The sequence below is a fragment of the Pseudochaenichthys georgianus genome, chromosome 24 (genome assembly GCF_902827115.2).
Source record: "Pseudochaenichthys georgianus chromosome 24, fPseGeo1.2, whole genome shotgun sequence".
Taxonomy (NCBI): Eukaryota; Metazoa; Chordata; class Actinopteri; order Perciformes; family Channichthyidae; genus Pseudochaenichthys; species Pseudochaenichthys georgianus.
The window spans coordinates 17742665-17814075 of record NC_047526.1 but is presented as its reverse complement, the minus strand read 5'-3'; the positions used below and the strand labels follow the sequence as shown (position 1 = coordinate 17814075).

Here is a 71411-nt window from a genome sequence, read left to right as displayed (position 1 = left end):
CGGTTGAATCGAACCCTGGTGCGTTTAGCCGCTTGGTGCGGTTCATTTGGGTCGGTGTGAACGCAGTCCGAGACTTCTGAAGTGAACTAAACAACCGGACTCTGGTCCGCTAAAAAAGGTGGTCTCGGTGCACTTGCGAACTCTGGTGCGGTTCATTGCTGGTGTGAACGCAGTCCGCACCAAAACATAGGAAGCGCAGTATTTACGTGTAACAAGAACAAGAACGCGGATGTCTTCAAAAAATCTTTAACGAAAGAGTCTTTCAAGACATCCGCGGTTGTTTAGTTAAAGAGTAAAGCAGAATTAAGTGTTGAACAGTGTCGTGTAAAGTAAAAATGCTCCGTCACCTACATAAAATTAAGAACACCTGTCGTCGGTCAAACGCCCCTCCTTACTGCAGAACGTCTCTCATTATATGTGTTATAATGTTTTTTAACGGACGTTGTCTGATTATATAATCATACTGTATGCGCGGGCCGCTAGTGTCTGTTGATCTCCAGATTAACAGCAGCATGAGAATAACCTGCCGAAAGTGCCGAGGCTCCGGAAGAAATTGCCGGGATTCACGTTTTTACCCCCTTAATGTCTGACCAATGGTTGAACAGCATTTCCGTGCACATGACTTGTGTTTAAAGTTTATAGTCCGTTTGAGTTTTGCCCGTGTGAACGCAAACCGAACCTTCTGAAAAATGAAACGATGTAACAAACTGGTCTGGTGCGCACCAGAGAAGCGGACTATTAGGTGTGAATGCACCCTAAGAGACACAATCGATGGGCACTGACTCCTTTTAGGACAAATCAACCTTCAGAATCTAGCTTCAACTTTCAGGTCTGAAAACTAAATTCATTGGAAGATGGTCTTACACCTGCAATCCCTTTATTGCCAACAGCGGCTGGTCATTGGATTGTCTTATTGTCTGAAGTATGATTGTGTAGAAGTCTACAAGAAAACTGCCCTCTTTTTTACATTAAACACGTTTGCGAATTATGTAATGGTCCCAATCAACAGTTTCAAGTCTTCCTCATAATATATATTTTGTATATATATATATATATATATAGTCCAATTTAAAGTCCAAATCGATGATAAAGCTGGATATGCTTCAGGGCTGGTCAGGTTGCCTGGTTTGAGTGTTGTCTGTGTTTCACTATTATAACTTTATTCATTTTAAACCTGTATAATAAATTAATGAAAGTAACATTTTAGTCTCCTGAGAAATGTCTTGTTCAACCTCTTGTGTAACTTCTGGTTTCATAGAACCAGATGGCGATGGCCAGAATTATAAACTCAAAGCTCAAGACCGTCCTCAAACCAATGGGTGATGTCATAGTGACTAGATCTACTTCTTTGTCTATGCTCAATGCCAATGTAACTTAACAACCCTGGTTGACTTTCATCCCATTGTTCATTTACCTGGAACAGTTTGACCCTTGCTGGAATTAGCCACGTCCTCATCTATGAAGGTGATCTTGGCTGCATTTCCTTCCCCTGTTGCAGACGTTTTAGCTCCTCTACCAGTTGCCGATCTTTCTGAGGGAATGTTTCTATGGTGCGGCCAGTAACCCAGCGTCGCCATGGCGATCCCTACGGATAATACGACCAGTCCAAGAATGAGGAAAAATCCGGAGGCAGAGTAGAGGCGTAGCCTGCCGCGTACTATGACAACATCAGTGCGTCGTTTCCGCTTTCTAATGAGACGTATGGAAAGAGAACAGAATTTGTAGTTTTTGGAGACAATATATGACATCATTACAGCCATTATACAAAACCTAAGCAGAGGAAAATGAATACAATTACCTGGGGGCAGCTTCTGGGGCATTTCCCTGGCCTGGCGTTGCATGTAAGTTCCGGTTATGAGAGCGGGCGGAGTCTTGCCGTTTTAGCTTAGCCAATCCAGTTAGCACACCTGCTGCTGCCATTCTTAACCTGTAGAAACACATCGGAAGAAAACTAGTCATTTAACAAACACTCAAAAATAAATATGTGAAAGAATGGTTTTTACAACCGTTTGATATAGGTACATTATGCAGATATATTAGCATTAAATAAAAATACCATCTGCAACCATATTTAAAACCGCTCAAGGGATGCACACGTGTATTTCCACACAGCCAAAGTCTCCCAGATGCTTTGAATATTGGAGGTTTAAGAGTGCAGCATCTCTCACAACTGAGCAGCTTTTTGTCTTCTTTTAAACAAATAGAGCTGCAGGCTTGTCTCATACAACAGTGACTTTTGAAAAGCTGCAGATGACAGTTTATTATTTACACATCTTTTTAGGCAAAGTTTGTCAGACTTGTGTCAGCGTCTTTACGAGTTCATGAAATTCCATTTACAGTTTTAGAAGTATTACAGATGTACGGTATGTGTGTGTGTGTGTGTGTGTGTGTGTGTGTGTGTGTGTGTGTGTGTGTGTGTGTGTGTGTGTGTGTGTGTGTGTGTGTGTGTGTGTGTGTGTGTGTGTGTGTGTGTGTGTGTGTGTGTGTGTGTGTGTGTGTGTGTGTGTGAGAGAGAGTGCATACTGTGTATTGACATACAGTTACCCCTGCATGATTTTTGTTTGCTGCATACTTCCTGTGTTTATGAGAGAGAAATGAAGGATAAGAGGTATAATAATAGAACTCAAACAGACAGGGAGAGGAACACACTTTGCTTGTGTTTTTTTATTCTTGGACAGTTAAATGCAAATTACATTTTCTTTCTTGGCATTATTGTCGCTATTTACGTTGGTGTTGCAGTTATAAAATTGGAATTACAGTGCAGCATTCATGCCATAATATTAAAAGGAATCATAGTCCCTCTGCTCACCAGCTGCTTGGATGTCTATTCATAGTTATTATTCCAAGAGTCTTCATTTGTTTTTAAATTCCTGTTAATCTGGGCTCACATGAACATTAGCATTGTCCTGTTTAGCTCTAAGAGGATTAAACGACTATATATACTATAATTTTAAAAGAATACTTCTTCAGATCTGGGTAGAATGACTTCATTGCTGCAGATTATTTGGCTTTTTTTGTTGTTGCTTCTTCATTTCTTTAACTTTAACATTTTGGGTGAAAAATGTAAAACTACATGTCACCACATTGATCCCCAACAGAGGTTTTACATATCAACAAGTAAAATGCCCAGTGAGCAGCAGTGCAAACTTGTAAGATTGTTTGAATCGCCACCAAGAACATGTTAAACATATTTAGAACATTTTCACATTTTACTTAGTAAGCTAAAGACATAGTTCTATGACCATAACTCTCTTCAATTTCCCAAATTATTGTTATAATTTCCTGAGAAATAAGAAAGTCAGCTACCAAAATTTTCTTAACTCTTGCAGAACAGTAAATGCCACTCCATAGTACGTTGAAGGCTTTTGCCATTGTCTATTACTATCACAGGTAGCGCACCCTAAACACTAAATAAGAGCAATCGTGGCCATTAGTGACGTGTTATTTTCAATACAACTGGAATATTGTTGGTTATTATCATTCATTTTTCAGGATTGCTTCAATGTTTCTTCGGTTTTAATATTGGTTTTCTGTGTCGTGTGCATTTTTGTGTTGATAACCATAATAGGATAAAAACCCACGACCTTCGTCTTTCAATTTGTGTAATTTCCCCCTCTTTGTCCTTGCTTCCACATCTCTCTCTGTCCCTTTCTTTCTCCAAGAACACACTATCTGATCATCTCATCCATTCTCATCCCTCAGTCTGTGTGCTAATGCATTCTGGTTGTGAGCCTGAATAATTTTCTTTACCTCCACTCCAGTCGACTTTCTCACGTCTCTCTGTTTGTATTCCTCCCCCCCCCAGATCTTCTGTCCCCTCAGATCCACTTTAATCCGTCTCTAATTCGAAATGTCCCCTATTTGGTCACTATCCTCTTTCTAATTCCTTTCCTTTCCTTTTCTTCCACATACATCAAGGCAATAAAGATTCAGAGTGAGAAAAAGATATTCAGTAATCAAAGTAACCGTGAATCACACAAAGGACAAGACGTCCTCTACGCTCTATCCTCCTTCTCACATCTTCATGTATTTTACATGTCAATCATCGCATTGGTAACACTGCTGTAGGAAAGTGCTTCACCACAGATGGTGAATCACACAAGGACAAACACAACAAGCCTCGCTTCTCGGGTTTTTTCTGCACTCCCTCTGACTCTCTCCCGCTCTCGATTCCTCTCGCTCCTTGGTGAGCGTCAAATGTGAACCCACACAATGTTTTAAGAGCAGGGGGGGAGATTTCCTCCCTTAACAGAGACACAAAAAATGGATGGATGGGAGTACAGGGGAAGGATAGAGTAAAGGAGACAAAACAGACCAGCAGTAGAAATGGAGGGTGGACAAAGATGGAGATAAAAAGGGATGTTAAAGTACTTTTTTATTAAGTAGCTGGGTACCACACTGGGTCATGACATGAAACTGAAAGCTTGTACAAAAAGTTCAAATGGACAAAAAGTTGTAACTTCAAAGGGGACAAAGTGGAGTGAATAAAAAGGCCTGACAATAAAGGATAGTGTTTTTCCTGCCAGTGATGACAAGACAGAAGTGGAAAACAAGCCAAGTGCATCTGTCATTTTAACAAGGAAGGAGTGAAAAAAAACAAGCACAGCGACCGAATCGCTGCTGAAACAGACACAACGGCAGCCTAATGAGAAACCACTTGGGCTCCGACACAACGCTGTGGAGAGTGAGCGGTGGCCACATGAAACCACACATTGATATTCAGTTACCATCCTCAACACCAAGCGTCCAATCAGTGGGGCTGTGCATGGAAACCTCTTCTTTGCATACAGAATATGCATAAGAAGAAATCCTTCAGTGTGTCTTGGAGTGAAATTAGCCATGTATTCTGCAGCATTATTGGTGTGAATTCACAGACTGTATGAATATTAATCTGTCCACCTCCTGTCACATACAACGTCTGAATTATGCACGCCATTTTCCACTTCATCGCCTTAATAATCGGTTTCCTAAATTAGTGCTTAATGAATCGTGAATTAGCCTCCTAATGATAACCCTAATACTGAAACTACTCGACTAAATGATTTCTGCTGTTTGTCTTTGCACAATCACAGCAAGGCAAGAAAACTACAGAAACAATTTCATATACATGTCATCCCTCAGGCAGAATCTATTTTGTAACTGGAGTTATTTAAACTCGAACACATTTTTTAAATGTGTTTTTCTGAGAAGATATTTCCCTCTTTACATCGTGATATTATCTATATCATCTATATCATCTATAGGAGACGGCATATTGTCCCTATAGCAACTATGTGTTCTGCTGCTAGGTGGCACGTTTCTATAGCAACAACCAGCTGTGTGCACAGGAATGACAGGTGTAACATAATTACAGTAAATCCTTTCAACGAAAGCATTTCTCAGGTGACCTCTGGATTCTTTTTTTATTTTGGGTATGTGTCACAGCACATAAGTTGAAATGATTTCAGTCCTCTTCCCCTGTCACTTTCAAAGAGGCATGATTGAGTGGGGGAGGAAATGAAGAGGTAACTAAGGATGCTGGAGTAGAATTGGGGGTTGGGAAGTGAGATGAAATGGGAAGAGAAAGGAGGTGGTGAAAGGAAGACACCAAGGAGGAAGAGAGAGGAAGTGAGAAACGGAGAGTTTGACACAAAAGGGGCTTGCTAAAAATATAAAAATAAGATTTCACTCATAATTGGCATCGAGTTCGGGGTGTTAATTACATCTTGTTTATGTGATTTGAGCTGAAGAGAGAAAACGACGAAGAGTGTGGAAGAGGCACGAGAACAGGACATGTGGTAGTAGAAATAAGATAAATGTAAGTAAAGGGATGACAGCCTGAGGGGGAAGAAAAAGAGTAAAGGAACAAACTCCAGAGACTTTTCTGACTCTAGAAGCACGCTGAGAAAAGTTTGTCTCCAATGACTTACCTCAGTGAACTGTATGCTAACATGTCATGGAGAAAGGCATCTAACATGGACACATAGAGGAAGAAGGAAAGCTGGAAGGAGAAATGTAAAGAGAGGAATGTTCCAGGAGCAAGGCTTGGGGGAGAAAATGTTCATTATGTCTACCATTATAGGTACAATTTGTTTCTGTGTCATAAACCTCTCTAGGGAGGTTTACATAGTCCAAATTGCTCTAATAAATGCTGTTTCTTTTTTACCTGAGCTGTATTTGAATGGAGACAACAGCCTATCTCCCCTGCTGCTGCTGTTAAGGTCACCCACCATGATATCATGGAGCTAAGAGTCAAACAGGAAGGCTTCCCTGAAGACAACACGACTACAGTATCTACCAAATTCGACAACAGAACTTTCATCAGTTTTTGCAAAGACTGCTTGAGTAAGAGCGAAAATACAATGAACAATATCCAATCTTTGTACAACCTGCTCTTGACACCGCTTTCAACTTGAAATTCTGAAGAGACTGTCAAGCATTGTAATGCCACGGTCACACTTAAGTGATTTCATTTGCATGAACACCTACGCCACTTTCGATCACAATCATTTTGAATGAAATCAGGTTGATTTTCATAGACTGATTTTTTGTATGAGAATAAATTATGTAAAATGTCATTTATTTCCCCTGTATGCAAGTCAAATCTTGAAACCAAGCTGGACAACTTCATCTTAAGTCAAGTGAAATGAATGATAGAAAAGTAAATTCTTGTATAATATAGGATAGGATGGTGATCTAACTTTGGAAGGACATTCGTTCTATGCCTTTGTTAAAGGATTATACCGTTGTTCATGTTTAAGCCCATTAACTACAAATTGTGTACACTTTATATTACATGAATTACTTTCACTAATGGGTGCCGGGAGGAAATGCGGTTACAATCAGCTCAGGGATATAATGGAACAAGTTCATGTGATCCCTTTTATAATGTCCATGTTGGCTTTTTGTGCCTGCCAGGTTTGCATCTTTAGTCAAATAAGCTGGCAAATGGGATGCTTTTTGGCAGCAGAGTTGAATAACTGTTATCAAAAAGTGAAATAACACATACCACCAAATACCCTGATATTGATAATGCTGTGATATTGTAGGGTTTAACATGTCAAAAATATGTACGCATTCACTTTGCTGTACTGTAGCCCATTCAACTAGGAAAAGACAACACTAATGGCATGTTACAGTATCCAATATTCAGTCGCTTATCACGATACTGATATAATATCGATACTGTATTGATCAGAATTCATCCACAGCTTCATTTAACACTAATGGAGGAGTAGTTCAAACTCAACGTTATGCAATTACACAACTACAAAAAAAATGTCCTGTGAGGGATGGTCGCAGGAAGTTTTCATTTCACCAGATTTGCTGTTGAATTAATATAAACTCAAACCAAAAGCTGCCTAGAGACTGGCCAGTCAAATTCAAGCGTGGCATTGTAAAATGGTTACTACAAACCTAAAGTGAAACAGGAATTGTAGTAAATAATGGACCGCCACATGAAAGACTATAATCCTTCAAAGATCAGGTTTTCTGCTTCACAGTATGTGAGAGGAAAGGCGTCACAGGGAGATGTGATGTGACACAAAGCTTACCACACTTAATTTAGGTGGAACTGATGCAGGAACTGATGTGTTATGGTTGGATGATCCCAACACATATGTAACTGTTGGTCCCTAGTTGTTATTCACTGTTTGCTTTGAAATAGGCAAAGGACATAACCAGCGTGCGCCTATAAACAACTGGAAATATATGAGGAGGAACCACCATCTTGGATTGAACCCAGGAGTTTGCAGTGGTGTTTTTCAGCCTGTGCCAAGGTTTTGATTTCTTATTTCAATCATTTTGTTCATCAGGCCACAACTTTTGATATTATATTAGACACATCAAATTGTTGTGTGTTAAGTTAATTTGTTTGTGTATTTAGTGTTTAATCAAATTTAAAAAAAGAAAGTTATTGCTAACTTAAAGGGGCCTTATTATGCTTTTTGGGTTTCCCCTTTCCTGTAGTGTGTTATTTATCTTTGGTGCATGTAAATGGTCTGTAAGCGTTAAAATCACAAAGTTCCATCCAAAGGGAGTTTTTTTCTACCAAACACTCGCTTGAAACACCTCGATTCCTTTGTTAACTCCCGAATCATAGTGACATCACTATGTAACAATTGCTAGCGCTCTAACACATTGTATGTGATTAACCAAGTGGTGGGACATCTCTAAGCGGTTGAGCAATAATGACAGAGCCAGCTAACCAATCAGAGCCGACTTGGCTTTGGTTTTATACCAGACCTTTTTGAACACTAAAGCATGGACACAAATCTGAATCTCAAAATTAGTATAATAGGGCCCCTTTAAAGTAGCATTAGAGATAAAAAGAGGTTTTATAGTTAAACCTGGTATTATTGGAAACTACAGTCTACTACTTGAAACATGGAAAAAGCATATCCACAAGCTTTTTTCACTAAACCCTAAAATAAATCCGTATCTGCTGTTTTCAGTTACTCTGTTTGATTTCATTGCGTTCACATGATGGACTTCAGCTGATTTAGCAGCCACATGTAGATGCTTGTTCTGGCTCCAGATAAGTCCCAACTCTCCCAGCCGTAATCACAATGGATGTTGACTTGATTAACAAATTAGAAAACAGTAATTACACGAAAATGCCTTTAGATCTCTGAAACTATGCCGGGAATGATATGATGTCATCAGATATCTACGTAACGAGTGCAAAATAGCATAGGAAAATGTGGAAGTTGTCAGCTAACACACACACACACACACACACACACACACACACACACACACACACACACACACACACACACACACACACACACACACACACACACACACACACACACACACACACACACACACACACACACACACACACACACACACACTCACACACAGTTCTGATTGGCTAATCAGACCAAAGTGAAAACAGCTGTGGCCTTTTGTGATATATCATGATAAAATGTCTTTTTCTGCTTTGACATTGCAGCTAACATATTATACAGTGAGTGGGTTGTTCACAATGTTCACCATCTTGTTTTGTAGCGTCACAATGTCGTCTAGAGTTAAAAATGAATACCTTTATGCTTTGTTTTGGCTGAGCAATATCAGACCTCTGCCTGAGCCTGATACAGTTCACTCACTGAAGCCTGTTTTTGGGATTGAAAAAGTGTTTAATCTCCATTTTTACTTGATCTCCAAATCACACAGGAAAGAAGAAAAAGGAAAATTGTGTCTCAGAGGAGAGAGAAAAAGATTAACAGATAGCGTGTGTTGGTGCATTACTTCACTCCTACAGACTCACACGGTCAACAGTGAGTCATCTGTCTGGAGAATATGTCACTTTGGGTTTTCTCGCTGACCTTTAAGCGGCACATTTTCTGATGCAAGCACTCAAGTGTCAAATCCTGCACCCTCTTCACCATCTTGTTTGTTTTTATTTCCGATGATACATAGTGTTTTGGTTATTTCAAATCTCGCATCCTTCACACTGAATCAGTGTCATTGCCTCCTGTGATGAATCCAGCTCTACTCAATTTAATTAAGTTTTTAATTGAATCAACAGATGCTATTGCCAGGTGTGTGTGTGTGTGTGTGTGTGTGTGTGTGTGTGTGTGTGTGTGTGTGTGTGTGTGTGTGTGTGTGTGTGTGTGTGTGTGTGTGTGTGTGTGTGTGTGTGTGTGTGTGTGTGTGTGTGTGTGTGTGTGTGTGTGTGTGTGTGTGTGTGTGTGTGTGTGTGTGTGTGTGTGTGTGTGTGTGTGTGTGTGTGTGTGTGTACTGGAATTATCCCCTGTTGATTCTAGCCAAATGACTCACTGTTTCCCTTCACATTCCCAGTTGTAAGTCAGTGACCCACACTCATCCTGAGGTGCGAGTCTCTGGGACTTTTTGTGGGGGAGGCCCACTCTCTGAAGATTACAGAATAATTCCAAGAACAGCTGTTCTTCCATCAGAGTATTCTCGGCAGACATTTTTTAAGTTAGATAAACCACACAAATATTTCTCAGATGGGGTTCTCATAGATGAACTCTTATTATCCAGTGATGCAAAGTGATGCAGTGGTGAAAAAAGAGAGAACTATTCGAAGCAGAAAAAAAACAGCGTAATATACCATTTGACAAAGGCCTGTGCTATAATGCTTCAATTAACTGGCTATTCTTTATAATATACTCAGATCAATAGGAGACAGAGATGTTAAGTTATAAATCAAGGGTTTTTATTATTATTTACAGCAGCGGTGGGGAATCTTTTTCCTTTCAATTTTTACAACATCCTCCGAGGGCCGTACAAATGATTGAGCTCAACCTCTGCTTAAAAAAACTAAAATCACAGCCCATTCATTTCGCCTTTCTTCCATGCTGTGCAAAGAAAAAGCAACTTCCAGATATCTCACCATGACTCCACCACCAAAACAGAAAGATATGGACACAAGATGTGTGCAAATGTATTTAGTATCCTATCCATGTGAACATTAAATATGAATTATTTAAATATTGAAGTTAAAAGCATCAATCTGGTGCACTCTGAGAGCAAAATGAAGAGATCTATGGATACATCTTTCAACACCCATATGAAACAGAACTGTAAACAGATTTTTCTTTTGGGATATTTTACAAATCACGCCCCTTTTAATCTCTATTCTTGTTATTTTTAACAACTTTTTTGTTACTGTCATATAGTATTTTATACCTGTTTTTCATTTAGTCTCTAATGTCTCATTAATAACTATAGGCCTAATGATCATAACCTTAACCTCACTGAGCTGAGGTTATTTGAGCCTCTCATGAGAGAGCTCTCTTCCACCTGGTTGTAGAAACGCTCTTTAAATTCGTTAGTATAGCTAGCTAACCAGATGCTAATAACAACAGATGGCCACTGTGCTTACAACTAAAGACACAGCCACGCAGAAACTGCGGCATGTGTACGGCTCCTTATGGGTACTGCAATATTTGAAGAGCTGGAGCGGCGTTCCGGTGCTCTCCGTCAGCACTCCTTTCAGACGAGACATAACCATGTGAAGACACGTTACGCTCGTGTTGTGTTCATCGAACCTGTCCTTGGCCAGGAAAAACAGGTACTCGCTTGTTTAATTGTTTTGCCGTCTAGATTTCTTCTTCTTTTCTGAAGTGAGCCAAAACGAAAACTCTTCGGTTCTCCACGAATTACACAGATCAACCAAATCAGCGTTAAAAACGCGGGAGGCGCCGAAAAGCGACTAATTTGCATCACTGATTATCAGCGGTTTTTCATTTCATAGGTAACAAATATGACTACAATCTTTTTACCACTGACCAAAACAAGACGGCTCATTTATAGCATTGTTGACAAGAAAAGAAGAGAATAAATAGTGTATAAAATGTTTATATTTTGTGATTTGAAGCAGTAAAGACAGTTTATTTTTATTTTATTCAGCAGTTCGGGACTACAGCACAGTGAGCAGAGTCAGGAGAACTAGGGGTAATTTACATACATTAATAATAATAACAATGACAGCAAAAGGGCTATTGTGATATTTTGGCTAGAATAGATTGACTGAAGTGTTTTAAACTAAGTAAAACTAAACTCAAATACTAAAGATAAAACTAAAATGTCCAGACATGTTAAAGTTTGCCAAATATGATAACATGTAATAAGGATTTTTCCAACAGGAATTGGACTAGCTACAAAAAACAGCTGAGAAAAATATCCCTATACTATCAGGTGGTGTTTGGAACATTTCTGAGTCTTTGGGGTGACAAATTATAGGAGCCCTCCTGAGGGGTATTCAAACAGGATTATCCACTTGCTTGATATATGTGACGGTGGATTAGCTGTTATGTCGCCTGACTTCTTAATGATTCTCAAATTAAACCCAGATGCATTTCTGCGTGAAGTGTTTGGCAGAGATAGATGCCTCCCAAAGAGCCTTTTGGCTCAGTAAGTCACCCCTCGTTCCTCAAACAGCTCTCAGGAGACCGTTACTCCTAATTCATCCACATATAAATCACACTGAGGAGAATAACAGCAGAGCCTCCCTCCACTCAGTATTTTCTCTTTGTTTACTTGTTTGATGTTTGACTCTTCCACTCTGCAGCACGCTGTATGTGACACATATGTTTATTACGATCACCTTAAATCTGAGCATACCTACAAGCAGGATTTTGTGACACCACGCCAAACATGTTTCAATCAGAAGTGTAGTGTGATGGGGAAACACTAACAAGGTACTTGTAAAATGTACTACAGTAATGTAAGAGATGTATTGTTCCCATCAGTTTCTGGATGAGTTGGTGACGGAGAAAGACGAAGTAATTTCACAATTGTTTAAATTATTTTCATGGGAAAAACATTAAACACAAAGTCATGCTCTAACCAGAGAGAAAAGTCTCAAAAAAGTGTGGAGGGTGCAGCAAAATACACTTTTTACACTTTAATGATGACCTTTAAACTATCTTTAAGGACAGAAATATTGACATCTCAGCATTTTGGGCTACTTTGAAGTTAAATTGTATTTAAAAAAAAAAGTAATCTCAACCTTGCTTCAATTAATTAAAGCCCACAATAAAAATCCTCACATGAGCTTTTAATATGCTGAACTATTTTAGATGCAATTAAAGCTTTAAACATCAACAACTATAGATACTATCTGATGTTGACCTTCCTCATTCATCAAATATTTAACAACATTTCATTAAATATGGATGGCAATACAAAGATGGAGTGTAGGGCTGTCAGTGTGGAGTGTTCGATAGTTTTGGAAGTCAAACTCAGCTCAGTTCTTACCTTTGCTAACAGCTGAGTGTGTCACTGTGCCATTAAGCACGGAGGGGGGCTGGAACCTGAGGGGAGGACAAAGCCATCTTCCACTTTGAAAGCTACTTCCACTGAAATGCCATGACGGAGAAAATTCAGCTGACAGGAGTTCGTGTGCAGGTTTGGAGTAAGGAGTAGAGTCCAATTCGGTTTGGGAGCTTTCAAAGAGTCTAAACTGTTGACGCGGAACACGTTTCCGGAGAAAACGTGTGCTCAACGAGTAGCCTACGCTCCTTATTACGACTCGAGGGAAAAAAACATTCCCCCGATTTTAAAGTCGTAAAAGCTCATTTTTGAATTCCCATAGAGAAAAGAGATCCAATGTTTAATTTAGGCGAAATGAATCCCAAAGCTGCTGATGTGAAGTCCCTTTCTGGCTTTTACGCGTAAAACTCGTGCTTTCCCGATATTCGCGTCCAACAACGAGTATAAAGAGAGGGAAAGAGATCGACTATGTTCAGAAAATCTCAGCTTCAAGTTGTTGCGTTTGAAGAAAATCGTTGAGTAGAGGAAACTGGAGTGTTTTTATTCCTCTGAGCCGGAGAGAGAGAGACGCGGCAGCTTCATCCAATTCCTTTAAAGCGCGCTGCTCGTGGGAATGTGAGAGGCTTTCACTGAGACGCGTGTAAGAGAGAGAGAGGGGGGGGGGGGGGGAGAAAGAGAGCGAGCGAGGAGAAAGAGAGCGAGCGAGGGAGAGAGAAAGACGAGGTTGGCTGGTTTTTGCGTGCTGTGAATGCGTGTGTGTATTTTATGGAGGGAAACAAGGCACTGTGCCACGCGTTTCTTGCATGTGCAGGGCGCAGACGATAAGGGGAGGACTGGTTTAAGGAAACGCAGAAGAGGTGGTGCTCAGCAGGGAGGGAAAAGGACCAGCTTGTGATGTTAAATGCATTTACTGTATGTGGGAGCAGTAGTACAGTATCAGTATGCAAAGCTCAGGAAAACACAGAGAGGAATTTGCTGCAGCTATAATTTAAAGGGGACATATCATGCTATATTTGAACAATATATTGTAGGGCCATACTTATATAAAGTATATAAATATAGTTTTTTTTTTCAAAATACCAAACAGATCCTGCATTTTAGCCATGCCTAATTTCGCTATATATGCTCTTTCCAGCGCTGTTTTTGCAGGGGGCTGATTCTGTGAGCTGCAGCTGACCACGCCCCCCTGCAGGAGAGGGGAGCTGCTCTGAGATCAGCTGCTGGGCTGTCAGAAGAGGGGGAGAGAAAGAGATCTCCCTCCTCCGTGTTTTATTCTTATAGAAGTAAGAAGAGAAGTAACGGGGCAGAACCCTCCTTTTTACGCATCGGTCCAGACATAGACATCAAACGGCGACACATATTCAGTTGCCAGTTCCTTTGGCATTAGGGCAGGGATATCTATACTTTCCAAGGTTTGACATAATGAATTGTGCTACTTTTAAAGCAAGCAACGATGTTTTCAAATCTGTAATCAAAAAGTTCCTCAAAAACACTATCGAAGTAGTTCCTGCCGTTGCTACATTAGTTCAAACAGTAACAACGGACTATTTTTCTTAGCGGATGCATGTCAATTTAAATCAATACATACAACTATTTTTTAAATAAATAAAATCATTTTCTAAATCCATAAAAGCATTTCAATTAATATTGGGAGTCATGTCGTTACTTTGTTGAGAATGTGGCCATGTAATAAGCGGGATAATGTGCAGCGACGCGGTCATTATGGGGAAAAGAACACCGACAGGCTGATCAGGAGCCCGAAGCGAAGCGGAGGGATCTAGATCGGCATGATTTTTCGGCATGATTTTTTCGGCATGATTTTTTTCGGCATGATTTTTCTTACATATGATTATAGAGTCATTATTCATTTGTTTTAAAGCAGGAGGAGCAAACGCTTGCCTCGGGGAGGGAGAAAAAGAGCCACAGCGGAGAATAAACAGAAGGGCAACCATGCCAACCATGCAAGGGAAGTCTTCTTCGCTGCTTTTGTGGCAGAATACAGCGCCTCTTACAGGCCTGGCATATGTACTACAGCGTCTCCAGCGCTTTCGAGCGGCAATGGCCGGCCGTGGCCCAACCTCTCATTCCCCTGATAAGTGGAGAATTGACCACTAAGCGGAGCACCCCTTTTGTGACGTAGAAAATAATTCAAATCTGGATCAGTCTGTATCAGATCTGTTACAGCCCCTTTTTTTTTAGAGATTTGGGTATAGAGGAAAAGAGAGAGGGTTGTATTTTCTGACACTTGGTGAGTTCCCTGACACACCGGGGACACATATTCATGTATAAAAGACGTACAAGAGTGCATTTTGCATGATAGGTCCCCTTTAAAGAAAGTGTGTTTTGAGTATCTGACAACTGAGAGTGTGTTCATGCGAGATATATATGAAATGCCCAGAGGTTAGACATTATCAACACACACAGAGCGGGAGGTTTTTGTTCAACATTTTTAAGCTGTTCTGTCTCCCCTCTGAAACACGAGAGAGAGTGGGGGGGGGGTGCAGAAATGTTGCAGATGTTGGCATGCGTGTCATTTCCTGTATTTACATGCTGGAGCTGATTCAATGAAAAACATAATAGCTGGGGAGAGGTGAGGGGAATGTAAGACAGACATTTGGGCACATTGTAAAGTGTGGTTGAGAGAGAGAGAGAGAGAGAGAGAGAGAGAAATACACAGACACACAGAAACACCATTATTTGTTCAGATGGCAGAGATTAAGTTTGCCAGAAATACATTTTAGAACGCAGAGGGCAGAGTGGTACAGCTGCACACATTTGTTCACAATCATCATGGTGTTGGTCCTCGGGTGTCATTCCCGACATTAAACCGCAAGACGTCTGACCCGAACTCTAACCTTTACTCTAATTATAACAACCTCTCTGCACACACATGAGCACACGCACACGCACACACACACACACACACACACACACACACACACACACACACACACACACACACACACACACACACACACACACACACACACACACACACACACACACACACACACACACACACACACACACACACTAAAAATACACCTATTGGGCACCTCAAGAATTCTTCTTTTGCTTCTTTTGGATATAAACGTGCTCCAAAACTAAAACTAAATTGATTCAGGGTTGAAGTCCCCGGTGCAGAAGTCAGTCAGGAGTTACTGTATTTACATTCCATCCTAGATCGAAATGAAAACACTGTTTCTGTCGATGGGCAGCGATAAACAACAGGAGCATGAGGGGCGCAGTAATGTGGAGAGAGTGTGGTAGAATAAGGAGAGGAAAAACAAGGCCCTACTTTGTTGACTACAGTATGCCATTTGTTGTTTACAGGCCTTTTTGGGATTATGGGATTTACAGAGTTTACTTTTTGAGTTGGCCCATACTTATTGTAGCTCGATAATTAAAGGAACATTTGATTCTTTGGAAAGTTAAGGAGGACAGGAAATGGGGGGATGGGGATTAGACCAGGCAAAGGGAGGACGTAGGAATCTGCTTTTTGAACATTTATATAATTTTAATGAGAATATTTCAATGGATCAAAGTATGATTGACAGTGAGTGAGGCTTGTGAAAGCCAACAGAAACATGTAATGGCTATTTCAGGCTCAGTGATTGGTAAATTACTTGTAAGAAGGTGGGACAAATAGAGAATTGGATTGGCTCCGCAAAACGCTCTATCATCATCCCTCATTCATCATTTGTTCTTAAAATTGTCAGACAAAAGCTGTGTTTATTTGTACATGTCCATCACATAACCACAAAACCCAAGGGGAGGTCTTTAACATAAATGACTTGTTATGCCACCTCCATGTTTTTAGGTACATCCGTCCCATTCTCGTGAAAGAGATATCTTATGATTGCTTTAAAGGATTGAATTTCGTTCACTTGGACTCAAGTATGTTGGGAGTGAAAGGTCAAGGTCAATGTGACCTCACAAAACGTTGCAGTTTTTTGCCATCTCAATAATTGATTTGCTTATAAGGACACTTAGATACAATCTCTAATTGGATAAATAACTAAGTGTTGACTACATGGCATACAGCAGCGAGGCAAACATTTGTGTCTTTTTTTAAATTATTTATTTCCTTTCTTTCTTTCTGTCTTTCTTTTTCTTTCTCCAAGTTGTCAAGCAAACCAGCCTCCCTTTCCTCCTAGTGGACGCTGCGTATTATGATGCGTCAAACTGTGCGTTTGTGTGACGTCAATATTTGTTCCCTGCACACACACACAGGCTGACTGATGGATTGGAGCCTCTCCATTCTTAGACACACATGTCGACATGTAGATCAATGAGCCTCAGTGTTCCCATGAGCATAATGTGTGTCCAATTGATTTTCAAAATAATTCAAAAACAGATCAGGAGAAGAGCATGCCAACATCGTGTTGCCCTGCTGCTGTGGATACGACACATACTGTTTAAACTCACTCATGGGGTGTAAACACTCCCTCTAGCCCAGGAGCATGCTGTTAAAAATATCTCTGGTAGTGCCATTTTCCATAACTCCTCATGCTTGATATAATGTTTCATTCGCTGTATAAAAACACGCTACCAGAGTAACAGTTTGTTTTACCGTCACTGTGCTCCTTTAAAAAAAGGCCTGTTTGAGGTTTAGTATGGGTTTAATAATTCACAAGTGCCTTGAAATCCTTCTATATTGCCTTTAAACGTCCCACTGTTCTGTATTTAACCACTTCCCTCTGTATTGGGCTGGGGAAAGGCTTTTAGGATCACATTTTTGGATCACTGATCTGAACTTCACATTTAAAGGCAAACATCCTCTGAAATGTTAGTAATTTGGGGGAAAACTGTTCTTTATCCTTATTTAAATAAAAGAAATTGGGGGTTTCCCTTTCCTGTAGTTTGTTATATAGGTTTTTGTGCATCATCTCTAAGCGGTTGACCAATCACAACAGAGCCGGCCAGCTAACCAATCAGAGCAGACCGGGCTCTGGTTTCAGACAGAGGGTGAAAAGAGGTAGAAAAATAAAGAGCTTTTTGAACATCAAATCATGTAAACAGTCACAGTAGAGGACAAAAATACAAATATGAACCTGAAAATGAACACATGTCCCCTTTTATGAAAACACATTTTAAACAATTCCTTTAATCCCAGCTGATGAAGCTGATTTGTAATTGTATGTCTTCATCACAGCACTTCCACAGAGCAAGGAACAACACTGTAGAGCTAAACAAGTGCAACACATTGCAGGATAATTAAAGACTTTTAATCAAAAACACAAATGAATCATACATGCAATTATCAGTCCTATTTTTGAGTCAGAACAAACATCTATTAATATAAAAAAACAAAGCCTTACAGTAATAAAGTGCACCACACACACACACACACACACACACACACACACACACACACACACACACACACACACACACACACACACACACACACACACACACACACACACACACACACACACACACACACACACACACACACACACACACACACACACACACACACACACACACCCACACACACACACACACACACACACACACACACACACACACACACACTCTGGGATGAATAGGTATGACACCTACCTTGTTAAATGCGCCCCCCTCCCAACCCCCTCTGCTCTCTATCACTATGGTTACAATGATGCAGGTTACCGTGGTAGCCAAGTCAACCCCATTCTTACACAAAGGCCCATGTGCCTGTGCTTTACCACACACACACAGACTTACGCAGGAGGTGACGCTGAATGAAGAGTTTTCTTCTTGGGTTATTTCTGAGGATGTTGAACTGTCGTCATTTCTGCATTACTCTCTCCATCGCCACAGCCAGTGGTCCTTTCTCCCTTTTGTCTCTGTTATCTGTATTCTAATGATGATCTATAGTGTGTGTTCAAATGAAAACGTTTTGAAAAATGTAGGTTTTACCACGGTATACAGTATTTATTCTACTGTTGCTGTTTGTCTTGTAATATTAAATATTTGTACATCTTCCTTTTCCTGCAACTTATTTGCACCATTGGGTTTTTGTTGCACTATTTTATTGCACTTTCTTTGTCTTTCTCTTTTTATGTTACGTATACAGTATTGTGTGTTGCATTGTTGTAAGATCTTAAGATTTAATTACCAACAACTACGCTGTAGCTTTGTATGCATATGATAAATACATCTTTTGAATCCATTTTAATAACAAGGAAGTATCTTGTTTGTATCTGCTAGTGCTGTGCTCTAATCATTGCTTGTTCAGGTGTTGCCTCTTCATTGCTGGATACAGTTCTCCCTGTGCATTTGAGGCTATGCTGCCATCTAGTGTTGATACTAAAAACTACCAGACTACACTCATTTCGTCTCTTGATGTTTTTTTGCAGATCTTTCCAAAGCTGGACATCCAGGACGAATCACAGGTAAACATTGGTGAAGAAAAAGTATTTGAAATAAAAAGATAACGGTCGTATGTAGGCGTATGTTGTCAGCGTTGCTATCTCGAGCTCAGTCAGTTGATTTCAATGGGAAAAATGTACTCGTGCTGTGGTTGAAACTAACAATTATCAACATTATCAATACTTGTTTTGATTGGAAGGTGATGGAAAATAGAAATTTCCCAAAGTCAAAGTGACATATTGAAATGGTTTATTTTTGTATCAGAACAAACCAAAAGATACGTACTTATCAAACAAGACAAAGAAAAGCAGCAGGTCCTGTTTTAAAAAGCTTGAATTAAGCTTGATTTAAATAATCCTTAATTTATTAAATGAGTTGCTGATTAATCCGTCCATCAATTAACAAACCCATGTATTGTTGTTCTTCTTCATACTTTTTTTGTTTTGTAAGGAGTAGCAATACCAATGAAGGAAGGATACTTGATGAATTTAAGAGGAAAACTGAAGAAGAACAAAAGAGAATTGTAGAAAAACAGGAAGTAAGGAAAGTGAAATAAGGAACCAGCAGAACATAATGGAGGGATGAGGGAGCTACCTAAAGGTATGTACAAAAACAGGTAAATAAATGGACTAATACCATAATTCAATTATGTCTATAGCACTTCCTTTATGTATTTAACTTCAAATTCAACTTCCTTCCTTGGGCTTTTATGTATATGTGCCACTTGGATATACTGGATATATACTGGAGTATGTTCACCTTTATCCCTTTTTAGGATTTACTCTTAGTACTCTTCTTAGTAGTAATCCCATTTCTTCTAATCCTCCCTCCTCCTCCATAACATGCTTCCTCACACACACACACACACACACACACACACACACACACACACACACACACACACACACACACACACACACACACACACACACACACACACACACACACAAACACACACATGTAGCCTTCATGCTCTCATGTAGAGCAGCAGCCATTCATGTTGTTGGACTACTGCTGTCGTTGTTTTGGATTCACACTCATCAAACGCCATGGACCCCTCTCCCTCAAGACCACACCCAGTGATACCTGGGTAAGGACATTGTAGGATGTGGGAGAGTGTGTTAGGATAGGCAGGATTAAGGAGTGTGTGTTAGCTGGCTCGGTGCACAGTGAGGTGTTTACAACATGCCTTTTAAGTGAAAATTGGTGCTCATAATCAACTACTTTTTTCATAATTTACAGTTATATCCCAGCTTTTTTCACTGTTATTTTATCATTGGAGTTATAATTTAAAAATGTTTTAATGTCATTAGACTGCTGTTTACCTGTTTTAAGCATGCTAATGTGTAATCAACCAAAAGTCAGTTTGGGGGAAATCTAAAAGCTGGTTTCTATTGCATTTTAATTTTAGTCTGGAGATCAGTCTAGTCTGGAGTTGAAAAACAAACCAGGGCTAGCCGAGGTGTTTAGCTGTCTCTGAGGGAATTAGCATGAGCTCAGCTATTTTTCTGACCTGTCTGACCACGTGGTTTAGGTGGGTCAGAAAATGAAATGTGGGCCACGGTTCAACTACTCTTACAGTGTCACAACACTCACTGGAATTATCCTAATACATTTGCATGCTCTTTTATCCCACTCCACTTCTCACTGCTGCTAATTTTTAATATGGAGGTAACATGGAGTAAATTAGGGGGAAGCAAAGAGGAGGATGAACCTTACACAGTTAAAAGTGGAGTCTGCAATTAGAGAGACATATTGTGGATATGCGAACTCAACACCTCACAAATAATCCCTCCAGATTTACCCTCCCACTCCATTTCTTTTTATACGTTCATGCTGGAATAGTGTATAGGTGTTGGATTAGATTGACCTCACCTTTAACGCACTGTGGCCACATAAATTAGATGTCCACTAATAGATATAAGAATGATCCCCTGTGCTTGTTGACCTTGTTACTGTCTCACGCTCCGGACTAAGCACACTGCGGACTGAAACATAGCAATGGCAGCCTTTTGTTGTAGACATGAAGCTCTACAGCAGTGGTTCTCAAAGTGGGGGGCGCAGAGGCATGACAGGGGTGGCGCGAGAGACCAGAAGGGGAAATGGTTATTGAAAAAAAAAAAAGATTAAAAAAAAAAAATCATATTTTGAAAAATTATTGATTGAAAATTATAAGATACAGTACTATTACGTCTGGGTCTCTGTGTTTCATTAAAGCTCGGCTCTGTGTGTGTGTGTGTGTGTGTGTGTGTGTGTGTGTGTGTGTGTGTGTGTGTGTGTGTGTGTGTGTGTGTGTGTGTGTGTGTGTGTGTGTGTGTGTGTGTGTGTGTGTGTGTGTGTGTGTGTGTGTGTGTGACGATCCATTTTGTGTGTGTGCGCGAGCGAGAGAGAGAGAGCGCACCGGTACCGGAGATTGTTGTTGTTAGCTTCTGATGCTAGCGAGCTACGCTAACGGATATAAGGAGATTTTTCAACAACAAAGTGGAGGAGAGTCCTTTCCTGTCAGACTGAGAGACTCAGTGAGCTAAAGGACTCTCTCAGTGTTATCTCAGTGGGTCTCAAACGTTTTGGTCACCATTAATGTAAACAATTATTTCCGAGGCACACGTTTATATGATCATTATAGTTATAAAAAAAGAAGAGAATCAATTAAAAACAGGTATGAAATACTATATGACATTAAAAAAAGAATAAAGTTTAAAAGGGGAGTGATTTGTAAAATATCCATAAAGAAATAGTAATTCTGTTTACAATTCTGTTTCAAATGGGTGTTGAGAGATGTATCCATAGATCTCTTCATTTTGCTCTCAAAGTGCACCAGATTGATGCTTTTAATTTCAATATTTAAACATCTTCCCGGGGGAGCTTGCCCCCAGACCCCCCTATGTGAGGTCCACACACCACCTATACAAATAGCACTTTACCCCTGCTTACACCTATATGCTGTGAGGTGATATCGAGCCTTCATTGTAACAGTCGCGGGTACACTGTGTACAGTAGAAAATTCCACTGTAGCGACCGGTACATTAATGGGAAACCCTAAATGTTTGAGCACCCTCTATGAAACGTCAAGCTACCCCACAGCACCCCCAAAATAAATCTCTGGCGCCGCCACTGAGCCTGACTATTTGTGTTGGGGGGGCCCGACTTTTTTTTTTCTCCAAAGGGGGGGCCTGACAGAAAAAGTTTGAGAACCACTGCTCTACAGGAAGGCAGGATTCACCTTCTGGAACATAAATATCATAAATGTCATATACATCCACAAAGGCACGAGGATATGCAGCTGTTTTCTGTTTTATAGGGCTATACTGTCAATGGAATATCTTTGTGCTTTGAACATTTTGTAGGATATTACAGTCATTATAAGAATTGGATTTTGGTTTATTGCCAAGAAGGTTTGTGTTTTGGTGCATAAATAAACACTGTAACAGTTATACATTGGAAGAAAAGCCAATATTTAAACATTTAATATACAATATATATATATATATATATATATATATTATAAACGATATATATGAAATAAATGAATTGTACAACAAACATTTATATACCAAAAATATGAAACATTTAAAAAAGGACAATATCGGGAGTATAATTGGAGTTTTACAAGTGGTTGCATTGTGTGGAAATGAGAACAATTTAGAAAGGGGAAAGAAAAGAAAAAGGTCCTTGTTCTTTCCCTTTTTTTGGTCATTTTATAGACTGAAGGATTAATAATTCAATAAAAAGTAGCTGACAGTTTATCAGTAGGGTAATCACACAACTTTACTCCAATGTAGTGAAAGTTATTGATCTTATCAGCGCTCTTCATCATTGTTTGCTTTGGCACAGGTGTAACTAATCAGATTAACGATGACTCCACTTCATTAACCAGGTGCCAGAGATTATCGTTAATAATCTGATCATTTACACCTGTGTTTGACAGCAGGAATGTCAGCTGGGAGGAAAATGTCTTTTATCTCTCCTCTCAGGAGGTCCTGTAGCATATGTCCTGTAGAGGCTGCAGTTAATCATAAATGAATAAAACTAGGCTTTAGCAGGCAGGCTGCTGCTGTCTGACTGTACTCTCATCAGCTATGAAGGGAAAGAGGAAAAGGGATTTGTATAGCTTTGGGAGACACAGAATGCACAAAATAACCATGTTAAAGTAAACATCTCCAAATATAGAGCTTTCTTGTCAAATTCAAATCCCTGACATAATGTCAAGGTATTTTCTTATAGTCTTGTTTTCTCTGTTGTTACCTTGCTTATTTGAAGAACGGTTGATATAGGACATTGCATTTCTCCCACCCATTGATTAAAGGCTCTCGCTTTTTTAGCTGTCAAATGCGGGAAATATTATATAAATATGTAAAGATGATCGCAGAAAGAACTAGTAAATAGTATTTTTCAATATCAATAATGGAAAGATACTTAAAGACACTATCCGTTCCTCACCCTCCCTCCGAAAGAAAATCTTTAAACTACAGGGATCCTGCTGCTTTAAAAAAACAAAGCCAGTTTCATGTGATATTGAAAGCCCCAGCCCAACAGAACAAATCTGAATTATTTATTCCCATTTCCTCTTTCTCCGTCTCCTCAGGTCGTCCTGCAGAATCTGTTGATGTGCATGGTGTGCTTCTACTCTCTCTACTACGTCGTGGTCAGTCTCTGCATAGGACTGCTCAGGTACACAAACTGCAACTCATAGTGAAGCCTTGGCCTTTTGCTCCTAAGAGAAAGTACATTTCAAACAGAATGAATAAGAACCAAAGTGGATTTTGCATGTTTACCATCTCCTGCTGTGTCTCCAGGGTTCATGAGATCAACAGCTTGTTGGCTCCCTTTGACTACACAACACAACCGTCATGGCAGAGCCCCAAATACCTCGGTGAGTAGCATTGGTGCAATGTAGGTTCACTCCAGTACTTCTATTTTAAATGTTATTCTACTTTTTACTTCTACATACTGTATAAGGCTGAGGTTCCCTGTATGATTATACTGTATCTACAGATATTTAAAAGCAGCCTAAAAGCTTGTAAGGGATATTAATGGTTTAAATATGGATAATGTGATTAGCTAGGAAATATGAAGCATACACTTTCTCCCTTAGTGAGCCAAAATTAAAACTTAAAGGTGGGCCATGGGCCAAAATTAATATGACTTGAAATGCCTTTTGGCTGTGGGTCACTGTCTCTGCATCCCATTTTTCTTCTTACCTAACTCGCCCCAGACAAAGTGTCACTATTCATCGGTCCTGGTATATTTCATGCTGGCTCACTGGGGAACTTTAAAAAGAAGAGAGCCATTATTAATGTATAATGTTGATTGGTAAAACCTGTGCTATAACAATGGGTGATTCTAAAGCAGATTAGAAATTCAAAACGGCATGTGTTGTTTTCTCTCTTCCTCCCTGCAGTCGGTGTTATCTCCACAGAAGTGACCTATATTTTGGGAGGCCTGGTATTCGCATGGATTGTAGAGGAGTGGGTTTGGGATTATGCCATAACTGTCACACTGCTGCATGTCGTGATGACGGTAGCAGGTAATAAGACACACACACACACACACACACACACACACACACACACACACACACACACACACACACACACACACACACACACACACACACACACACACACACACACACACACACACACACACACACACACACACACACACACACACACACACACACGCAAAAACAGCTGATAGGATTGGGGGCCTGGTTATGTAACTGGAAATGGTGTCAGTGCTTCAGAAATGTATTGGCACTCACACAGGCACTATCCATTTGTGTCTAAGAGTTACAGTAACGGCATATATTTCTGAGAGCTATTTAGCCAACATTGAAAGATATCTAGCAGAATATTGACTTTTAAAAATGCTGAATTTAATAGAGCAAAAATAGCTGAACTTGTATCATTTTTTTCACCTGTAGCTATAAGGATAATGTGTAGTATGTTTTTTTACATTTAACACATAGTTGCTATGTTCCCGCAGTGATGTCAGACTTCCCTTCAGCTGAGCACTGGTGGATAGCTCTGGGTAAGGTTACCACTTTCTTCTTCTTCTTTTTAAGGACAGCTGCTGGCCGCCATAGATGCCTCTGATTGATCTCTTTTTCTAATTTATGTAATCCCTCTTTGTGCAGGTTCAGGCCTGGTGATGATGATATTTGCAGGACAGCTCACAGCCTATAAACTCTTCAGGAGCAACTTTGTCTACCCAGCTGAACTGCAGAACTTCTAATGAACACAACGAGGAAAGCTTTTAAATGGCTTACTGCTTAATCTCAGCTCCTGATACATCCCAGTGGGTAAACGGATCAAAGATGTGTGCTATGTTTATGTTAACATTAGCAAGAGAAACTAGGGTATATCTATCGAGAATATAAAGCAACCACAAATAACATTTCTCTTTCTCTTCTAAATAACTTTGTTTATAGCTAATAGTCACATCCCTCCTTGTACAAATGGCCCAACTTTGTCTGTTTTCTAAAGCATATTCTGTACAGTTTAAATATTGTTTTGTATTGTTTCTTTACATACCTCCTACTATAATATTATCTCAAGGCCATATAAGAAATGACACCTGTAGCATTCTGTAAAAAATATGACCAAGGTACAAAAAAATCCGGTCGTGTATTTTCAAATTCTAGCGATCTCGAGCCGGTTTTTCAAATTTACATACCCTACCTTTAATTTAACAGTTTTCATTTTTGTGTTATATTCATGTGTCATATGCCAGATTTTTGGAGTGTAGGCTTATAGTGTTTTATGCTGATAATGAAAAGTATTACCTGTATTGAAATGATGATTGTATACTACATAAAATTGGATTTACATTAAATACTTTAAGCAACATGATTTGTGTGTGTTTGTGTCTGTATACATAAAGAAAACTAGAAGAGCCCTGGCCAAGGTGGTCCTTGCCTTATTAAAAAGTCTCCATAGCTCGGCACGACATATTTTGAAAATGCTCAAATATACAACTGGAACATATTTGGAGAATATGTAGCAGATTATTGTGCTGCACATTGATTCATATAATAAATCAATCTTGCAGATTGATTCATAACAAATGTTGTACAAACCCCTCTTGCCCATAATCCATAATATGTCTGTTATCTGGATATTGTGAATGTGAATTGTGAAGAAAATACCTTAAACTGTAATGGTCAAGGAAAATAATTTGCCAACCGAAAGTAAAATAAATATTTTTTGAAGCATCATACTTTTTTTTAAATGGCATGTTCGTATCTTGCATTACTTGCTGGTGGAATAGAAGCAGTGACAGTTGTTGGCCCTCTGTGCTACAGGGAGGCGTGTGGTGCAGTGGGTTGTGTGTTGGGGTTCGGATCAGGGGGTCACAGGTTCAAACCCCACTGCAGTCAGCATGTTGTTGTGTCCCTGGGCAAGACACTTCACCCCAATCCTGTGGGGATTGCCCACAGTATTGAGTATGTAAGTCGCTTTGGATAAAAGCGTCTACATGTAATGTAAAATATCATATTTGAAAACATTAATAAAAAAAAAAAGGAATAGAGGGAAGCAGTGACCGTTGTTGGCCCTCTGTGCTGCCCACTAATTGTTGAGTCTTGTTTGTTATCAAAGTCAAACCCCGCCTTCTACCGGTGCCCCAATGCCCAAACCTGAGCGCCAAAACAATGTACACACTACATTTACCTTCAAAGCCACCTTTTATCTACTAAATAAAGCTAGCTCTGTTAGCGTAACCCACCAACCGACTGAATGTCAGGACGAAACGGGTTAGTGTCCAGTATCCGGAGGTTAATAAGCGCCGAAGAGCGGCTAAGGAGGACACACTCCACGGTAAGTTATCACGTTGAGGAGGCTTAGCACGGCTAGCGTTGGTTAGCATGGCTAGCGTTAGCCAACTAGCTGTCCAAGTGAGTGAGAGCCACAATTCACGTTACTGCCGCCCGGCATTTTAAGTATTGGTATTTATCTTGAGTTTAATAAGCGTCAGTCTTTCCTAAAGTTAATACAAAAATATTATAGTTTTTGTTGAAACAGTTCACGATTACTTTAAAAGAGGCTAACGTGTGATTGGGGGACACTCACAGGTGTATAGGGTAATACAACAATTCACACAAACATTATCATGAAATAATGCATTATCTGTTGCTAACTTTTACAATTGAGGACAAATTGACAGAAGCAAATAGTCATCGTGTAGAATATAGATATGGCCTACTGTAAATGTGTATTTTGGATGTTTCCTTTCCACTAGTCTGAAAGGATACATGTCATGGATGCAAAATAGGCCTAATTTTAAATGGACACGTGCATGCAATTATACATGTTGTGTACCAGTTGAATACTGCAAAGTAAAATATTACATGTATACTTTATATTATATATTTGTTCAACTAGTGCAGATATTCAGATTCTGAATTGTAGCACAGTTGCATACATGCTTAAAAAAAAGATATACACTTTAGCTCATGTTATTCTTAACAGTGATTTCACACACGGATGAAATTGTTACAGTGGTGAGATATTTCAGGGCTTTGCTTGCCATTTGTAGAGTCCGTTTGAGCAGCTTCGCCAGCAGATGAGTGATGTATTGGGAGATCAAGGCATCCTGAAAGAGGTGATCCAACCTGGAGATGGCCCTCCTGTTCCTGAAAATGCTTCAGTAATAGGTACAAATACAAATTTGTTATAACATTTCTGGCACAGTTTGCTGAATTATTTCACCCTGCCGCAAACTCTACTTCTTCAACAGCCCATTACTCTGGTTTCCTGGAATATTCTGACCAGCCTTTTGAAACCACCACAAACCTCAAGTACCCCCGGATGATGAAGTTAGGAAAAGGTCAGTGATTTTTGTGCAGGTTCAATAGAGTTCTCCTTAATAAAAAAAAGAATAATCATTTCTGAAATGATCTTAAACAGATGTGACGCTGGCAGGACTGGAGCTGGGTCTGATGACCATGAGGAAAGGAGAGTTTTCTCGATTTCTCTTCCAGCCTAAGTACGCCTACGGGGACATGGGCTGTCCTCCGCTCGTCCCTGCTGCTGCAGTGATTCTGTACGAGGTTCATATACTCGACTTTCTCGACTCGGGACAAGTGGATGACTTCATCGCAATGAGCCCGGTAGGAAAATTTCTGGTGTCTTGTTGTTGCAAGGTCAAAAATCCCACAAGACATTTTCAAGCCACTGTGCTTATGTCATACAAGAGAATATTTCTTTATATTTTAGTTGACTAATGTATGTATCAGCCCTGAAATGTATCCTTTTCAATATCAGCCACTGTTCTTTTCACAATGCAGAATAAGAGAAAAAAATGCTTTGTAGATGTTCTGTTTGTATTATTGGCTACTTTTCCTTTCTCTTTTGTCTCCAGGAGGAGCAGAACACGGTTCCTCTGTCTATGCTCCTCGAGGTTGTCAACACAGTACGCAGCTTTGGCAACCGTTGCTTCAACCAGAGTCGCCATTTCAACGCCAAAGACCGCTATAAACAGGTACGTCTATTTTCAAGGAAGTCATTGCCTTTGTTTTTTGTATATTTGTTAAAGTAAGATTGTATTTTGTAAGGTATTCTGTGTTTTCTGTCAACAGGGGACAACGCTGCTTGGGAACAGGAAAACACAGAGCGATGAAGAGAAGGGGAACATCAAGAAAGCACTTCTTCCTCTCTATCTGAACCTCTCCCTCACTGAGCTCCGTCTGGAAAGACCACACAAAGCCCTGAAGTACAGCAACAAAGCCTTGGAGATAGACTCCGCCAACACAAAGGCTCTTTTCCGCAGCGGACAGGTCAGACGGGGCCTTTTTGTTCTCAAAACCATCAGATAGAAATCCTCACAAGCTGTAGGGGTCTTTAACGCTCCTGATATTGAATGTAAAAGAATCACTGAGGAGTTGAAAAATAGGGATGATGTCAGAAGCAGACACAATAGATTCCCAATCCCCTTCTATTAAGATTATGTTGAATAAAGAACATTTTGTACATTTTCACTAAGATTTAACTATACATTTGCACATTTTAGGCACCTTGAGCCACAGTTCTCACCAGTTGGAAAGTTGTTTTCGCTCTAAATTCGATATTCAAACTTTTGTTATCGCCATCAGGCGTATCTGGAGCTGCACGAGTACGACAGCGCCCAGCACTGCCTCATATCCGCTCAGGCAAAGAAACCCTTTGACACTGACATCAACAACCTGCTGAGGAAAGTGGCAATGTAAGTTTAGAAGGACCCACAATTTGCATTTGTCTCAAAGTAAAATAAACGTATAGATCTTATACTTTCATTAAAGGTTTGGCTTTTTAAAAATGTCTTCACATGTGACTATTGTATAGCATATTTGATGTTTTAGTTTAAAATGGCCATGCTACCCTAGGCCTATAAATCACTCCATAAGATATGTATAAAAGGTTTTCGTGTTTTTTTTAGGTGCTATAAAGAAAGCTTGGACAAACAGAGAGAAATGTACTCCAAGATGTTCAGAAAGTTGAAGGGATGAAGAATCAAAGATGAGGAAAAGGTAATAACTCCTTTCTTCTCTGTGAGGTCATCAATATTTATTCAGTCTACTTAATCTCTTAATCAATTGACCCAAATGTATTTGTCTGCAATGCTCAACTACAGCCCCCATGATTCTTAGCAACCGTTGAAGACCAATCATTTTTGACTGTCTTCTTTTAAGTGCTCAGATGAAACTTAGATCCACATTTAACTTAAAAAACGGCATTGTGTTTGTTTATTTTTGAAGGGATGGACTTTATATGTCAAATGTCTGTGTTGCAGATGTAAAGGACACGCTTCAAGCAAATCCTCTCCAGTATTGTGAATTCTGAAAGTGATACCTTTTTGTGTTTGTCCAATGTTACAAAAGGAACAAATCTGGTTCAAATGCCTCCTTAATTTCCTCTCAAATAATAAGTGAAATTCTTTAGATTTCTTCAAAGGTTTGTTGATATAATGTAGCTCAATGTTTTGTTTGAGTATATCCTTAATACAATTTGCTTTCCCCTCGATTCATTATGAAGGCTGGAAGAACATTTTCGTGAACATCTTGAATGGCTGAATGTTTGCAAAAATATTCTACCTCATTAGATTCTGTTAATAAATACTATTTGCTGAGGTGTTAAATATGTGCATGGAGTCTGATCACTCTTAAGGTGGTAATGATGACAAAATCAAGTCCCTTTTTTCAAGATATCTTGCCTATTTGAGATTTGTTGGAAATAGTGTGTTCATGATCAATTGTACTGTTTCTATATAATTTTTTTGTGTTCTGAATTAGTTTGAAATAAATGACCTCATTTGTAAAGAAAGTATGACTGTCAGTGTACTTTTTTTGTATATGTGGTGAAAAAGGAATGGATTCTATGTGAAACCACCATTTTTTTTTTTTTAGCTGAAAATATTTGAGGGCATGAACACATCGAAATGTTTTCAGTTTTGTTAGATGACTAAAACAGAACAGACAGAGTAATATGACACAGTGCAAGATTCTTAGACATATTTTGCATATCTATTAAAGGTTACTAATTGTTGATTGCACCAATAAACACCAAGGGGCGCTCTTGGCCAATCTCTGCCTGCAGAACGGCCACCTGATCATCAATATCAATTTGAATCAGAAACGGGTTTATTGCCAGGTAGGTTCGTACGAGGAATTTGACTTGATGTCATGCTGCATACATAAAATATAAAACTTTTTTAAATAGTACATTTTAGACAAGACACTAAAGGTACATTTTGTTTGTATTATTTACTAGTCAATTTTAAGATTTTGGGCAGTTTTACTCCCATGTTACATTTTATTTTACCCTAGGAAAAAAACGATCCAGATACATATTTAGGTGTTTATTTTTACGACACATTGGGCCACATAAGGAAATATTCTCCTAAATGTGACCATTGCATGTATATAAAAAAATATGTATATGTGTAATGTGTATCTGTAAAGCGCTTTGAGCACTGGAAAAGCGCTATAATAAATGCAAGGAATTATTATTATTAAATATCCCTCATATTTTATCTTAATTTTCCGTTCTGCTGTAGATTTTAATCTGTTTTTACCGGTTTTTACCCAGGTGTGCTTAATGATGAATACTAAATCCTGAATTAGAGGGGCGTGGCCATGTTTATTATTAGCATAGGTAACGCCCCCTTGACACTATGGGCTAGTGGTGTGCCGTGTGCAAATACTCAGCACATACTCAGGAATTAAGGAGATGCTACCAAAACAAGGATGTAAGGAGAGCTAAAGCAGTGCACATGAGGTAGGTGCTCTGTTCCCAATGTTAAAAAGTAACTACATTTACTCAGGTACTGTACTTACAATTTCAATATACTTATAATTTACTGGATTAATTCATTTCATGTTACTTGATGCTTCTACTTTATTACAGATCAGAAGTAAATGTCATTTTTACTCCACTACTTTAGTTACTTTGAAAATTCAGATTTATAATACATAATATTACATACAAATATAATAATATGTATAATGGATGCAACGAAGTATTTGAGGTAATTGAAATTAGCTCCAACTTTACCAGCAGCAACATTAAATTGACATCAATGCTTACCTACCTACTATACTTAAAGTATATGTTGATAATAATATAACTAATATTTTAGTACATCTTCTTTTGCTTCTGTTAAAAATAAACAGTCAACATGTATTTCTAGAGAGTCAGTATACTTCCTTGAGGAAAACCAAATGCATCAGAGACCAGTGTGTGTTCATATATAATTTGAATAGTCATTACGTAACATTGTATTACTAAAAACGACATTTTATATGGCTGTTGACTTTTTCTGATGTATAGAGTTATGCAAAGAGGCATCCAAAATGCCCTCTGTAAAAACCTTTTGATTCTTATGTATCAACAAAATGAACCAGATATATGGAACCTGGTTTCATCCACTTTCTGAAATGTGTTCAAATCAGCACATATTTTATAAGATTGTTCTTCAATCTTATAAAATAAGATGTAAGTACTCAACTGGTGAAATCTCATGTTGGTATTGATACAAATCCCCCAAAACTAATTTAGATGTTAGATATTTGACGTCCTATCAGCAATTTAAAGAAATATGTTTTTAACAACATTATCATTATTTGCAATGTCTTGATGCACTGCAGCTAAAAGTATATCGCGTTTTAATGAACAACAATCATTGGCTTTCTTAGTGATTTAATGCTGGTTGCAGTCACAGTAATTGGTGATTGCATTCACCTGAATGCATACCTTTCCTCTTCAAAAGGATACAGAATCCCTGCATTTACATAATGGCTGAAAAACCTTTTTGATTATTGCAAGACAAATTACCAAGTAGGTTAAACTAATGGAAATATATGTATCTCTTGTTTATTTGGAAATGTAACCATTAAAAAAAAAAATTGTTTGTTTAATTATGATGCTTGAAGATATTCCAAACTTTAACTAGGGTTAGTTAGTTAGTAACCCCCCCTGCCTTTGTGGTGGCATTGTTGTCCTCATTAACTTCCCTCATCCAGCCTCACAACATGCTGCCATATTGTGTGAGGCAGCAATATGAGTCTCAGTGTCAGAGGGAAACTAGTCATTTGTAGTGGCTAGACAGACAGAGTAGCGGGGGATCAGACGGGCGGAGGGGCAGATGGAGGAGCAGAACAATCTCATTGACCTCTTTGGCTAATCCCAGTCTTGTCCCAGTGTGGGATTGTTTTACCATTATCTCCCAACATATGGCCAATAGGGCTCTTGCGGGAACTCTACCTAAACACTTAATCTTTCCCTTTGTTAAATCAATCATTATTCCCTTTTTCCTGTAATGACAAGTGGCTTTCCTATCATATTGACTGATTTAATTATAATATACATCCTGAAATCAAAGTACAACACATGGATAGTATGAAGTCGGTAAACTCATTTTTTCCTAACACTAGAAAAGCATAACTATTGATGAATACAAATGTGTTTTACTTTTACAGGTCATGCTCTCTAAAAGACTGTAGGACTAGTTGCAGACACAGGAGGACAGGATGGTCTCCAGACTGGCCTACTACCTTCATCTCAGGTGAGAAATTAGACAGTGGGTTCAAAATCATTTTAATTTCTGTGTGTATGGCTGCTCTCCCATTTAGATTAATGTTACTGTTTGGGTGTTTAGATTCTTACAAAGATTGGCATTTGTTCCATGCCATAATAATTGTCAATTTTCAGCAACACATTGTTAAACACTATGACATTTGTATGTTTATTCAGAGCTTTAGTTTTCAAAAAAAGGGAGGTGCATAATAAAAGAACATACGTTATGGGCAAGTAACACACGTTTGATATGAGTTTTTATTTACACTGCTTTTACATGACAGCTGTAGTTACCAGTACTTTATCCTGTTGCAGGTGAACCTATTGCAAACTCATGAACTATGATGCAATAATGACAATATTTTAAACAACCACCTGGACCTTGTCATGTTTCACGTTGTAATTGTACTACTTTGAAACCAGAAGCCGACATTTAGAGTTCAGATTACACGTACACATTACTATGTTTTGTCTTATAAATGTTATTGTTTCTTTTAGCTGTATGCTACTTGACATACCCAAAAAGGGGGAAGGATGTGTATGGTAAAGCTTTTTAAGGGGTGTCTTAATCAGAATCTGCTTTATTTCTTTGGTGTTTCAGTGCGTCACATACACATGATAAGAAAAACGATTGTAAACATCCAAGCAAGTATTTCAAAAATAAACAAACATATATATAATAGAATTACAATGAAGATATGACTATTATTATTATGAAGGAACTGTGCAGTTAGTGGTTTTTCAAGAGATGTGGGTATGGTTAAAGTACAAAGTAAGAATATGCATTGTAGGCTAAGTAGGTATAGTTCCAAATATGTGCATTAATGAAACGCTGATGTGTTAACTAAATAAATAGGTGCATTATGTATAAGTACGTTTTTTTTATGTAAACACCCAACACAATACTTATTTCTAATAGCCATAATTAAAGCATTGCACCAGGAAGTAGCCGGTACATGTTTTGAGCAGGAGGGGGCGCCACGACCAATACAAAATCACCCCTGCGGTTTAAACCACTCCCTGTGAAGCGCTGTATCTGTAACCACGCCCCTCACAGAAGTTACGGAGAAGGAAAGACTAGAAGCAGAGGGAGAGTTTGATGTCAGAATAATGATTCGGCAACATAACAGTCCAGCAAAAACAATGACAGATAGATAGACGATGTATCAGTGAGTGAGTGGACGTCAGCTGTGTGTAAAGCAGTGGAAGAAGAAAAAAGGCAGGAGAAACATGAGTCGGCAGCAGCAGGAGTCCCAGGGAGTGGTTTTAACGGGTTACCACAGCAACGCAGAACTGTTGCCGAAAATTGGACCGCGTGCCCCCGTCAGTTGTCCGCCCGTACAGGTCCACGAGCCCGCCATGCCCAGGTGCGACAAAATAATGTGTGTGTGTCGTTGGAAAATAGCGCTTTAAAGTGAGGCCAGTGGCAATACGTCTGTGTGAGAGCAAGTGGGCAAAGGTCGCAGTGAAAGTGTTTTTCCTCAGTTTTCAACTGTGCAGAAAAGGCTTAATGAATACAATTCGTCTCCTTTCAGTGTGTTAACTGCATTCTTAAGGCTGACCTGAACCCTGCTGTTACTTCAAAGCAAAACCTAATTAAAACTTTGCACAATTTTTCCATGATGGGGTCAAGTCAACTCCGCCCTTGGCCTTGGGTTATGTTTTTCCTTTACCACTTTCCTAATCAGCAGATCAGCCTTGACTTGTTTAGACTATCATAGCTAGCCTATCTAACAACTTTTACACCACTGTAGGTGAAGTTCAGATAACCCCTTTTCTGCACTGTGCTATAAAAAAACTGTTCTACATCGGTGTTGATCATTTACATTCGTTGAAAGTTTCTACAGCAATGGAGTATTAAATTACTTATTTACAAGTCATATCTCACTCAAGAATGCCAAATATGAGATGATTCTCAGCTTCTAACATGAGGATTTGTTACTTTTTATTGTAAATTGAATGTGTAAAGCAATATTTAAGGAATACTTAAACCTTAAACTGACTTTTGCCACAAACCTGACTTATTAAACTTGTTTATGTAGTGTTTTAGCTACATTTAGTGAAAATGCATGGGTTTAGAAACCCAACATATGCGTTTGATTTTAAATATAAATGTGATTATATTGCACAAGTTGAGTGAGAGTTTGATATTTTTTCTGTTAATAAATGTAGCCCCCATTTACTTCTATCCACCAGAGTTTTTATTCATTTGTGAGTATTTGATTCTTGATTAGTAAGTATTTTATATACAAATTATCTTTATGTTGGTGAAGTATTTCTTTAAGTGTCTTCACAAAGTGTTGGGCCATTTGAGTATCTCTAACTCAAATGGAGCAATAAACACTATTCATCCAAAACAATATTCACTGTTTTGGTGTTTATGTAATGGAGGTGGAGAGTGCTCTCAGACACATTTTATTTAAATCCCCTGAAGGTGTTAAATGTTCACCCTGCAAACCTTTCAGTGAACCCTAAACTACTACAGAAGCATCTTCATTTGTCAGCTGTCTCCATTTATTCAGAGAAAACCCTGAAGGGGGACTCGCATGGAAACAACTGTACAGCTCCAGTGTTTTATTTATAACAGTGCACACTTGTTTATCCATCCAGGCCAGGGTGTGTGTGTCCAGTACATGTTTACATCAGCAAACAACTGCTGTCAACAACTGTGCTGTGGTGAAAGTAAACAACCCATAGAGCGGGAGTCCAGGTGGCGTTCAGACGTACACACCTGGCCCAATGTGTACGTGTGTGTATACAGTGTGTGTTTTCCAGATGGCTGGTCCAGCTAACTAGAAAAAAACCAGCATCATGTTACAGCTTGCCTTTGTCTCACCTCCCACAGCACAGTGTGTGTGTCCTGTCTAGGTTGACGTGGAGCTTCGGTTTGTAGTCATTGTTTCCCCTAGTCAGGGAATGAGAGACAGAGAGACACAGACAGAGAAAACTTGAGGTATTTTGACCAGCAGTGCACATCTGACCTAAGGAGCCTAAGGTTACGTGGCAGCTGGGAGTCTTGAACATGGATGCCTAGCTCTTCTGAGAATGAGAGGTTAAGCTTTTAGCTAAAGGGAAGCACGTTCCTGTTGTGTTTCCTTTTAGTTGTGTAGGAACCAGCACTTCCCCTGGCATCTATGTTGTGTGACTTAGTCAGTGGAAACACATGGTTTGGATTAATCCTCTGTGTAATGCTACAGACAGCTTGACCCCACAGCAGCAAGGCAATGCAGCACAGGAAATGACATCTGCAGAAAGGAAGAGAAGGAGAGAGAGATTACTACACATCAGACAAGCATGAGTGAACAAAAATGACTTGAAGGATATTATAGTCCAGAGAAACAGAGGCTGTTACAAAAAAGCAGATAAATGGCTCCTGACAGACGCCGAGGCAGAAAGATTCATACACATACACATTCAGATTCATCAGAACTAAAGGAGATGACTTGTGCTGAGATCAGTGACTGAGAGAGGCGGAACAGAGGCCCTCTCTGTTTTCCACAGGGCAGCTGGCACCTGTTGATCTGAATGGGAATACCACTCACACTCACACTCACACTCACACACTATCACAATTCTCATCCTCTTTTCCTTTCTTATGTTGGCTACAAAATATGCCTCAGCTGCCCATTGTTCACTTTGTGTAGGTGCCAAATCATAAAAATAAATCTAGTTTTCCACCTCCTCCATCTGCAGTGGTTGAAGAAGTACTAGCTGCCTTTTTTAAACCCTATTTTTTTATATTCTTGGACATGCTCTTATGTGCTTTTTTGCTGAGAGAGATTGATACAACTCACACTCACTTGACTGATGAAGCTACTCGTTCGTCACACACTGATATTTTTTAAAGCTATAATGTTAACTAGATCACTTTCTGAGTGAGCCAGGCTCGCAGTTTCCCCTTGTTTAAAGTCTTCATGCTAAGCTAGGCTAACCAGAGGCTTACTCTAGCTTCATATTTACTATACAGCACAATGTTGTTGTATCAATCTTCTCATATGACTGTTTGTAAGGCACAGTCAAGGTGCCAGCAAAGATATCCAAAATGGAGATGGTTGCATACGATTGGATGTCAATTTGTTGCCATGTCATCATAGGCCATACTGTAGTGTTGCCTGCAATAGACGAGGTAAGGCTTGTTTTTAGGCTAGCCTGTTTACGGTATTTATTTTGCAACCGAAGTCGATGTTGATCAGTCGCTGTTAAGAGCAAGTAGGAGTCAACATTCAGTGACAGTAAAATTCAAAGAAATTATGTTTAAAAAAAAACATGTGAATCACCGACACTACAAGAGCTCCTTAAGCAAACTGTCTTAAAATAACATGAATTCAATATTAGGCTCATAAGCCTTCTAGTGTACAAGGTTAGCTGAGGACAGACGGACACACACACACTGTACATGACGGAGTGCATGTTCTTCACACAGGCATCATTACATTCATTCAAAATGTGACTTCAAATATAATGGTGATATTAGTAGAACACATCTCTCTTCTTTATATAGTTTAGTCGGGAGCTTGGTCTCATGCCATGTGGGGTAAAAATAGTTCACTTCCTCAGATCTTGACTCATATTGAAGTCATCAGTGCTGAACTTGCTCTTTGTTGTCTGATACCGTTTCTTCTATAACTGTTTGTCCTCTGTAGTGTGGGATTTACTTTTACAAGGCGTTTTTCTCTCCACACACACACACACACACACACACACGTTCACACACACTCTTTCTATGTGGACAGCTCTGAGCAGGTGATAAAAGGTGTGCGGTACAACGAGTAGAACAATCGCACAAACAACCCTGGCATTTTGGCATGTTTTCTCTGAAAGTGTGCCAGAGTGAGAATGTGTTTGCTTTACTCACCTGACCGCTGTGAGTGTGTCAGAGAGCCGGCTCACGTGGGCTACTGTTTGTAAAGCTTTGCATCATTTGTTTGCATTATTGTGGGTGTTTTCTGCACTTGAAAGCTGTGATGGTCGGAGTCCTAAACCACACACGAATATCTCCATGTCCAATTCACTGACAGGAATTATACCTGTGTTGCTTATGAGGTTGGAAAAGGTCAACAATAAATACTTAGGCCGCTAAGTAAAATGTTGACATGTTTGTATGTTAGAACAACTTTTATGATACGAGATCAATGTTTGATTGACAACAGGTTGTCTTAGCTAGAGTCAAAGCAAGTGGCAATGTTTGCACAAGCATTATATGTCAATAGTAATAGCTACTTCTATTTCTTGTCGGCTTTGGACCTTTGTAGTGTATCAGACAGATGTGTAATAGCCAATATATGTACAACTCAAAGGACACTTGAGAGCTCAAACCTGAGCCTAATGCCCTATATTGCAATGTCGACAAAAGTGAAAAACTATTTCCCTACCCGTCTTGTATTCAGCTTTGCTAGAAAATTCCATAGGTTCTTCTTTGGCTAATGCTACATCTTTCCACCAAGTTACATGAATCCCTGTCCCATAGTTCTTCCATAATCCAGTTGACAAGCTAGCTAACCAAAATGAAAATATAACCGCTTTGTCCAAACTGTCACCAAACTACACTTTGTAAACCATCCTGGAAGAGACCAAAATTTGACAGTCATGCTAGCAGTTCTGTCAGGGTATAATTAGACACAGACAAATGCTAACATGCTAGCATAGCAACATCCTTACATATTGACAATGCTAAAATGTAAATGTTTAGCATGTTTACCGTGTTTACCATACGTCAGATAAACATCGCCATCTTTAGAGCCATGTCTCTATCTGGGCTACAATTAGAACAAATGTAAGGTCAGTGTTAATACATAGATAATTAACATTGGGGTTCACGCTGGTACACTTAACATATTCTTATATTGTAGATGAACAAATAAACCTCTGATTCCCTTTATTCATTTAAACTCCCAACACTGAAAAACGAATGTCTGTGTGTGTATGTGTTTGCATATCTCTAATTTATGGTTTAGTCAAATCGTCCTTCATACTGTAGCTCTGGGTGAAGGTTAATGATTCATCTGCCTGGACTTCATGTGTGTCTGCCAGGTGCAAATCTGCAAATCTTCTCCAGTGTATTAGAAAACAAGGAAATGTTTGACATTTCTCACAAGTGAAAACATTTAAATTGGCTAGAATGGATAAGGCCATGAACATGCAGTACGTGCTGAGTGTGCTATTCTTCTAAACCGAGTGAGGGGTCAGATAGCAGGAGTAGCACCATAGAGGAGATGGAACCATAATGATAGTTATATAGCAACACAGGAAGAAAGCAGACGGGGAAATCCAAAGCACCAAGGAGAAAGGAAACGGAAAGGCACGACAAGACCCAGACGAGTGTAGGATGCAAGGAAACGGAGGAGGAGGAAGACGGAGGTGGGAAAGAAACGAGATTGATGGAAGGAAGTGTAGGTGGAGGTCAATTGTTGTACCGGATCAAAATGTGTGTCTGTATGTCTATATTTACCTGTGTTTTTGTATGGCTTTTTAAGTAAGTACACAAAGTGTGTGTGTGTCAGGAAGTCTGCTGTGGTATGCAGTCTCAGCTCAGCGTGAACCTTCAGTCCTGCTCATAACTCCAAATTAATGAATATAGAACATCAACTCGATGCTGGCCTGACTTCCCTGTTAGCCCCACACGTTCATTTACAGTTTATCCTTTCATCTCAGTAAGAATACTTTCATTAAATTGATTGTTCTTTTGAGAGTAGTGGACTATTCCATGCCCTGATTCCATGTCCATTCACCAAGAGTTATCAAATGCATATTTATATTCTTGTCTGAATTGCACTCATTTCCTAGTAATGATCTGCCTACGTGCCAAATAGAGAAACAGTCACCCGATTTATGTAAATGTATGACCTCCCACAAATCAGGCATTTATTTCTGATCAGTGGTACATTTCACTTTTTTAATTTTTTTTAAAAACACTCCAAATCATGTCACAACATCTGGTGTTTTAAAAAACTGGACCAATGGTGTCTGACAAATACCTTATTGACATATTCAATCTTGAACTGTGTCACATTGGTGTTCATGTGGTGGCTTACAGTATATGCTTCAAGTCATGTTTGCTTAATATTACTCAAAGTATCTGGTTGCTGCATTTATTTAACTATTATATAATCAAATTCCCTTACACTACGGTTGTCAACTAAACTTTTTGAACAGCCCCACTAACACACATTCAGCTGAGTTTTGATAGGTGCCGCTAAAGTGATATGTGTTGACAGTAAGCACAGATTTATTGTGTGCAGCTGCATCCTCAGTCAGTTGGACTAACTCTAGCTTCTCACCCCATAATAGCTCTTTATCCTCAAGTGGGGGAGACACACAGAATGTGCCGTGTCAGATGTTACTTCCTGTCACAACAAAGGAGACATTCAGTCGGACATCTGCAAAGCCACAAGGATGAGAGCCATATTAAAACACACATTATTATGATTTACCAACAGATTTACTTCATATTGTACCGGCACTTCTTTTGGTGTTAATATTGTGTAAAACACCTCAAAATGCCATGAGGTATTGCAGTGGGATATGATATTATAGTATCATTTTGACACATTTCTTTGTTAGCACTTCTTCAGATTATATCATATAAAATTAGCTTTGATTAGTCCATTGAGCTACACAAAAGGAAAAGAATGAAACGGAACAAAATCAGTAGCGGTGAAATCCTGAGGTGCATCAGTAGGAATTCTAGATTACCACCATATTAAAACAATTAAGGGCTGGACTTTTAAAATACTATATCACTATTTGTAGTCTTTGCGTAATCCTAGTATGATTCACCCACACTACCATTAAGTTGTGTAATGGTTATTATATGATCAGCTGATTCACACCTCGGAGAGTGTGTATGGTAAACAGTTTCAATGATTATAGCTGGGTAGTCATCCTCACTATAATTAGCACTATTGCTTCATGCTGTATCAGCTAGGCTATGCTAGCCTAAGCTAACCAACAGGAGTTAAGTGTAAACTGAGCTGAGCTGGCTGTGTGAGGCTGCTATTCTTAGTCCCTGCAGTTTCCTCATTAGCTGACTGCTGTCTCGGTTGACACACTGACTGTTTACGAGGGGAAAAAAAATGATGATTGTGTTCAAAATCACCCATTAAGATACTCATACACAGAAATACGCTAAATACTCAATTTAACGCCATATCTGGTAGAAAAATATGGGATTTTGAACAGCCAATATCTCGGAAATGTGTCTGCCCCATACAAACCTCTTCATAGAGCACAATTCAGCTTGTTCTTCTTACACAATCTTACATTTATAATCCAATATAATATGTTTATGATCCATGCTGTTATGAGGCAACTTATAACTCATAACGTCACTGGTAAACAAGGGGCTAAGTGCACAGCTGCAAGTGAAACCTTGGGCAACACGTTCTTCGAAATCAAGATTAGTAGTATTGTTGGAGCATGTTGGCTATGTTTTTAACTCCCTGATTTCCTTCTCTCTGTCCCTCTGTTGTACTCGCAGGACTGGCCACTACACTGTTCAACAGAACCAGAACACACATCTAGCAGATGAATCCGGGCCTTCTGCTACCGAAGGTGGGACAAAAACCTCCACTACTGACCCACCGTCACTACTCAACCCCAGTGCTGCCTCCAGCCCCAGGTCTCAGCCCTCCTTCAGCCCAAAGCCCGGCTCCAGCCCCCGACACAGTCCCAGTCCCAAATCCAGTCCCAGGCCACGGACACCATGTCTGCGCAGCAACTCTCAGGTAGGCCGCACGGGAGAATCGTTCATTTAGTGACTTGGCAACGTATTTCCCAGAGTTGGGTTGTTGCTACAGTAAGTATACCCTCGCATGTGACATTCTGATGATATTCTGCTGTGATATTTTCTCAAAGTTTGGATTGTGGGAAAGTTACACTGCTATTGTCATTTTAAAATGGCAGATAACCCTCAACAACGAAATGCACAATCTCAGGGCTTATTTCGGCATTATTAAACCTTCAAACTAATATTATAGTCCCATTATTAATCCATTTTAGCACTCTTTATATTGTATGACTTTCATACAGTACATGATAATGCTTGTTTTTAGTAAGCTGAATAGATTCAAGGATGTTATGATCATGTGCAGAGTAGCTACAGTGTTGTTATGGCAATGAAAATCTTAGGTCCGGAGCATCTCCAACAGTGCAACGTATTATATAAAGGACCTAAGACAACAAAGTAATAATAATATTACAAAAATTCAAATAATGCAAATGAACAGAGTACGATACATTTAAATTAAATAGTGCAGGTGAAAGAAACAGAATGTAAGGTTAAATATTGTACAGTGAAGTACAATGAACTATTATGATAATAAATTCTAAAGATGTCTTCCTCCTGCGCCGCTCAGGTACAGCAGCCACAGCAACAGGTAGCCAAAGTTAAAAGTACACACCAAAGTGTAAGCAAACACTGAAATAAAACGAAAAGTTGGAGAGGAGCTATAGAGACACGGCAGCCATCCACAGCGTCCTCTTTCTTCTAGAACATTGTACTGGTTTCTTTTACTTAACTCTGTTACAGTGTGGTGCGTAACTATTTAGAAAGGGTTTATTTGGCCCTCATATCTTTCAGTAATGTACAGCTCTTGGGTTGGGTGGCTTCACTTGTGATTTCCTAAGGAATGAGCAGTGCATAGCAGCCAGCATATACACTCGGTAACAACCCAACTGAAATGCTTTTTTGGAAGAGCTCCAAAGTCTGTTAAAAATGTTTTATGTAAAATGTGCATGTTTTGTGTATAAATGAGAGAAGTTAGAACGACATGTTTAGACTGCGGCTTTTTGTTTTACGTCTGTGCTTCATATCTGACCTTTCTTCTGTTGAGGACAAAAACAAGATAGGAAACGCGAATGGGAACTTGAAACTAAATGTTGAAATTGTCATATCATGCATGTCTCTTCACACGTCTGGCAGGACTCTCTGGACGAGCTGGAGATGGACGACTATTGGAAGGAGGTGGAGAATATCACCAGCTCGGGAGGAGGAGCAGGGAGGGGAGACGCAGGAGGAGAAGGGGAAGTGCCAGAGGAAGAGCAGCAGAAAACTCCTGAGGGTAGGATACGCCGTGTCCATGGATAGATATATATTAATATATATTTTAAATACAGTAGCATGAAGGTCTCATTACGTTTTTAGTTTTTTTTCCCAGATAAGGAAATGTATTAGCTTATGTTTTGATGTCCAAGGAAAATATAAGGTTGACCATAACCTAACCATGAATTAATGCTTTGACAAGTCTGCAGACAGACGGCAGGCGAAAAACCTTTTAAAATGCGTGTTTTCTAAATGGAGCTTGGCTAAGCTAACGTTATATATGCTCCGACCGTCCACACTCACAACAACGGCCTATACAGACATAAATAAACCAGCGACTGTATTCGCCATGACACAGGCAGTCTGTGGTTTGTACTTGTTTAACTTTTGTCTAGTTTCTGAACAGATATGAAGAGCTGTGAGCTCTGAGTGCTAAGAGCTAACGGTTGTGTTGTTTTTCTGGGGCTCTCATTGAAGATGACATCACGGCTCCGCCTACACTGAGTTACTATAGTAACTGCCCCAGTTCCTAAACTGTAATGGAAGCGCAGCATTAAAGTGAGCCGGGCCTAATAAGGGCTAACCAAACCGAGCGAGGCCGAGCGAGGCCTGCAGTGGAAACGCGCCATAAGAGTTCAGAAGGTGCTGTGAGAAGCATTATCGGGTTATTTATCACAATCCATCTTATTAAATCCTCTAATTTAAGTGCCACATGTTTTGGACCAGAGTGATCCGGAGTGACTTTTATTACATTTGAAAAGCTGTTTATCAAAAAATACTAGCTCTTCATCTCCTTGCATAAGAGCAATGCAATTCGTGTGTATATATCCGAGTGTTATTTAGCTTGTTTATGAAGACTATTGTTCTCTGGAGCAAACACACTCTTCCTGTATGGGATGCGTGTCTCGCTCTGTTTGCGGTTACACCTTTCCTTTTCCTGCACCTGTACAATTGTTAAATAAATAAAAACGTTTGCTTTTACTTTTGCATTTAAGAAACACAATTGTGATATCCCATCTCAGGAACTAAATAAAACAATTCGTTTTTGTTGTTATCTTCCTCTAATTTTCTCTTCCAGAAGGCGAACAGGAGGAGGCGTGGCTTACGGAGGCGGGGCTAGCGCGGCTGTTTGATGACTCACTAGCGGCCGACCAGGATCAGGTGTCAATCATCTTTCCCTTATTCAAATAGTTAGTCCAGGTTGAGTCAGAGTTTCATATTTGCAGTTCACATCTTTCAGTGAGCATAACCTGACATTAGATATGTGTTAGATATCTGTGTAGATATTAAAGTGTTTCACTCATCAGATTTGTTTTTGATTGACAGGAAGAAGACAGTGCCGTGTTTCTGTCCACGCTCACCAGATCGCAGGCGGCAGCAGTAGAGCGCCGTGTGACAACACTACAGCAGACGTTGCTACGGCGACGAAACCGGCAACACGTTCCTGATGTTAGAGATATATTCAGACCTCCTGAAAAGGTGAGGCCAAGCACACACATAACACCATTTTAATAATAGGAACTAAAAAATGCCATGAACAGGTGTTCAGCTGTAAACTGTGTCACTGGTTTTAATAACTTTAAGTGTGTTTCATCAAACATTTAAATCTGTGTTACAAAAATGTGAAGACCTCATTCAAGAAATATTCCCATATTCCCTCCATTGAGATTAAGATGACAATCCACCTACTACCACCTCTGAAACTCACTTAATAACACAATAAGATTAGACTTTGTGCTTAGTTTAGCTAACCAGATGGTTTCGGAAAAAATGAAGTTGATACAGTGTTTTCCTTTTATGATCTCTTCCCCCTTTGATAGCATGAGTTGGAAGCATCACACCACAACACACACTTTATATATTTCCCTTTTTGTTACCACAGAGGAAGTGTTCACAACTTTGCTAAGTGTTGCTTTTTTCTTACTTCTACTGTCTCGTGATAATCAGTAACACATTGCAAATCTGTTTTTACACCACCTAATACCTCTTTCTTACCTCAAAATCAAGTCCCTTCATTATACCAGACACTGCTTTGATATTCAATGAATGGAAAATGCATGTATTCATTTAGGTAGAACTCAAAGTACTGAAACGCCATACTACTCCGGTCAGCATAATAAACCGTTTTGAAGAGTCTTGCACAAATGTTTTCACTAGAACGGACAGTTTGTCCACTAATTAACAGACAAGATAATATGTAACGTGAAAAAAATGTACAAAAGGAGGGGGAGCTCGTTGTGAATCTGTCACTGTTTGAACATTACACTGTGTTCTAATGTGTCTCTGTGTTTGTTCCAGCATGAAGAGCCCATTGAGCTGAAGGGGGAAAGTGAGAACGGACAAAAAGATATCACTTCAGCTGGTAGGTGCAACAAATGACTAAAGACACACGTGTTCAGTAGTCACCATGGAGAAAGACAAGCTAAGGCCCAAATACACGTCTGCCTTGTAACTCATGTTAGAAATACTATCTTATAAAAGATAAAACATGATTAAGTATCATACAATAAAAACAATTAACTGTTTGCCTCTTTCTTCATTTGCACATTTAACATTGAAGTGCTAATATTGTAGCTACTATACAAACGGAATAAAACGATTAACTGGAAACATATGGCTATACAATGTTGCTTTATTTTCTCAATGTCAAAGCTACACAGCATCAGAATGACAGACTTTTCTACATAATATTGTAATGTTTAACTATACAAGTACATCCCTTTTTAACCGTGGGGGCAAAAGTCTGATTCATTTGCCATGAAGAGGTTATAGGTGCAGAAAAAAACACCTTTGTGCTGCAGTGACTGGCATTTCTACAGAAAAACACATGTAATTGCCTTTCTGTGTAAACACAACTTTACAACACAAGCACTTTTGTACTGGACTACTTGTGTGGTCGTATATTTTATTCTTTTTATGCATGTCTAACTGCAGAAACGGAGACAGAACTGAACGTTGAAGTGGCGTTTTCCGAGCAGGCGCTCACTTACAGGGACAACCACCAAAGGGCAAAGGTCACCGCTAGCCCAAACTCACCTGATGACAAACTACCAGTGAGTCACACACCTGTACACACACAATAACTGAAGGCTAAGTGCCAATTCACTTCCTCAGCTGTGTGTCTTTGCTGATACAATCAGCCAATGGGGAAGTCACAATAAATCAACTGCGTGCACTGATTGAATGCGCTGGCAGGAAATGTTGGAAAGGTCAATTTTGAATTGCATTTAGGGCAGGGTAATAATAGTGATTATATCATGTAATATTGAATGTTGTGAGTCAATGATTTCCAGAGATAATGATTTTGTTAATGCTCACTTTGCACTTTTAGGTGTGATAAAGTGTATTTGTTCATTCTAATAAAAGCTGGCATTGAGTGTTGGTCTGTACTGCCATCTGCTGGTTGAAGCTGTCCACTGTCCCATGTGTTCAGCCTTCATTCAACCTTCATATGGAGTGTTTACTTTTTAATATTTTCTCCCACAGTCACTGACGCCCTTCTGTCTCCCTCTCTCTTTTTATTTTTCCTCTGCAGAACTTTAAGCTGCTCCGAGATAAAACAGGTCAGACCAGAATAGGAGATCTGTCTCCTCTGGATATGAAAAAGGTTAGTGAGGGAAATGATGTGTGGATGCAATAATTAACTAAACTAATTGCAATGTTTCAATGATCATCTTTCATTCAATGGTTTAGTTCACAGTCCATAGCCCTTTTTTGAAATATGTTTTTTAGTTAGATTAGAACATTTATTAAATAATAGTTTTAAAATGTGTTATTTTACATCTGTTGTTCGGCTAAATCTTGTTCCGTTTTCTTACATTTTTCTTTGGTGTAAAGCTAAATTCTTCCACATTTTTGGTTTATTGTCGATCGTCATGAATTAAGTTTTGGTGTATTTGTGTATTTGACTATTCCCATGTCCTTGCTTCATGCTTGTCCTCGTAAATTAATAACCAAAATATCATGATTTATATTTATTATATGATAATGCCTTTCTGGGACAAATTGCCCAATAAGAGTTTATTTTGTTGAGTTGTCCATTAAACCAGTTCCCATTTTATTTCATTGTCATATAAATATTTGTTCTCTCTCTGTAACGTTCTGTCAGGTGCGCAGGCTGGTGCTCGTGGAGTCGACTGCCCTGTTCGATACTGCTGGCATCGACCTGAAGGCAGACAAAGCTGTCAAAGTTAAAACTAAAGGTAGACACACACACATACACAAACTGTATTGACACACTCTGACCGGCAGAGAGACACAAACTAAGACATACAAAGTAAACACACACACATGTAAAGTATTTATGCACACACAAAAAGGGATATATGGAAAGACAAAGTCATTAAAAAGAGCTAAAAATGAATTATAAATAGCTATTTATTCCATGCAATGTACGACTGTTTTACTAAATATTTGTGCTTGTTTGTGTGCAGAGAGTGGCCTGTTTGGTGTTCCTCTTGCCACTTTATTGGAACAAGACCACAGGCGGGCTCCTGGGACCAAAGTGCCATTAATACTGCAGAGGGTGAGTCCATCAGCCAATCACATCAGTCTGAGATGAGGACGATTCACCCTTACAGCTATGATGATGGGAAACAGTCATTGATTATACAACAGGGATATGTCAATGAATCAATTTACACTACCCACAATGCAACCTGAACCTAACAAATATGGAACTGACTTTGTCTGCTTGTGATGTTTAACCTGTGTATCCCTCTTTCTTATTCCTAGCTCATTAATCATATAGAGGAGGAAGGGTTGGACACAGAGGGGCTGCTACGGATCCCTGGAGCAGCCACGAGAGTCAAGGTTTGTTTAAGCATTTTAACACCATCACTACAGACACTGTAACATGCTAAGATTGGTAGGTGTGGCAATAGCATTAGCAATAGCATCAATCAATAATCACATTTTATTAGTATTACACCTTCATACTTCATCCAAGTGGTAGTAAAATGGGCGTAACAGATAGCTGTTATAATAAGATAACAAAGAACAAGACTTAGACTTTTGAAAACAGGAGAGGCTTAAGCAATATAACAGTCTGAGACAAATGCAATGTTTACAAATGATTCATAATGAAAAGCCTGTCTATAATATGTACGTTTTAGTGATAATGTAATAAAAAAAGCTGTGTGTTTCTGTCCCCAAATCCAGTTGCTGTGCCAGGAGTTCGAGACGTCTTTCTACGATGGGACGTTTCCATGGCAGCAGTTAAAGCAGCACGATGCCGCCAGCCTTTTGAAGCTGTTCATCAGGGAGTTACCCCTCCCTCTGCTGACTGTGGAGTACCTAAATGCTTTTTTTTGCCGTCAACAGTACGTGTGGCATATGTTAATGAAGTATTATGCATGATTTAATAAAAATTAAAATGAATTAAAAAATTCATGTGTGTGTGTGTGTGTGTGTGTGTGTGTGTGTGGTGTGTGTGTGTGTGTGTGTGTGTGTGTGTGTGTGTGTGTGTGTGTGTGTGTGTGTGTGTGTGTGGTGTGTGTGTGTGTGGTGCTGTGTGTGTGTGGTGTGTGTGTGTGTGTGTGTGTGTGTGTGTGTGTGTGTGTGTGTGTGTGTGTGTGTGTGGTGTGGTGTGTGTGTGTGTGTGTGTGTGGTGTGTGTGTGTGTGTGTGTGTGTGTGTGTGTGTGTTGTGTGGTGTGTGTGTGTGTGTGTGTGTGTGTTGTGTGTGTGTGTAGAGTTCCCCCACTAAGAAGCAGCAGCTGCAGGCTTTGAATCTGCTCATCCCTTTGTTACCTGAGGCCAACCGGGACACTTTGAAGGTAAATACACCACTCGTGTTTCCCTTCAGTAAATACAAATTAAAAACCCTTTGATAATTATATTTGTCAAATGGATTGTGTTTGCTTCCCCCTAGGCATTAGTGGAGTTTTTCCACCGTGTGATCGACCACCAGGACAAGAATAAAATGACTCTCAACAATGTCTCTGTCGTCATGGGCGCCCAACATCTTCATGTTTCAAAGGCTTCTCGCTCCAAGGTGACTGAACAGCAGGAGTTCTCCATGGCAACCAGCATAGCCCACATCGTCCGGCTGCTGATTCGATACCAGAATCTTCTGTGGACAGTAAGCAATCTTAGTCCATGTCATAGCTTGTGTGACTGAATCAATGGAGAACAATGTTTCTCAATGCATCCTGATTTGTCTTGGTTACTCTGAAAAGTATATTTGTGTTAAGGGTGGAGGATGGGTCAGTGTGTAACAAGGTTATAAGATCTTCCTGTTTCACTGTGTCTTATCTCCAGATCCCAAAGTTCATTATGACCCAGGTCAGACAACAGAACATGGAAAGTAATCGGAAACAATACAAAGAGAGAGCCGTGAGGAAGCTGCTGAAGAAGATGACCACAGACAAACCACCAGAGAAGGCTGTTCCTGAGGTAGGAGTTTAAATGTAGGGGTCATGTAGAGGTCAGTGGGAATACATTAGAACCAGTGAAGGTTTCAGAGCCACAGCAAAGGTTTCTCTAAATGTTTTAATTTTGATTGTACCACATTTCTTTTACATATAGAGGTTTCCCAGATAATTTTTTTTTTTATTGTGTTCATATAAGTGTACTTCATGGTGCTTTAAAATTGATGTCAGAGGGCTCTTCAACACAAATGAGATCTTCTCTTGTGTGCCTTTTTAAAGTATTTCCTTATATAAAAACAACACAAATGAATTTCGGAAATGATTTCATCTATTTTATGCAGTTTTACTTTTGGACTTGCCAATGCTGTAGAGTTAGAAACATTTGCAGCCTGGAATCTAGTTCTACAAAAAGGAGTCGATGTCAACAATGTTAATGAAGCGAAACACTTTTCAGGACGGCCATGTTTTTTGACCACGTATGGCAGTGCTATAACATTTAATTGAAGTTCAATTGAAATGGTAGGAAACTATTTAAAACCGGCTCTGACTAAAGCGGAACTATTTCTCAATAGTCTGTGGCGAAACAGTGACATCTAGTGGTGAAATGTAGGAATGATATGTGGGTATTTTGTTCTCTTGGTGCAATCCTTTCTACAGTCTGTTGGTGCAACATGTTTGCATTAAGAGCAAACAAACTGACAATAACTATATATACAGTATATTTATTTTACGTGGACGTATATAATAGTAATGAGAACACATTCGATTTTTTTTTTGCTTCCACAGTCGCTTCTTGTGGATCAGAATCAGGATACCTTTATTAGTCCCACAGAGGGGACATTTACGTATTCTAGCAATTAATACAATTGCTGTTCTCCTTAACAATATAGTGGATAGTGAGTAACCACGGCAACACTTGTCATTCTCAGCTAAGTGCTTTTAGACCAAACCGAGTCTGCAGTTTGTTAAACAGCAGAGCAGGAATGTATCCTAGTTCCTCATTCTTGCAGTGAAGTCCCGGCCTCCTGTGTGTGTGTGTGAAATGAGTACACTGTTTCCTTTTAAAGTGTTTATGACAACATAATGGACTGTATGTGTATCTTTCTCCCTCTCTGTTTGTCTCCGTCGGTATTTCCAACCAGGAGAGCTCACAGGGATTTATTCGAGTTCAAGCTCCACAGTTCAATAAAGTGTCCATGGCAGTTCAGCTTACTGGAGAGTTGCAGGCTGCTGATGTTTTAACACGCTTCCTCAGCCAGGACAGGTAATGTCTACATGCAGCACTGTACCAACACACACGGTACTTTATATTATCAATATGAGGCCTGACCTCTCTTCATGTTGCCTTAAATCTGGGGTAGGCAGTATAATAACCTTTTGATTTGAGCATATTGGAATTGTGTTGGTCTGAGAGATGTTTAGAATCCTCTTTAAAAAAGGTAGACTTTGGCCAATCACAGCTCATTTAAGAGAGCTCCTTTTGTTTGCTGACTAAAAAGTAAGACTGACTAAAATAAAAAGAGTCAGCAAAGACTTACAAATACAGAAAATGACTGTTGCTATAAGTTTAGCCTTTCAGTTGCTTAAGGCAGTAGCTACAGTAGCATCAGTTTAAACTATTCGCAACATTGTGGGGGACTGTATTTTTTCAAATTCTGGCAGGTTGGTTTCCCTTTTTCGATCACTTAAATAAAAAAATGGCAAAATAATATACAGTAAGGGAATTTATTCAACACCACCCCTAAAAAAAATGCCTGTTCTACCTTTTAGCTCTTTCTCTTTCTCGCTTTTTCTTTCTTCTTCCCTGCAGTTCGGTGGCAGTGGAACAAGAAGAGCTGTGTCTCTATGAGATTGGTGGAAACATCAGTAAGTCTTGCACCTGCTACAAACGTATATATTACAATGTGAATCATTAGTTTTCTCTGCCAATAACCTTGCTAGTGAGCCACGAGGCAGGCCTGATTGAGGAAAAACGTACTTCCTGTTATGAGTGTAAAGGTATGAGACAAGTGCAGTAATCAATCATTGTTTGTAACTCCATTATATGTCTCTCTCTGCCCCCCCTCCTCTCTGTCTGTTGTCCCCTCAGAGGAGAGATGTCTGGATGGAGAAACATACATGAAAGACCTCTTCGAGCTGAACCCTACTGCAGAATGGGTCATCAAAGCTGTGCACAGATAACTCTTACCATCATGCCCTGCTGGAGAATGGACTGCACCAAATGTTCACCACTGGGTCCTTTTTAGAGGAGACACCACCTGGTTCTCTGTGGTTTCTGCTGGTTTTGAGACTACTTAGAACATTTGCATGTAGCATGCTTTCATCTTATTGGTTTGAGTAGAGCAATGAGTAGTCCAATGTCAATGTTGAATTGCTTGTTGACCACATATTCAGACAAGAAAAAGGAAATGATGTGCTTCGATTTAGAATATCACAGACTTTTCCAGTTGTCTCCTCACTGCCTTATGTTACATGTTGGCATTTTTGGATTCAGGTACCATAAGCCTACAGTAGCAGAGAGTGGTCCAGGTTAAAGAAAACCACTTGCTTTTTAATACATTTCATCTATGGAGGCCTGAAAGCCACTGTTTTTCTTTTTGGTGGAAATACATTATTTCACCCAGGTCGTCCCAGAACTTGGGCCACACCGTAATTCCTAATATTATGTGATACTCGTGAGTATTGCAGTTTTACACTGTGATTTATTGCCACTAATCACTTTGTTGTGCCTGCAGTAATATTCTGGAATAATATAGATTGGGACAATAAAAAAATATAAAAAATGTATTGAATCGTGAAGACATGTTTTTTATGAATAACTAATTTTATAACATTGGCTTTTAATTTATTTATATTAAAGCCCAGACATTTTAATGTATGGTCACATAATTGAATGTGAATATATCCAAGCACTTCACTGTAACTAGTTGGGATGAACATTAAAGTGAATGTGTGTATATTAAAGGGTCATAAGCTGGATGGGATCGTCATCGAGTGGAAAAGTGATGAATTACTACTGTACTGTAAGTTAGAAGTGAGGGAGGGGGCCCAACAGTGACTCCAAAACCTTTCATAATTATGTTGTTTCTGACGGTTAACCAGGGCACGCATTGACGACATCACTTTTTTTGGTACATTAACATTGGTGTACATTACAACTTTTGAAACGTTGATGTTTGAGTGTGTTAATGTGTGAGCCATCATCCAAAACTGCTACTTGCCAGTGTACAAATGTGAAAAAACACATTTGTATGTATGATAGCTTCTGTGTTTGCTTGCATGAAATTCGTCAATTGCCTTTCAAGTTTTGTACCAAAGACTTGATCATTTTAAAGGAATTAATAGCCGACTGTATAAATGGCCTTCTTTAATTATACACTTTCACATGAACAGTTCAAGAACACTACATTTCCTGTCTTAAGTTGTTTCGTGTTTTTGCTCTATACTCTGGAAACGGTTGTATTAATACAGGAATAGAAAATCTCTCCGCTTTATCTTTTTGGCACATAACTGTGCTTCTCTTGGCTTTCAATATAAATTCAACCCTATTCTGTGTGGTTTCTCACCGCCTCTGGAGGATCATATCTGCACCATAAAGTCAAACATGACTTATATTTCTCTTGTGGAAAGCTGTGGGGTACAAATAATGTGTCATCTCCCTGCCTTGTATTATCTTGTTTACTGTGAATGTTATTCAAATAATAATGTCTTATTATTGCCTCTGGAATGACCACTAAAGCAGCCTGTAAATAAACATGTAGTTATTCATTAACACATCTGCTTGTGTTTATGTGTGCAAAATACTTTGAATGTATTTTTCGTTTCATATTTCATATTAACTCAATTATTTCCACTGTTAAATATGCATACCTCCTTACATTAACTTCCCTTTCTCCACCAGTAGAGAGCCATGCTAATTTCCTGTGAGAATTAATGGCCCTAGTCTGATTTTATTCTCATGCTTGAGGTGGATAAACATAGGCATAAGCCTACTCATTGGGTGGTTTGAGGAGAGCAATCCTACAGCTTAAATGTAATATAGTAATATATATCACAATTAGTTTAGAGATTCAATTTGAACCTATCCGTTTTTTTACGATTGCTAACCCACTTGTTACGGTACTTGTCTCATTTTGTTGACTCGAAACAACACACAAACCAAATATGACACTTGGAAATAAACAATTCAGGTCCTTTTTCAAAATTGCCTTTCTGCAACAAAATACTACACATGCTTTACATTTCGGATTCACTGTAGGCTACAGTGTATGCACTTATGATTATCTTCTTAACCTGTATTGGTGTCGTGGACAAACCGGACAAACCCATCAACTGGAAATAAAATTGTGTACGCACCTGATTCGCTGATACAGCGTAGGTGCCCGCTCATTGGCTACTGTCAAACGGAACGCGCTGTGATTGGTCCAAATGAGGGAATAGGAAGTCTCGATCAGTAGTAGGAGCTTAACATAGCTAAGTAGTATCTGGTTAATATAAATCAAAAGCCTTGCATGTCGCTGTAAAAACTTGGATGATTGAGAGTACCGAGAGGTAGTAGGCAACCATTTATTACACTAAGGAGTTGCGTCTCATTCATAATATTGCGCTGTTTCGTTGGTCTTTCGTGTGGCTATGTAACACTAGCGTGTTAGCTAGCTAACGTTAAACGTCAGTTACAACTCTGCTAGCGCAGGTTGCATCGAAATCTGTTAGCTTGTTTGACAGCCACAGGAGCTAAAGTCAACCAGGGTTTATATCAAGACAACACTGTTCCGTTTTGTTGAGCGTCGGAGAGTTTATTTAAGCTGAATATTATAGTGTGACCCAACTGTAACTGAATGTTTGGCGATAGAAGTAGCAGCAGCTACAGCTAGCAGAGCGTTAGCTTGTCGACATCAACAACAATGGGCTATAAAAGGTATTTTAAGACTGCAAGAACCTTTTATTTGTTCACCATTCTGCTGATAGTCTTCGTCAAAGGAATAACAGCTGGTAAGTGTGACATTCAACTGTTTAATATGTGCGCAGACAGAAGTGTCTACGTTTATTCAACTGTTTCAAGCTGCTGTTTATTTTTAGCTAACAGATTCATCCATCTCAAGTTTACACTGTGTTTACTCTCCCTTATTAATACCTTTCAGATGAAGAGCAACAGGGAAACGACGGGCCAGAACTAAAGGTATGTCATGAGCTATTTTATAATGATCCTCATGTCAAACCCTGTGGATCAATGAATATATTTCTGTTGTATGTGATGCAAACAACTGTTGATATAATTGCAAAGGTTATGTTGATACTGAGAGATGTTTAGACTACAGCAATTCAAGACTATCCGAACTACTACCTAAATATATATTTTAAATATTCTTAACTTAGGTGTTAACTAAATGTTTGAGGACATTTCCAGAGTACTTCTACTAATCACACTTTGGTACAATTTCATTTAAATATACCTGTGTCTCCAACTCTTCGAAACATTTGGAGATAAGACGCAATATATTCTTACATCACATAATTACCAATTAACACGGTACAAAACACAGGTACATCTGTATTAGGGCTGCACGATATTGGAAAAAACTGACATTGCGATTCCCCCCCCCCCCCCCCTGCGATATATATTGCGATATGAAAACATACAGAAATTAAAGAAAAGACCTTTTTTTTTTCAGCAAACCATCCTTTCTTGAACTTTAATTCTATACAATTAGTATTTTTTTAATAATATTTAACCGGATGAAGGATTTTAGTCACGGACGTCTGGATCTTAAGTTATCAGAGCAACAAGCTGAGCTAGCTCGATTAGCAGTGCCGAACTGCCCTGGAGAAACACATGAAACTACTTTATTCAGTGTTTTTACCATTAATCACCGGGTCCGTTTGCTTTGGAGATTTGATTGTGATTTGCTGTGCATGCAGAGCCTGCATGTCACTCACTCAAGTAGCCTACCCCTGACATGAGCCGCGCGAGTTTTCCTTTTGTAGCAAGCAACAAAATAATTGTAACATGACGTGTTTGAGTTAATTTGCCTACTTAATATCGCACGTCCTAAAAAAAAAATATATATAAAAAATAATAATAATAATTTAAAAAAGTCGTGCGATGTGAATATCGCGATTATCGTCACGACACGATATATCGTGCAGCCCTAATCTGTATGTTGTTGGAGTGTGCTTCTGTTAAGCAGCTTTGAAATCCAGTGATCTGTTTCTCATTTGTTAGGGTTATGTGAATATGACCTGGCAATTACACAACTGAAACAAACAATTAATTGAAAAAGATAAACAACGACAACTTGTGGTGTTGTGAATACATTGTATTGCTGAAAAATGATTCTTCTTTTAGTCTTTTCAACCATCAGAAAACTGGTATTTTTCACTGTTTAATCTGCATCCAAAAAAAACCTTAAGATTGAAATCTGCACATAACCTATTTCATAATCTATTATTGTCTTCCCTTGATAATGTAAAAGTCCTAGAACTGTCACTTGCATATGTTAACAATGTAAAGGAGAAACACTTGAGGCCGTAATAAGAGCTTATGACATTTTTAGTGTAAAAAACCATGATGGCTACATGCATATCCTTGTACATTAGAGGAAAAGGGGGCTAACTTTGTATACAATTACAACATATTAATATGTGTGTACAGATTAACTTCTACAGTTGCAAGCAAATATTACCTGTAATAAAAAGGAGTTGCCATCAAGTATATCAACTTAAGCCGATTCAATACATATTCAACAAGTTTACCAGAAATAACTTTCAGTAAATGTTAAGTTAGCAAATTACCTGTACATCAATTGTTCTGTAACACAACCATCCACGACTGCAGTATCAGAACCTGTACACAACCTGCATTTCCGGTTTCCTTTATAATAACATCTCGGTCATCTCTCCAGTCTTACCATGACCCAGACGCTGAAGAGGAAGACGTCCGCCTGACAGGGGAGGTTGGGGCCAGTGCCTCTGTGACCTCTCGTCATGAAGTCTCTCAGCCAGAAGAGGAGAAACCGTCACCTGAGGAAGGACTTGAGGGAGAGGAGAAGGAGGACCTGCCTGAGCAGCCTCCTCCTGTTGAGGAGAAACCCAAAGAGAGTAAGGACTGAAAATGTATCTTAAAGGATAAACTCTAAATGCTTCATTAGGTGCAGCAACAGAGCTTTAGTTAGTTAGCTTTGCACTCAGTTCAACCAAGTACGCAGAATGCTTAAACATAGCTTGCAATTTGTTTTAGGGCTAAACAACTAATGGATTTTTGATCAAAATAAAAGTGCAATATTCAGATTGCAGGAAGTACAATATTTGTTAAAGGCTACATATAAACTATATTCTACAGACCATAATAATTTAATATATCTTTTATAAATGTCATTGATAATAATGATGCAAAACATTTAATAGCCCCAAATTCGTGTTTCATATTGCAATAGGTCAATATAAGTAGTTTTTGTTTTTTAAACGTGCTACCCTGAATGTTGTGAACTGAATTTGAACCTCTGTATTTTAACTACCAAACACATGCTCTTGTTCCTGGCGATGGTATGTTTTTCTTGGCTTTTGAAATGTCTGAGACATGAGCTGGCATTTCTGCTGTCACTGTTAGCTCACCGGCTTTTGAGTAGTGGTTTTTGCCTGTCCAATTAAAGCAAGGAACAGATGGAATAGTGGAGCAGCTTTGAGACCTTTCAACATGCAGTTGCAGGTAGAAAGGACAGGATACATACTAAAATACATATATTATTATTATGATGCTTTTAAAGCAGGTTTTTTGTTGTCTATCCTTTAAGGCTTCCCTTAGTTGTAATAAGAATCTATTTTTACGGATGAAGAGGTGTGTGTGTGTGTGTGTGTGTGTGTGTGTGTGTGTGTGTGTGTGTGTGTGTGTGTGTGTGTGTGTGTGTGTGTGTGTGTGTGTGTGTGTGTGTGTGTGTGTGTGTGTGTGTGTGTGTGTGTGTGTGTGTGTGTGGTTTCCAGCGCAGAGGCAGATTGGCTACACAGTTAAACCCCCTGAGAAATTAACAGCGCCTCTCACCTGTGGCTCCTCTTGCAGACAGTTACATCATTTTAACTGGGGATTGTTTGTCAGCTTCCTGCTAGCATCTCACACACATAAACGAATGAGCTTGTAAGATGGGCATTTACCTGCAGTTATTAGCATTAACAGACTTTGTTTGATTCATTTGAATCTATTCATCTCCAATTATTGTTTCATGGAATTAAAATAAGCACAGCAGACATGGTAACACAGTATTTGTGTTTTTTTTACAATTATGAGTTTTATTTGCACTCAATACAAACTATTTCAAACTAAATAAAACAAACAGACACACACACAGGAGGAGGGGGAGAAAAGGTGTATATACAGAGCATTGTATTGGATATCACAGCATAGTCTATTTGAGTATCTTGATTATTATTATTATAGTATGTTTCTAAAAACACAGGACAATTTGCATTGGGGGATTTCCCTCTTGTTTCATTCTTGTTTTATAGTCTAAATCCTCTCACACTTCCAATGTCTGTCGACCAAACCATGCATATCTGCCATAAACATTTGTATATGGCAGATGGGGCAGGAGGGCAAACCCTGCAATCCAAAGCCTTTATCCAGAGAAATGGGTGGTTTGTTATAACACTATTTTTATGTTGTGAAAAGAAGGCTTGTTAAAGTTATACCCAGCTACCCACCTCTTGGTAATGGTCTTTCTATGCCCAAAAAAGCAGTTACCTTGAATTATTTGATATGATGATGACAATGATTTATACATTGATTTATACATTACAGAGATTCCTAGGCCAACAACAATATTTGAGATGTGACATGCAATCCTGATTAAAACAATCCTTTATAATATTTATGTTTACATGTTTTCATAAAACATGTAAACATCCAGTATCCGCCTTTTTCTTACATGTCATTTTATATTTTGTTCATACAGTTCCTGTGGTGAATGGTGGTACAGCCCATGGAGAGCCCTGCATCTTCCCCTTCCGCTTCATGGACAAGGAGTACTCGGACTGTACCACTGACGGACGGGGGGATGGGCGGCTGTGGTGCGCCACCAAGTACCACTATGACTATGAGAAGAAGTGGGGATTCTGTGAGAGTAAGTGAACCTAATACCTTAGCTGCTATATCCCAAATGATAGCCGGTGTTTTGAAGTCCCAATGAAAATAAATATTTAGAACTGTTTACTGATATTTATTTCCTCATCAAATGAAAAGCCTTTAAGAAGCTCAACACCTTCTTTGGTTTCATTTTCTGAATGACTATTGCCCTCTTCACTACCAAAGACTTGAAAACGTATTTATTTGTAATCTGCATTCTTCATTGGCTTCTCTTGTGTTCCCTCAGCGGAGGAGGAGGCGCAGCAGCGACTGCAGGTGGAGGAGACGGATGACGAGTACCTGACGGTGCTGCGCATGCTCAACGCCACCACCAGGAGGACCCAGAAGAAAGAGTGAGTCTCTATTGCTTTTGTCAAGCTTTTGAATATTCTCTTTTCATATCGTCTATATTTATGTACAAACATTTGGATATGTGTATAATAAATGGTGTTATGAAATAATTCAAGTTGAAACAACACTATAGGAGTAGTTTAGGCCATACCTGTTTTATGTGTGCTTTATTAGCACGAGACTTAGCCCGGCACATCCTTGTTTGCTTAAGATCTCATCATGGTTCTGTTAATGTACACACGATTTGTATTATGCCTGTGTCAATCTGCCTTTACTCACACCACCTCTGCTTCTACATCCGCTCTTTCAGATTGTACGAGAATCTGCTGAAGATAGCGGATAAAGGCCACCAGAAAGCCATGGAGAAGGTGGGGTACGCCATGTTGTTTGGAGACTACCTGAGCCAAAACGTCACCATGGCCAGAGAAATGTTTGAGAAGCTCGCCAAAGAAGGCTCGCCTAAAGCCCAGACGGTAAAGATCTCATATAAACATGTTAAGGTGTCACTTGGAAAAGATATTGCAAGCCATTTTGACCTCAGTCAGCTGTGTAACATGGTGCTCTGTTTACCTTTCCACAGGCTCTTGGCTTTCTGTACGCAGCAGGACTTGGAGTTAATTCCAGTCAGGCTAAGGTACTTTAGAATCTGTATAACTGATTCGTCTACTTTGGACAAATCTGTAAAATAATGTAATAAAATTGCTCAATTTCTAACCATTATTCACATATTTCCTACATTCTCTGTGTGCCAGGCCCTGGTTTACTACACTTTCGGCGCTCTGGGTGGAAACTTGATAGCCCATATGATCCTGGTGAGTTTATTTTCTAAGTGGAGCAAGGACTCATTGTCGTTATTTCCTAAGTATGGTAAAATGACATTCCTTTTATCTTGTCCTTAGGGATACAGATACTGGGGAGGTGTGGGTGTTCCCCAGAGCTGCGAGTCAGCACTGACCCACTACAGGCTGGTGGCAAATCAAGGTGAGCATCTAATCCAATTATATAATAAGATATTCAGGTGTGACGTCTCTTCCAGGGCTCATCACTCTTTCTATTCCACCTGCCTCCTCTTCTCCCCCTCCCCGCCTCCAGTGGCCAGTGACGTGTCTCTGACGGGGGGCTCGGCGGTGCAGAGGATCCGGCTGCTGGATGAGGTGGAGAACCCGGGGTCCACCAGCGGGATGTTGGAGGAGGACCTGATCCAGTACTATCAGTTTCTAGCTGAGAAAGGAGACGTGCAGGCTCAGGTAAACTATCGTATCACCAATGAGTGTTTGTTCAATGCAATGCAGGGATCTGAATCAAATGCAGTGGTCGTATCGGGGTTAGTTGTTGAGAAGAAAAGATCAATACATCTGAAGCCATTTCTAGAACTTCAGATAAAGAAATGTAACTGTGCAATGCAGAGCCTCATTGTGTGGCCTTGTATTTTGTATATTTAAATTCTAGCTTTGACCTGGACTCAGTGCCTTCTGACAGTGAATGTATCTCATGGTAAGGAAGCTGGGCAGCAGTTGATATTGGTCATGAAGAAAGTTAATATTTGGTCAGAATATACATATTTGAAACCCATATTACATATATTTAATTGGGAAAAATGAGGCGTCATTGTGTGAATGTTAATGGTCAATCTGAAATGGGATTTTCACATCTATGTAACTAATCGTGTTTCACCTACAAGTTAACCAAGTGCTTTGTGTCCCCTGATAGGTGGGGTTAGGTCAGCTACACCTGCATGGAGGACGCGGAGTAGAACAGAATCATCAGGTACATAAAATAATAAAAACATAATTTATTGTTCTTGTTGCACCGTTTAATGTATTTCTGATGCCTCCTCTCCAACAGAGGGCGTACGACTACTTCACACAGGCTGCAAATGCAGGGAATACACACGCTATGGCTTTCCTCGGCAAGGTGGGTGAGATCTGTGTCTCTATCAGCCTGTGGGAGGGTGATGGGTTGATTTACGAGTTTGTAATGACAGCTTAGTTACAGTTGTTTTCTTTTACACTGACAAGCAAGCTGGACATTGTTTCTTTACCATAACAACACAAACTTCAGCTTGTCCAAAATCGCCTCTCGATACCAATCTGTTTCACTTCTGAGTTTGCAAACATTTTGAATAAGTCTCCAATTCTGAATAAGAACGAGTCAGCGAGTCGGAGAGCAGAGAGATGCAGCCCAAGATATTCAATCCAACATAAATATTGCTGCGATGATTTGGCATTTCTGTTTATTAGAGGGCGGTGCAGTGCATTTGTATTTAATCTGTCCCTCCTTGTGTCCTTTTCAGATGTACTCTGAAGGCAGCGAGTATCTCCATCAGAACAACGAGACAGCCCTGCAGTATTTTAAGAAGGCCTCTGACCTGGTGAGCACTCACGCTGCTATGTTAATCTGAACTGGGTCATTTACACCACCATTGTAGCGAAACCAAAATTGAAGAAATAAACAAAAATGGACTTGACATTTAAAGAGAAAGAAATCTTGAATAATGAGAGATTAATGTTGCAGAAAGAAAAATTTAAAGTATAAAGTCTCACATTTAAGACACTTGAAACAATGGTGGTTTTTCCTAAAATCGGGTTGTAATTAGGCTGATGCTACTTTGCATGGAAAGCAATGCGGTTTCTTTAAAAAAATACAAACTTATTTCCTAGTTTTATTCTTATGAATGTGTAAACAGAATTTCAGAGAATATTCTTTCACTTCAAATTCTCCGTTTCTTCTCATAAATGTATCAATGGAATCTCAGTTAACATCCAAGTTCTTTACTCGTAACTTTAAGATTTTAATCTTGAATTTACAAGATCTAAGCTCTGAATTATTAGGGCCCGAGCATCTAGCACTAGGACCCAACGGTGTCCTTGCACGATTGTTATCCTAGGTATTATTCTTATTATTCTTATTCCATATTGCAATGCTTATTTGTACACTTTTGCACGGACGCCAGGACCGGTGAAAAATGTGATATTCAATGCGTTAAATATTCCAACCTGCTCACTAGCGCCACCTATCAAAATCCCATTTCGGAATAAATGTACAATGTCGCACCGTAACTCCTGAAATGTTGCACACATTTTTTTTAATTAGCATAATTTTCAAAACAGAAATATTCAATTACATTTCAATTTCTTGTTTTTCCACACCAAACTTCGTATACAGCATCGTTGGAGCCATTAATCAAAACGTACTCGCAAAAGGCGGGGCTTAGAAAGAAATGCTCATAACTCATCAACAATGTATCCAAACATCACAGATTTTGATGGATAGGTTCAGTCTGTCTTGGGGAATAGGCACACCAAAGCATTTTCATTTTGGACTATATGGGGGCGCCAAAAACCCCACCAATTTATAACTCGAGAACAGATGGACGCATTTTTTATTTATTTTTTTAGACATACTCTGGGGACAAACTGAGATTAAAAGGGTCGCAACAAATGCAGAATGTGGGCGTGGCCTATACACTTTTTAAATTGCGAAAGCATAAAATGAGCTTCGGACGAAAAACTTTGGACACACGTCACAGCCCACGACCTTTTCAAGAATGTAAAAAGAAAACTTAATTCTTCAAAAAAACTGCTCACTAACGCCCCCTATTGTGTGGTAGTCACATAAAGTTTCTCAGGACTTCAGAAATGTTGGCAAAGACATTCCTCATGGAATTGCGGACATATTACTAATTAGCTTCCATTAGCCCCGCCCCCCAAGAAGTCGGCCATTTTAATTAAGCACATTTTCGCAAACTTTACTATAACGTTTTTTCTGTCACTTTAATATCAAATCGGTCGGTGACGCAGAGATCGGGGAACAGACGTGGCAGCAACACGGAGCAGTCTGCTTTATCCACCAACACAAGAACACCAGTCCAGAACCCACAGCAGAAGGACCCGCTCTGAATCACTCCGTGTCGCTGCGGCTCAGAGACACAGACAGGGATTTATGTTTTTCAAACATAATTGCGTTACAATCATGTCAGGTTTTTGGTGGATTTAATTAAGTCCTGGATTGCAAAGTATGAATGTCCTCTAGCAATTTTCAGACGATATATACGTGTGTAAAGTTTGTGAAGGCAGGAGGAAAAAAGCTTCCGCGATCACCGTCTCCTCTCCGTTCCTCCAAACCCCGCCCTGAAAATAATGAGTGACATGCTGATAGTGACCCGATAGAAACTTTATTATTCACTTAATCACTGAGATATAACGAAGCTAATTTAATCTCATACATTCATGGGATTTATGTAACAGTAAAACAGAGAATGTAAGTGTGCACCCACATGCAGTATTTTTGTTTGTATATGCTGTTGTAAATACTCCGGTTGTCTGCTGTGTTCAGACTCACGTCCTGTGTGTGATGCCTCATTCAGGACATTCAGTGTCCTTTCTTAACAGAAGACCGTGGCTAGAAGCTGCAGCTAGACTGCAGAAGCATTAGCTTTTTGTTTTTGAGGATGGAACAACTTCACACACGGAGGCTAGACCTATACAATTCATTTATTTTGGTTTATAAATTAATGTCAAGACATTTATGTTATTGATTTCTGAAGCACTTTCTAAATAACAAAAAGAGAGTTCATATGTATTTACTGCATGTATGCATTGATGAAAAATAAGCCATGTGCAGTAATATAGAAAATTGAGGATGCAACGCATTGGTATGAATCGTGATGCACCGTGATGCACCGTGATGCACCGGGATATCGAATCGAATCGTTGACAGGATAATCGTAATCAAATCGTGAGACCAGTGAAGATGCACAGCCCTAATACACATTGCTCTTATGAACCTGGACATATTTCAAATTGCCTTCCATTAGCCCCGCCCCCCAAAAACTCGGCAATTTTCAAATGTGTGCCTTTTTCATGCATTTTAAGCACATTTTTGCAAACTCCTCCTAGGGAAATGTTTGGAAAAATTACAATCCAGGAAAATTTAAGCGCATATCCAATGTCATGCTACATTGAGAAGGAATAGTCCTTCGCTCGAACGGGGAGCTCGTAGGCTAACTGGGAATGTAGAATTTTTGACCATTTAAATGTCAGATAAGCTACTAAGACCTGCCTGTCTGCCTGGCACATCATCTCTCTCTCACACACACACACACACACACACACACACACACACACACACACACACACACACACACACACACACACACACACACACACACACACACACACACACACACACACACACACACACACACACACACACACACACACACACACACACACACCTACTGTTAGTCCAATCAATCAATCATTGTTTATTTATATAGCCCAATATCACAAATGTTACATTTGTCTCAGTGGTCTTCACAGTGTGTACAGAATATCAGTATGACAATACGACACCCTCTGTCCTTAGACCCTCACATCGTACAAGGAAAAACTTCCGAAGAAAACCCAGTTTAAAGGGAAAAATGGGAGAAACCTCAGGGAGAGCAACAGAGGAGGGATCCCTCTCCCAGGACGGACAGACGTGCAATAGATGCCGTGTGTAAATTGAAAAGTTAATAATTTGCAACATAGGTAGTCCAAATGTTTGGAAATGCATGTGTGTATAATAGGAAGATGAATCCACGAGGATATCCATCCAGGACCTATGATCCAGGAGCACAGCCACGACTCGCGATCCAGGGCTCGCGATGCAGGACACAGGACCGCAGGATCATCCATGACTCCGGATCCCGGCGTATATAGACACCAAAAAGAAAGACATTTGGGGAAGCTGGGTTAATCGGAACATGAGTGTACACGGGTACAGACAGAGAGAAGGAAGAAGTAAGATGTCCCCCGACAAACTAAGCCTATATCAGCAAAACTAGGGGCTGAATCTAATCAGCCCTAACTATAAGCTTTATCAAAAAGGAAGGTCTTAAGCGCACTCTTAAAAACGGATAGGGTGTCTGCCGCCCGAACACAAACTGGAAGCTGATTCCACAAATGTGGAGCTTGATAAGAAAAGGCTCTGGCTCCCATTGTACTTTTAGAGATTCTAGGAACAACCAACAACCCTGCATTCTTGGAACGCAATGCCCTAGTAGGACAGTAGTGTATAATGAGTTCTTTAAGGTAAGATGGCGCCTGCCCATTAAGGGCTTTGTAGGCGAGAAGAAGAATTTTAAATTCTATCCTGTGTTCTATAGGGAGCCAGTGTAAGGCAGCCAGAACAGGAGTAATGTGGTCCCTTTTCCTAACTCTGGTTAGTACACGAGCCGCAGCATTTTGAATCAGCTGAAGCGACTTGATTGACTTCTTAGTACTCCCTGATAATAAAGAGTTACAATAATCCAGCCTAGAAGTAACAAATGCATGGACTAGTTTCTCTGCATCGTTTTGAGGCAAGATATGCCTGATTTTTGCAATGTTACGTAGATGGAAGTAGGCGGTCCTTGAAATTGATTTTATGTGGGCGTTAAAGGATAAATCCTGATCAAATATAACACCAAGATTCCTTACAGTCTCACTGGAGGCCAAATTAATGCCATCCATAGTTAGTATGTCTTTAGATAATTTGTTTCGTAGATTCTTCGGGCCAAGTACAATAACTTCAGTTTTGGTCGTGTTTAACATCAAAAAATGTAAGGTCACCCACATTTTTAAGTCCTTGAGGCAGTCTTGAATTTTATTTAGATGATTAATTTCATCAGGCTTGATTGATAAATATAGTTGAGTATCATCCGCATAACAATGAAAGTTTACAGAATGATTCCTTATAATATTGCCTAACGGAAGCATATATAATGTGAACAAAATAGGTCCGAGCACTCCCTAACCCTACTGTTTATTTGTAGATATCTCCTAAAGCCTACAAATAAAGTGTGAAATGTAGGCCTGGTACATATATTATTGAGGGATATATATTATACACACTGTTCTGCTTTATGCACTGACCTCAGCAGCTGTTCTTACTGTAAACATCGCGTCACAATGAAAGCAATTGTATAATAAATAGCCTAACATCCAGGGGAGATGTGATTAGCGAGTAAACAAACGGTAAAGGGCAGAAAGTCTGATGCACATTTGATCATCTTAAATAACTTATAATAACAACGGGAACAGTTTGCAGAGCTGTGCTTCGTTGACAGAAGTCCAGCCATGCGCCACGCCTCTTTTAAACATCACTGTTGGCTGAAATCGACTCCGGAGAATACTTCAGTGTAATAGGTTATAGCTCCTCCAGAGAGACTCCTCTCTCCTCTAAATCAGTGCATCCTCGGTTACGGCTCCTCCAGACAGCCTCCTCGATAATCGATCCTTGACGACCCTTTAGAGAAATTTGTTTTCCTTCGAGACGGCGCGCCGACATCCGTTTCCGGGTCGCTGCCGGAGGACCTGGGAGTCTGGGACGCGAACATTATAGAAATGAGAAACGGCTCATTTGGGAGGACTCACGCGCGTCTGCTTGACGCCGGGACGACCGGCGACCCTCACTGCGCGCACTTCTGTGACCGCAGTTTTAATTATTATTTCTTTACCTTTGAATGGCCTCCATACACCATCATAAATGTACCCTTTAGTGTTTGTATGAGCGTTATAATGACAGTTATTATTCAAGAGAAAACGGGTTTCTGTTCCTTTGAACTCTTAGCTGATATGTTATTCAGTTGTGATTCACTATCATTAATATCTTGGATGCATTCCTTTTTAATTAACTCGTGCTTTTTTACATTTCTTTTCCAATCCAGGGTAATCCAGTGGGACAGAGTGGCTTAGGCATGGCCTACCTATATGGAAGAGGTGTACCGGTGGTAAGCAACTTTACACAATACAATCCTTTTCTAAATCATGTCCACGTTTATTATGCACTTTTGATTCTAAGCCTTTACTCTGTGTTGCTCACCTGGAAGCTACTCCCTCTTGCTAAAATCAGAGATGTTTGAAAGTGTGTGTGTGATGTGTGTCTTCAGAACTATGAGCTGGCCCTGAAGTACTTCCAGAAGGCAGCGGAGCAGGGCTGGGTGGACGGACAGCTGCAGCTGGGCACCATGTATTACAGTGAGTGCTTACTTGTGTTTGTGGTACACAATGTGTCACGGCCTCTTCATAGCGTCTGCTTGCTGTAAATATTGAACTGCATCTGAAGATCGAATAACCAGTTTCTATTTGGCGGCCCTCGATCTCTTTCTCTTGAATTTCTTCTCATGATATACACTTTCATTTGATCCACTGTTTTTAATCCTCCTCTTCCTGTCGTTCCTCAGATGGCATTGGTGTGAAGCGTGACTACAAGCAGGCGCTTAAATTCTTCAACCTGGCCTCCCAGGCGGGTCACATCCTGGCCTTCTACAACCTGGCCCAGATGCACGCCACCGGTACCGGAGTGATGCGCTCCTGCCACACAGCTGTGGAGGTGATTATAATTATATATACTCTCTGTTGGATGTGATTCCGCTGTTGCTTAGACCCCGATTTTTGTTGTGTCATACCACGTGTGTGTATCTCTGTTGCAGCTCTTCAAGAACGTGTGTGAGCGCGGCCGCTGGTCGGAGCGCCTCATGTCGGCCTACGGCAGCTTTAAGGAGGGAGAGCCGGACGCCTCGCTGGTGCAGTACCTGCTGCTGGCTGAGCAGGGCTACGAGGTCGCCCAGAGCAACGTGGCCTTCATCCTGGACCAGAGTAAGAGAGAGCAGGACATTGGTATCATGGCAGGAAGGAAAGGAATTGTGTTTTAGTTCAAATCCTATGATATGTGCATAAGGCGCAAGTCAATAGATTGGCACTAGCAGCAAAATCATTTTAAACTGTCCATTCAGCATTAATATCTTAATAATACACTACTGTATATAGTGTAAAAAACAGGTTATATATTGTAGTACAATGTGCACATTTTTACTTGAACTCCCTTTGTTTATATATATATCTTTATTTAATTTTTTATTGCACATTCTCTTATTCATCAAACATTGTATTTTATTATAAAAATGAATTATGTTTTATGAAAACCAATTTCCTCCAGAGTAAATATAGAATTCTGATTCTCAAACAGTTTAAAAAACGTTTCTATAAGAAAACATTCTTTAAACAATCAGAGTTGGTTAGCTTCTTGGTATGCAGCAGCAAATTGTGTGTTTTTCATCATGCAAACTCCCTAAAACAGTTGCCACGCCAACAACTATGGGAGAAGCAACAACATCCTAACCGTTCTTATTTCTATGAATTGTAACGCACAGAAGGTGTGAGGATCTTCACTGAGAATGAGACCTACCCTCGTGCTTTGCTCCACTGGACCCGAGCTGCGGCACAAGGTGAGTACACGCACGCACGCACACGCACGCACGCACACGCACGCACTCACAAAGTTGGGAATCCATGTATAATTGGTTAACATTACAAAAAGTAGTTGAACCTGGCTGCTAAAAGAACCCAATTCTCATTCCCAGGTTACACTGTGGCGAGGATAAAACTAGGAGACTACCATTTCTATGGCTACGGGACGGACGTGGACTATGAGACGGCGGTCATCCACTACAGGCTGGCCTCAGAGCAGCAGCACAGCGCCCAGGCCATGTTCAACCTGGGGTACATGCATGAGAAGGGACTGGGCATCAAACAGGTGGGAACAGAGCCGCACTGGGACACATCAGATGGTTTTCAATGGTTGACTCATAATCACTCATCACATTATTGTTCATGTCTGGTCTGTCTCAGAAATCAGATTTTTCCAGTCACATTTCCATACAGCAGAACACACCATAACATCCCAGCGAGACACACACATGCACACACATGCACACACACCAACACACACATTATGTTGTCAATGCTGAAGTTCTTTAGTATTTTACAACAAGAAGGTCCTTTTCTCTTGGTGCAGCTTTTGAGGAAATGTGTGTTATTGATTGGTACCATACCATTTCAATTTTCCCTAATAGAAAAGTTACCAAAACATCTCTGCATGCGGTCAAATATACCAGATAGAAATTGATGATGAGAATTGTTTCTTGTTGTTTTGCAGGACATCCATTTAGCCAAGCGTTTCTACGACATGGCGGCTGAAGCCAGTCCTGATGCTCAGGTCCCGGTGTTCATGGCTCTGTGTAAGCTGGGCCTGGTTTACACTCTGCAGTACCTGCAGGATCTTAATGTGAGTGATCTTAATGTGAGTACTCACGCTGGAGCTGGGACAATTTGGCTTTTAAAAAGAAACTCTTAATGTTAATGCAACCGAGTTAAAAGCGACTTCATTAGAGGGAAATTAAATGTCTTTGTCCTCCCTCTCCCCCTGTCAGTTAAAGGAGCTGATCACTGAGGTGGACCTGGACCAGCTGCTGGGCCCCGAGTGGGACCTCTACCTCATGACGGTCATCGCCCTGCTGTTGGGCACGGTCATCGCCTACAGGCAGCGCCAGCACCAAATCATAGTTCCCCCTCGTCCCCCTGCCCCCGCCCCTGCGCCCCCGCCTCCTCCCAGACCCCCTCAAGAGCCATCGCAACCCCAGGCCGAGCCCCAGGACCAGGGGGACACCCAGGGCCCGGCCCAGGAGGAGGAGGAGGAGGAGCAGCAGTGAGAGGAGGCCAGCCGGAGCGAGGGCAGTGAGAGACTCTCCGTGGAGCAGATGGCGCTCACTAGCTGAATACCTGCTAGCCTCAGCGCCTCTCTTCGCTCCACAGCTGACAGATAGTGACTGCTGAGCTCTGCAGTCCCACATCTCCCTCTCTCCTTTTAAAATGAGCTGGTCCTGTGCTGAAGAGAGACAGCGGGGGTGTTTCTGGACAGAACAGAGTGCTGGGGGAGGATAACACAGACTTGGGACTTGCTAGTCTGTGACTCAGGACACTGCCAGAAGAAGCACCTGTGCTCTCACCATGACAAACAGCTCTTTGGTTGCCAGATCAAAGGACGTTTGGACTAATCAAAATAGTTGGAATCTAAAATGTGCATTAGTTTCTTCTCACTTTCCCATTTTATTTTTATTTTGTTGGAGGAAATCACACAAAGCGGAACTGCCTCAATCCTAATTTAGAAAAAAAATATCGGGCATGAAAATGTCAATTTAGATAATTTTTATTTGCTAGTTGGTAAAGAACGTTTTTGCATGTGTCGTCTGAACATGTTGACTTTAATTTTAGCCACTCTTTATCAGAGTGAACCAATTTGCATCGCAATAATGGGTTATTTGTTTAGTTGATATGTCGGGCCATTACCTTTTCACACCTGCAATAAGTAGAAAGGAAAATTAATTTAACATAATGTGCTCAAATGTTTTAAAGCCATGTGATTATCATTAGAATGAGAGCGAGTAACCTCTAAAGCAGTGTACTTTAATGGATAGGATATCTGTGCAGGATAGATGATTTAATACTGAGCACACCGGTTGAAGTGTGTTACAAAATGACAGATACAAAGAAGGAGAAACTGCTTAATCCTCATCCCAGATGCAGATCAAAATGAATGAGTCTTTTTGGGGAATGAAATTGTAGAACATAGGCTTTTTAAATATTTAAAAGAATAAAAAAACAAATTAAATATGATCTACACAGTGAAATGAAGCAGAACATTTGTTTTACTATTTTATTTAATCAACAGGCTTTATTTTCATTCTAGTGGTCGTCATATCAATGATTTCTCTCAACCCGTTTCCGCCTTCTTTTTAGTTTATTAAGAATTAACTAGCAGAAATTGGAGCAGCCTTAAAGAAAGCAGCGCCTCAAACTCTGAATTGTTTGTGGATACTTTTTTTTCTGTGTGTTTGGTTACATAACTTGTGAGAATATTCCACCCCCTCACCAAAAGTCCAAGTTGGATTTCTGCCTACACTCTTCAGCTCAGATGGACTCTGAGAGATGAAGCCATGGTTTAGGCCGTACAGTATTTATCCAAACAACATGAGGGATTTTGCCACATGCCGTTTTCTTTCAGTTTAGTTTAGTCCATGTGTTCAGCTCCACAGTACGTGCTTGTTGTTGGTTATTGAGAGGTGATCCGCCAATATGTCTGCATGAAGTAAAAAAGGGACGATGAAGAGAAATGATTCCGAACATAGATACCACACACAGTTCTCAATTTGTCTAAAAAAAGAAATACTCGGTCACGATTGTCGACAAGACTGCATTTTTACCATCACAAATACAAGTTTATAAAGAAATTAATAAATGATATATGGATATTTAATGGATGTGAATGTTTTCTTTATTGTTTGGTATAAAAGATAAGTTCTTCACAAACTTTATGGAAAACCTATGAAATGTTGTTATTTTGTGTTGGGTTTTGTTTTGCTGACGTTGATAGTTGGCTCTCCGTGGACCCGCAGCTTGTCACTCAGCTTTAGAGGGTGGGGGGGGGGGGTCAAAGTGACAGCACTGTACTGCTGGCTGAGCATCACATTGTGTAGGGGGAACCCATTGACTGGTCCGTACGCACTATGGAGCGGCTTTGGATTGCCGTGGCAACATGTATG

At 39.7% G+C, this 71411-nt stretch overlaps 5 protein-coding genes across 9 annotated transcripts in view; 4 read left to right on the top strand and 1 right to left on the bottom strand.

Annotated features, from left to right (window-relative positions):
- Positions 1-13322, bottom strand: part of tmem200a (transmembrane protein 200A) — a 17429-nt gene extending 4107 nt beyond the window's left edge. The window contains exons 1-3 of the mRNA XM_034076555.2: positions 12712-13322; positions 1799-1927; positions 1415-1689 (exon numbers count right to left, since the gene is read on the bottom strand). Of these exons, the coding sequence (XP_033932446.1) occupies positions 1415-1689; positions 1799-1920 (397 nt within the window). The 5' untranslated portion in view covers positions 1921-1927; positions 12712-13322. The remainder of the gene's footprint in view (positions 1-1414; positions 1690-1798; positions 1928-12711) is intronic.
- tmem244 (transmembrane protein 244) overlaps positions 1-25937 on the top strand; it is a 62378-nt gene extending 36441 nt beyond the window's left edge. The window contains exons 1-9 of one of the 3 annotated variants that reach the window (XM_034076556.1): positions 11373-11406; positions 19074-19109; positions 19537-19686; positions 20051-20176; positions 23672-23757; positions 23883-23959; positions 24488-24613; positions 25075-25119; positions 25226-25937. In XM_034076556.1, coding sequence (XP_033932447.1) covers positions 20084-20176; positions 23672-23757; positions 23883-23959; positions 24488-24613; positions 25075-25119; positions 25226-25323 — 525 coding nt within the window. In that variant the 5' untranslated portion in view covers positions 11373-11406; positions 19074-19109; positions 19537-19686; positions 20051-20083 and the 3' untranslated portion in view covers positions 25324-25937. Of the gene's footprint in view, positions 1-11372; positions 11407-19073; positions 19110-19536; positions 19687-20050; positions 20177-23671; positions 23758-23882; positions 23960-24487; positions 24614-25074; positions 25120-25225 lie in introns of those variants that run through there. The other 2 variants (XM_071201981.1, XM_071201980.1) reach the window with 2 other exon arrangements.
- Positions 25938-26725: 788 nt separating this feature from the next.
- On the top strand, positions 26726-30366 carry LOC117440195 (inactive peptidyl-prolyl cis-trans isomerase FKBP6-like). Of its 2 annotated transcripts, none has more exons than XM_034076486.1 (9): positions 26726-26906; positions 27625-27742; positions 27826-27915; positions 27996-28198; positions 28450-28569; positions 28667-28864; positions 29180-29289; positions 29503-29593; positions 29857-30366. In XM_034076486.1, the coding sequence occupies exons 1-8, from the start codon at positions 26826-26828 to the stop codon at positions 29570-29572; spliced, it is 990 nt and encodes a 329-aa protein (XP_033932377.1). In that variant the 5' UTR covers positions 26726-26825; the 3' UTR covers positions 29573-29593; positions 29857-30366. The 2 variants fall into 2 exon arrangements, with proteins under 2 accessions (XP_033932377.1, XP_033932378.1); XM_034076487.1 differs by lacking the exon at positions 26726-26906 and adding an exon at positions 26934-26983.
- A 3818-nt stretch (positions 30367-34184) lies between these two features.
- arhgap18 (Rho GTPase activating protein 18) lies at positions 34185-53317 on the top strand. Its single transcript, XM_034075982.2, has 18 exons — positions 34185-34504; positions 41614-41860; positions 43057-43195; positions 44255-44337; positions 44503-44655; positions 45475-45538; positions 46111-46229; positions 46712-46783; positions 47285-47378; positions 47610-47701; positions 47911-47988; positions 48337-48497; positions 48870-48951; positions 49047-49256; positions 49436-49570; positions 50688-50809; positions 51356-51411; positions 51635-53317. Exons 1-18 carry the CDS (start codon positions 34368-34370, stop codon positions 51724-51726), a joined length of 2136 nt encoding a protein of 711 aa, XP_033931873.1. The 5' UTR covers positions 34185-34367; the 3' UTR covers positions 51727-53317.
- A 653-nt stretch (positions 53318-53970) lies between these two features.
- On the top strand, positions 53971-71125 carry sel1l (SEL1L adaptor subunit of SYVN1 ubiquitin ligase). 2 transcript variants are annotated; one of them, XM_034075828.2, is made up of 21 exons: positions 53971-54537; positions 54687-54724; positions 56448-56643; positions 58488-58655; positions 58905-59010; positions 59319-59481; positions 59589-59642; positions 59761-59820; positions 59908-59989; positions 60101-60255; positions 60719-60775; positions 60854-60922; positions 61302-61379; positions 66699-66761; positions 66921-67008; positions 67215-67363; positions 67464-67629; positions 68184-68258; positions 68394-68566; positions 68969-69097; positions 69243-71125. In XM_034075828.2, exons 1-21 carry the CDS (start codon positions 54450-54452, stop codon positions 69519-69521), a joined length of 2436 nt encoding a protein of 811 aa, XP_033931719.1. In that variant the 5' UTR covers positions 53971-54449; the 3' UTR covers positions 69522-71125. The 2 variants fall into 2 exon arrangements, with proteins under 2 accessions (XP_033931719.1, XP_033931718.1); XM_034075827.2 differs by having other exon boundaries at positions 68969-69112.
- The last annotated feature ends 286 nt before the right edge of the window (positions 71126-71411 follow it).

Bases quoted from the DNA above. Each gene is read 5' to 3' on its own strand.
- LOC117440195 (XM_034076486.1), top strand. From the start codon at position 26,826: ATGTCAGGACGAAACGGGTTAGTGTCCAGTATCCGGAGGTTAATAAGC. The intron at 26,907-27,624 runs GTAAGTTATCAC...TGCCATTTGTAG, and splicing joins TAAGGAGGACACACTCCACG to AGTCCGTTTGAGCAGCTTCG. The intron at 28,865-29,179 runs GTCAGACGGGGC...TATCGCCATCAG, and splicing joins CTCTTTTCCGCAGCGGACAG to GCGTATCTGGAGCTGCACGA.
- arhgap18 (XM_034075982.2), top strand. From the start codon at position 34,368: ATGAGTCGGCAGCAGCAGGAGTCCCAGGGAGTGGTTTTAACGGGTTAC. The intron at 44,656-45,474 runs GTGAGGCCAAGC...TGTTTGTTCCAG, and splicing joins TATTCAGACCTCCTGAAAAG to CATGAAGAGCCCATTGAGCT. The intron at 47,702-47,910 runs GTGAGTCCATCA...TCTTATTCCTAG, and splicing joins TGCCATTAATACTGCAGAGG to CTCATTAATCATATAGAGGA.
- sel1l (XM_034075827.2), top strand. From the start codon at position 54,450: ATGGGCTATAAAAGGTATTTTAAGACTGCAAGAACCTTTTATTTGTTC. The intron at 54,725-56,447 runs GTATGTCATGAG...TCATCTCTCCAG, and splicing joins ACGACGGGCCAGAACTAAAG to TCTTACCATGACCCAGACGC. The intron at 60,256-60,718 runs GTAAACTATCGT...GTCCCCTGATAG, and splicing joins AAGGAGACGTGCAGGCTCAG to GTGGGGTTAGGTCAGCTACA.